Consider the following 72,089-nt stretch of genomic DNA (forward strand, 5'->3'; position numbering starts at 1 on the left):
CCTCAATCAGAACTGGACCCACGTTTTTTTCTTTTATTGACCCAATTTTCAACCAGTAATGTTTGAGTTTCCTTCATTTAGAATTCTTGAGTATTAGACCCTTGGAGCCTGTTTATTTATAAGTTCACTCCAGGTGCACACAAACAAGAACACCATGTGTCTGCATCTTCCTTCTCCTTTCATCAGAATAAAACAAGCTTGATTTGGATCAATGGGCAGAGAAATGCGTGAGTTAGTGTCCACACTGGCTCCAGTGGTGCATTTGTTCCAGCAGCCTGAGTTCATTAGCCACTTGTGGTATTGACCATGTTGTATAGCATAACGGAGATCAAGCTGTGTTACAATGGGAATGCTTAAATTCTCCAAAACAAACTGTTATTGATTTGTTGAAGTATCTTGAGTAAGCAGTATTGGAGAGGCTGCTTTGAAGGCCCTTTCAAAATCCAGAATCCCTTACTTCTCTCTGTATCACGCTGGTGATTGCTGACAACATTACACACAAGTGCAGTCCACTTTAGTACCAGGTATCCCAAGAGTGCAGTGCGCTCTATGTGTAACTGGATTTTATTGATCAAAACATTTAGTCTTTTAAATTATCAAATGGCTGATATTCATTAATCAGATATATTAATAATTAAAAAAAAATCTCCAGCTGGGTACAGATTATGTGGAATTCAAACCGGTTCATGGAAGATTTGTTCACTATTTTTGAATTGAGTTTATATTTTAAATAAAATAAAATAATGGTAAGTTTCTTTCCGAGGCTGCAATCATGCTTTTTGTGTTGTACTAAAGATGGCAGGGTGATGCAGTGGTTAGCACTGTCGCCTCACAGCAAGAAGGTTTTAGGTTCGAGTCCCGGCTCGGGCACAGGATCTTTCTGTGTGGAGTTTGCATGTTCTCCCCGTGCCTGCATGGGTTCTCTCTGGGTACTCCGGCTGCTTCCCACCATCCAAAGACATGTAATTGGAGACTAGGCTGATTGGATATTCTGAATTGACTGTAGGTATGAATGTGATTGTGAATGGTTGTCTGTCTATATGTGTTGGCCCTGCGATGGACTGGCGACCTGTCCAGGGTGAACCTTGCCTCTTGCCCGAAAGCCGCTGGGATAGGCTCCAGCCCTCGTGACCCTTAACAGGAATAAGCTGAAAAAAATGGATGGTTGTAATTCTAAATAAACATGATTCTACAATTCTACAATTCTACAATTTCATTTAGCAGACGCTTTTGTCTAAAGCGACGTACTGATGATACTGTGATTTAACCTGAAATAATGGATCATGACAAAAATTACATTATGTAATGTAATGTCAATGTGTGTCCACTCGTTTGCAAATTTATAAAACATGCAGAAAACACATGAGGCACAAAGTAGAAGTTTCAGGTTAAGCATACATTACATTTCATTTTCATTATTCAGTATTCATTTTGCTGATTTAAAAACACAAGCATCACACTTTTATTTGCGTACCTGCTGCATTTTAATGAAATTCTGAAGGAAGAAACAAATAACCATATACTTTTCTTACAAGTTCCATCTTTGTTTTCTATTTGGTTCACCTAAACATTCAAAATGAGCAACATCCACCCTTTTTGATCCTCACTTAATATTTAGTTGGTAGTTGTATCTGTTTAATTGATTAGTTTGTGAGAATGCGTCATTTCTTTTTTAACTCTGGATTTTAAGAAATATAGGGAATGAAAAATAATTTGTGATGCAGTTCCTCTGCTGGGGAGCATGCGCAATACGTGTGTTAATTTACATTTTGCTTTGTCTTCTGCTTCTCTATTGGCTGTTGAGAAGCGCTTTTTGTCTCGCGATTGGCTGCGTCCTGTAGCGGGAGGGACAACTTCCAAGATGGGGTTAATTTTTGTCTCAATAATGCCCCCTCCTACTGACAAATAACGGATGAAACAAGTCTATATGTTTCTACAAAGCATTTGCGTTAAGGTGTTATTGTCGATAACCTAATAATACGCATTTAAACACAAACTGAAGACGTCTGGCGTGAAGTCTGTTCCGAGGTTGGTGCATATTTTAGCATTCTCGGCTAGCTAAGTAAAGGTTAGCTTGACTGTTAGCAGAAAGTTTTCGACCCATCGTAGTCGTTGACGTATGTAATCTCCAGTTATCGTCATTGTATTCAATTGACTCAGGTATTTGTCGTCCTATCCATGATGAAGTATAAACATATATATAAACAACACTCATGTTGCTGGCTAGCTAGCGTATGTAAACGCTACTTCTGTTACTACTTTTAACACGGGCGAAGACTAACCTCATAACAGTACTGGTTATTGTATGTGCTGCTGTGTCAACTTCCTTAATAGTAAAGTGTATAATAACACAGGAGAGCAATTTGGCTATGCTCATTTATTGTCATGTAAAACCTAGTGCAAAGCATGTCGTTTGCTCGAAAAATTCCTATCACATTAGGGTTGTTTTTCTTTTTTAACTTATTTTTTGCGATTCTGTGTAAGCCTAATAGCTTCCTTTTGATTCTTTTTTATTTAGTTTTTTTACATTTCTTAATTTATAACGTGGTGCCTTCACTGGCTGTTTGTAAGTCAGTTAATATTGCATTGAAACAAAACAGGTGCCCATTTGAGTCGACGAAATGGGTTGAGTGCCCTCCTATAGGTGTGTGTGTGTGTGTTTTTTTTAACAATAATAATGATAAAAAATCCTGCATTATCAGATGATGTCAACTATGTAATATAATAAATTCTCAAATATCTGAAATAATAGGAAATGCTACAAACAATGGACAGGAATAGGGCTGTAAAAATAATATTAGAATATTCTGTCTGATATTATAAAATATTTAAATGTCTTCAGATATGTTCAAAAATTTGATGTGGTATATATCCATCCATCGTCATCTTCCGCTTATTCCTACACATTAAGGGTCGTGGGGGGGCTGGAGCCTATCCCAGCGTCAACGGGCGAGAGGCAGGGTACACCCTGGACAGGTCGCCAGTCGATCGCAGGGCCAACATAGAGAGACGAACAACCATTCACACTCACATTCATACCTACGGTCAATTTAGAGTATTCAATCAGCCTAGTCCCCAATTGCATGTCTTTGGACTGTGGGAGGAAGCCGGAGTACCCGGAGAGAACCCACGCAGACACGGGGAGAACATGCAAACTCCACACAGAAAGATCCCGTGCCCGAGCCGGGACTCGAACCCGGAACCTTCTTGCTGTGAGGCCACAGTGCTAACCACTGCACCACTGTGCAGCCCTGTGGTATATATATTTAAAGTATTGTGTAATTTGAATATTAATAATATTTCTACCATCTGTCCAAAAAAGAGGACCAGGACTGATTAATCCCTGAAGTACTTCCAAATGGGACTTTATTGATAGTCTGTAGGGCAAATCGCTCTCTCTCTCCAGCCTGATTCTGAACTGTCAGCCTCTGCCATAATTACTAGCACATCAGAACTTTTTCTGCTTGTTTTTCTCATGCACACTTGACTGCTGTGTCACTCTTCTGTGTGGTTTCTTTTATGAGGTTTATTGGTGATTGGCTGGCAATCCCATTCAAAGGTGGATCACCATCACCACCTGGCACCCCAGTGGCAGAAGAACAGAGCTCTAATTTCTCAAGAGCACCTGCAGTTTTACAGTGTGCTAAGGTAACAAAGTCTTGTGAGAACTTACAAGATAGACTTTACATTATGTATTGAATTGATACTTTCAAATGTACATCCCTTTATTTTATGTACTAAAATATATATATGCAAATATGAAAAATTATTTGACAGCCCTGTAAGAAAACTGAAATGTGAAATCTATAAAGTTAGTAAAAAGAATCAGTATTAGTTAGTTAGTTATGAGAGCATTGATGTGATATAAAGAATATAAGAAAATTATACAAATTATGGGAACTGTTTGAATTGTGAGTCTATTGAACTGAATGAAGACATTTTGTGACACAGCCCCTGTAAAGGGTTGTACATGTTTTTTTTTCAGATTTTTCTTGGCATTGTTTTTCACTGTATTCTTGTAATATATTCAGACATATTTTAATGGCACCACCTCGCAAGAGAGCATTGCCCAAACCACTCCCTGAGGGTTTCATACTGACCGACACTGAGAAAAAGAAATGGAGGCTTGGGAAAATGATTGCTCAAGGTGGCTTTGGACTGATCTTTCTCGGTAATGATGCACAGATCATCTGATAACACATCTAAGCACACATGCAAACAAAATATATTCCATTTCTTCATATATAAGTGCATACATATACTATGTAAACTGCTAGCATTTCTTTCTGTGTCAGAAGGCAGATGCCATTTGATTTCAGCTCTGACTGAGCTATTTTTTTCATGGTCTTAAAAGGTGTTTAGGGGGATCATTTTGCATCAGCAATTTCAAATTTGACACGTACTGTGTAGGGTTCCTCACCCATTTGCTTTACTTCCATAAAACACAATCCAACAATTGCAACCACATCAATGGCTTTTTGTGCAATATCTTTTTTGTTCTGGATCATTTATATTTCATATGACATATATTATATATGAAAATATATTATTTATAACTGTATTCACTCTGAAGTTTTGACACAATATAATGCGTGACAAGTGTATTTATCTAATTCTTCCTGACTGTCTCATGTCATCAATAAGCCTCTCAGGACGTGAACAGGCCTGTTGCAGCAGACGCTGATTTTGTGATAAAAGTGGTGAGTACATGTGTGACCCACACACACACCTACTGTTATGATGGGACACATTAATGGTTTCTTTATCTATTGCAATTAGAGCTTGGTATCATTAAAAAATGGATACTGATACTGGTTCTCAATACAATTTTTTTTTTAAATTCCATTTTAACAAGAACAGATTTGTTACACATAACAGGACACATTGAGCTGTGTTATTTTCAGCTCTTACACAGCATTTTTGCACATAAAGCCATTCAATTAATTCAAAGATTAAAAAAAAAAGTTTACTACAGTGCGACTGAGCTTTGATAAAGGACTGGAGGAAGCAACTGGTTTGCTTTTTCTTCAGAAAGACAGCTCCTCTGTTGGTCAGATAGAATCTTGACCTCACTGAACACACTCTCCTGTGTCAGTGTTAGACAGTATTTTAGCATGTTTATAACATAACAATTGATAGCTTAATGATCATATTGTTGCTGTGTAAACTTAACAGAATATGGCAGACAAAGCAGGTAGAATTATTATTGGTTTGTGGAACAGATGGTTTGGGAAATGATTTTTACTAGTGAAGATTTTATTGCACTAAACGTAATGAGCAGGTGGCACGGTGGTGCAGTGGTTAAGCACTGCTGCCTCACAGCAAGAAGGTTCTGGGTTCGAGTCCCGGCTCGGGCATGGGATCTTTCTTTGTGGAGTCTGCATGTTCTCCCTGTGCCTGTGTGGGTTCTCTCCAGGTACTCTGGCTTCCTCTCACAGTCCAAAAACATGCAAATTTGGACTAGGCTAATTGAATACACTAAATTGACAGTAGGAGTGGCTGTGAGTGTGAATGGTTGTTTGTCTATATGTGTTGGCCCTGTGATGGACTGGTGACCTGTTGCTGGTGGGATAGGCTCCAGCCCCCCGAGACCTTTAACAGGATAAGTGGCAGAAAATGGATGGATAAAAGTAATGAGCTTAGTTTTCAGCAACTTTGATCTAATCTGCAGTATGTGTATATATATATATATATATATATATGCACGTGTGTGTGTGTGTGTATGTGTTTTACTCTAAACTCTTCCATTGGCACTTTTCTTGGTTGTTCTAAAATCTCACCAATTTACACTCTGTTCTATTTAATCTACAAATGTCATATAATGCAAAACCTTTTGGTTGTTGTATTCTAGCTTCTCTATGAAAATTGGGAGACATGTGTATGTATGTATAATTCAATCACTTGAAATGCATCTTACAGCTATTGCTACCATTTTACTAATAATTTTTACAATTTACGCACCCATTCACCAACACCCAAGACATGGACACAGTACTCCACATGTTGCCTTCTAAATGATGCTGTCTGGTTGGTACGAAAAGTGCAGAGTTCTCAGCAATTAAAACGATTATATTGAAATCAACCAGTTAGTACACTAACCTCTGTCATAACTTCAGTTTGTGACTTAGGCACAGACATTTTTATTTTTTGTTTGACTTCTTGTACTTCACACTAATGGAAATGTAATGCTTTATACTGATCTTTATGTGCAGGAGTACCAGGAGAATGGCCCCCTGTTCTCAGAGCTCAAGTTCTACCAGAGAGCTGCCAAACCAGAGAGCAGTGAGTAGCACCACCCATCTAGAGTTGAGGCAGCTCACTGGAGCACAAGTGTATTTGACTGATGAAGTGGCCACAGACACAGAGGCTTTGCTGCCTGCTGCACTGTAATTAATAATAAGCCAAAGCAAACATGCACCTCAGTGGCAGTTAGCCCCTCTATGCGCTTGTGTGAGCACTCCAACGCCTTCGTTTGGAGAAGAACAAGAGAGAGGAACCACTCACACGTAATGATTCCCGGGCTTCTGCTGAGCCCCTGACCACCTGCCAGCCTGGTTGAGTGCCAGTCAGGCCAGCAGCCATCAAGCCCAGAGCCAGACCCACTGCCATGCTTTGTCTGGGACCTCTGTGTTTGTGTGAGTTTGCTGTTGTGTGCTTGAACTCTCTCTCTCTCTCTGTGTGCTTTAAGATTGATTACACTCACAAGGACAAAAAGTTGACTTTTTTTAAGGGTCCTGAAATGGGAGCAAGAAAATGACAGCCTTTTCCATCACTTATTTATTTTCAGTACAGCTAAGTGATATCAGGGTTTTCTGCATTCTCAGTGTCTAAGAATTATAATTCTTACAAGCAGGGTTGAGACTTCTGGATTGTAATAATGAAAATACCGCATTTACAAGCATTTTTTTTTTAATCACTAATCTATTTTTGTTCCAGTAAAGAAATGGACAACAAGCAAGAACATGGACTTCCTGGGCATCCCAACCTACTGGGGATCTGGGGTGGCTGAATATAATGACCAAGGGTATTGTACATAGTCAGATCAGATCAAGTCTCTTTCTTTGCTGACATGTCACTCTTTCTGCTACTTGTCTTAAGAAATTGGTGTTAAGATACGAATGAGGATGTTGCTATGCCTGGAGCTTTTGGTTATTATATCATTGGCTTGTAAATGGCAACAAGTAAGAATTTTAATACTGTATTTATGCTTTTAGTTGACATTGTAGGCAACTTCGACCAACGTGTCAGGTTACAGTTACTAGCTGTCATCATGGGGCTAGAGCGTTATTACGCCAAGTGTAGGAATCACTTTGGCTTTGCATGATTTTGACCTCCTGTCCCACTCAGATATCGTTTCATGGCTATGGACCGACTGGGCAGTGACATTCAGAAGGTCTGTGATTGCAATGGAGGTCGACTTAAGAAGGCTACCGTGCTCCAGCTTGGTCACATGCTTGTACGAGCATTTTCATGATAAAAGGCAGACTCTTTATGTTTGTTGATTGTTGATGCAAAGTACATTTTACAAATTGTTTTCTTTTTGGCCAGCTGAATGTCCTGGAGTATATTCATGAGAATGAGTATGTTCATGCAGACATCAAAGCTGCAAACCTCATGCTTGGTTACAGAGACCCTCAGCAGGTTAGTCCACTGTAGATAACCTCGAGTTATCCTGAAAGTTCTGATCCAAGACATTTTTGAGAACTATGCAGACACAAACATTGATCCCAGACTGTAATGTCAATCCTGACCATCATCAATCAAATACTATCAGTTAAATTGGTCTAAAAAATTTGAGATGATAATCTGATTCACACAGCAGAATTACAGTGGAAGAGGAAGATTCATTAGGTAATCACTATATAAACAAATGGAAATTCTGCAAAAATATGATGAATTTAATATTAAATGTATAGTGCACATAAACATTATAATGGATATATTTATATTTTTTTAAATCATGTTGCATATAGAGCTGTTGTGAGTCAGTATGGCCAATAAGAAAGATTCATACAAAAGAGTTATGGTACATAACTGAAGCTATCATATGAACTGAAGAGCAGCTAAGTGCTGAAAAACGTGGTATCTGCTGAATCAGTACAATAATTAGCTGAGTAATATTCAAATACTATACAGTAGGTTTGAGTGGTATCTGTTTTTTCATACCATGTTACCATAATAGAAACATGGAAACTGTGGGACAATGAACACATCAACAAAATCTGAACAGGTTTAAAATACTGGACAGACAGAACATGCCATGTCTGACACCCTTTCGGTGGGATTTTCTGCTGCGTGTTTGGAAGTAAACTTATTGCGCCATAATTAGATTAAGGTGGAAATGTCTCTTCTCTCTTTAGCTAGAACATTTTTAAGACAAATTGCACACACAACTTCCTCTGTTGTGGCTGGCTCACCTTAATCATCTGGACTAAAGCCAAAATAATCCAAGACAGGGGTAGTCACATTTTTTTCTTTATGAGCTGTCCCTTTCACTGTATTCCTTGAGCCAATAATGCCCCTTGCCATATTTGTCCGCTGAGCTACCTGCGTGACTGTCACACCAGTAGATCATGCAGCACATATCTGCCCTCTGGCAGTGTCTATTAAAAACGATAATACATCAGTTTCATAGAAAAGGAGTTTTGTGTACGGTAATTGATAGTATCAAATGATATTGTCTGGATTTTTTTAATACCTTGGTATGCTGAAATACTGTCATACCACCCAAGCCCAGTTTGCTGTCACTCAGACTCCTTTGTATTGTAATTTGTATTCAGTGATCCATTTACTTGTATACTGTAGGTCTACCTAGCGGACTATGGGCTGTCCTACAGGTATTGTCCTGATGGAGTCCACAAAGAGTACAAAGAAAACCCCAAGAAAGCCCACAATGGAACCATCGAGTACACCAGTCTTGATGCTCACAAAGGAGTAGGTAAGCTTTTCACTGGATAAGAGAAAACAATTTAGTATAAAATATATCCTGATAGAACAACAGTGGAATGCACACATGGGCACAATACGGCGTTAGGGCCAGAACTGGACCACCTTGTGTTGGCCTGCCATGTCCACAAAGGAAAACAATATTTAAATAGGACTCAAAGCCTTAATTAGACTCATTCAAACTCAGGTTGGCAATGTTAGCTGTTGATGACAGAAACAGAGTTAGGGTAAATGCCTCCAAAAAGAGAAGATTTTACTCTGCCTTGGGTAGACATCTAAATATTTTGTCACAAGTTTCAGTTCATTAGTAGTAAATAGTTACTGTATATTTTTAAGTAAGTAGTTTACAGTTGCCTATATGCTGCATACATTAAGGTTTAATAAAATTTATTTCAATAAACAGTAGATGCAAATACCTGACCTAAATTTCTGGAATCCTGGAATCTTCACAGTTATTCTAATAAATAGAAAAAAAAAACAACTGTAAAGCAGTTGTTGAGAAAACACCCTAAGGTCCATTTAGTAGCTGCTCTTGAGTGTTTGGACAGCTCATATTATCTGTATCAGGTTGCAATTCGTTATGCATTAAATTGCAATTTTAAGTTCAGGAACAACCTTGTTGGTTTTAAATCAGAGCTTTAAACACAATAATTGGTTTTCAAATAGTATATTCTTTTTCTACACATTTTCCAATTAGCAGTTTTATGAACATGTAGCTGATTTAATGACATCCAAAACAACCAATCAACCAGGACAAAACCAGGAGTAGTTTCATGTACAGGTGTTAATGTTATTTAGTAACTGACTGACTGGCTTTACTTTTAACCCTGCTCTAAGCTGTGTCCTTTGAATTTGTGGTCTTGGTCAATAGATGTAAAACACTCTCTCTGCCCGTCACCCACCACTTCCCTCGGCTGATATTGGGAACACATTAACTGGCAAATTGCTTACATGCCCCCTCTCTTCATTGACCATCGATTCTCCATCCACGCACCCTGCTGAATTCCCAGACACCGTCTCTGTTTAACAATCTCCTAATTAGCTGGAGTCATAACCTGCATCATGTATTCATCCCCCATTAATTAATAGCTTTGATGTTTGGGTAGAGCATGGCCCACGCCACAGATAACCCCTACACCGGCCAACTCCACCACCCACCAGTTCAATATTGTGCATTAGCATTGTTCAGACTGACTAATCTCCCTGGCAGTGCTTCTATCAACATGATCAATAAATAAAAGAGGGCCCCAAAATGTCCTGTCAGCAAAAACTATCAAATGAAAATCATGTCAATTTTAATAGAATTTTGAAAGAGAGGGAGGGAAAGGACAGGAAAAGATTGGTACACACTAATCTACATGAAGTTACACAGGAGAAGCCATCTTTCCACTATGTGATATGATTAGACACACATTTTCCCTGAGAGCCTGACTGAGACAATTTATGCTTTACGTATGTATAACATTGACACAGCTATGTGGAAAGCTGTCTCCTTCATATTCTGAATGTAATTGTTGTTTTCTGGAGGTTGTCTTCTTTAATAAATGCTTACATGTAGTAGGAGAAAAAATAAGCGATTATTACAGAGGACAACACCCTTATCTGCCCTCCCTGACTTGATGATATCAATCCATGCAAAGATGTTGACAAGTTTCCATGGTGAAGTTTGCCGAATGCATTGCGAGTAGTAGGCCTTTTATTCCAGAGCTAAATGGTGTAATTATCACCATTCAGTGGGCGGCCAGTGGACAGAAGACTGTATCCAAATGACAAGACTGAGAAGCAAGGAGACACTAGAACATGCTTTAGGGAATCAGACTAACAATAGGAGATAATTAACGACACCATCATTCCTGCACTAAAGCTTGTAAGGTGTGTGCGTGTCCGTGCATGCATATAGATCTGGGTAGTCTGTATTCATGTGTTTTTCATGTGTATGATTTTCATGCATTTCCATTCTCCCTTTGAGAGTTTATTCATGTGTATTCATTGTACATACATGTAAAAATGTTCTTTCACAAGAACTAAATAATTCAACATTGAATACAGAGACCCAGACACAAAACACCATTATGTGCTGCAATAACATTCCCAGAACACATGCAGAGGGCAGCAAGACTTAATTTAGCTGTTGAGCCTTTTAATTGTTATTCTATAATTATATTCTTGTGTTAAAGCACTTTTTTCCTCGTGTCAATATCACATCCATTTTTCATTTTATTCCTCTTCAACCAGGTATTAGTCTCGATGCAGTGCTATGTAATTATTTACAACAGGAATCTACACTGTAATGCAAACTAAATGCATATTTAACATTCGCAAGGCCCAACAGTTTGATAATTTGTGCTGTCATATGGTTAACACTCAGTTAAAGGTTCACTGAAATGAAATAAGACATTATTGGTCTTTGTCGTGGCAGTGTTTATCACTGTGTGAAGAGGCTTTTTAGGGGTCTGTGTAACAGAACACATCCTACTGGAATGTGATATTTTTGTCCCGCCAAGTTTGATGATTTAATCATCTCCAATTTGAACATATTTTTTTGGCCCACACTTTGCCCTCAATGAATGTTGAATCCTTTATTTTAAAAGCTGGTGTCCCTCATGAATTATCAGCTCAATATTTGTGTTTTGTATCTTCTGCAGTTGGCATGGCCTACACTGCACACAGTTCAAGTGGACATTGTGTTAAGTGTTATTCATCCATCCATCCATCCATTTTCTGCCGCTTATCCTGTTAAGGGTTGTGTGTGTGGGGGGGGGGGTTGGGGGCTGGAGCCTATCCCAGCTGCCTTTGCGGGATACACCTTGGACAGGTCACCAGTCCATCACAGGGCCAACATATATAGACAACCATTCACACTCACAGTCATACCTACTGTCAATTTAGAGTATTCAATTAACCTAGTCCCCATATGCATGTCTTTGGACTGTAGGAGGAAGTCGGAGTACCCGAGAGAACCCACGCAGGCACAGGGAGAACATGCAAACTCCACATAGAAAGATCCCATGCTCGAGCTGGGGCTCAAACACATATAGACGAACAACCATTCACACTCACACGCACACCTGAGGTAAATTTAGGGTTGCAGATTAACCTAACTTGCATGTCTTTAGACTGTGGGAGGAAGCCAGAGTACCCACACAGGAACAAGGAGAACATGCAAACTCTACACAAAAAAGCCCCGGGCTCAAACCGGGGCTTGAACTCTCAACCTTCTTGCTGTGAAGCAACAGTAAAGCTAACCACTGCACCACTGTGCAGCCCGGTTTCAATCATTTCAGATGCAAATGTCAGTTGTGTTCCTCTATGACTGACACCATGGAATAAACAAGGAACTGCATCCAAAGTTTTTGCGCCAGGTACCTTATGTGGTTGTCTGGTTTTGACACCCAACATGCATTCAAAAATCCACTCAAAATTAGGGATGTTCTTTTTTGTGACTGATACTCTCACAGGTACTCATTAAGAATTTACCTTCAATAAATAACATGCAAATAAGGAATATCAACAAAAGAACATGAGGATTCACACATTTTCTTATTATCACACACATGAAGCACTGCTGTGAATGGAGTAAAAATGACAGTATGCTTTGAATGTGGCCTCAGGTACATTTACATACACATTACTGAAAGAATGTGGCCACATGGGGCCATAGGTCAGACTGAGGACCAGATAGTCCATTTGATCATATGTCAATGTTGGCCTGGTAATGCCTCAGGCTCCTCTTGTCAGAGCTGGTAGATGTGGCAACAGAAGGAGAAGGGTGTTCTCTTCTAGAGCTACTACTTCTTTATCCTTACTTTGGATAAGCAGTTGCTCATGGATGGATAGTGGGAGAGGAGAACTGTTGTCCATATTATTGTGAATAGTTTCAAATTTCAATTTGGCTGGTGACATAAATGACCAAAAAAAATTCCACAGGCTCACAAGTTGGGAGCTACCCAACGATTTCTGATGGTAACACAGAAGACTGTCAGCTAACATTAGACCCTTTCAAGGCCAAGCTTATACACTTTTAGTAAACAGACTATTCTTAAAATACTTCTTAGTCTCATTATTTTTGTTGATGGTTCACTGCTGGGTCCAGCCAGTTTGGTATTGCCAGTGAAGGCCAGAGTATTTTATGCAGACACAAATGATATATTTCAGTGTAGTGATTTACCTGGCTTCTACTCTTTACTTTTTGGTGTGTCCCTAAATCCTGAAATTCTGCTCCCACTTTGAAAATGCAACACAGCTATGATTTAGACCAGATTTATATAAACTATACACACTTAAACTCTTGTAAAAAATTGCAGCCAGATTACTGCCATCCCATTCTTTGCAGTCTTGCCGTGTGGTAGCGACCATGCTTCCTCTTCATATCAGACTGTTGACTGGGGAAGGATCAATGCCAGCCGTGGCTCAGAGAGGAGATTTCTTGCCTCTGGTGGAGTCAGTCAATAGGTAATTTCTCCAAAGACGTGTGGCGGGTGTTACAGTATTGAGCTGCTAAAACTCCCTGGGCCTCGACCCCACTGGATGGACTTAGACTACAAATATTGATGAACCTCACATGTTAATGTGGACCCATTAAGTCACACACTCAGTAATATGCAAACACCCTCACTGGTACTTTGTCTATTTTTAGTATAGTTTTGTTGAACATGAAGTGTTAAGGTCAGGGGTTTTGGAAAAAATCTACAGAAAGCAGAGTTACATTGCATATATACAAACTTCTATTTTGAATCAATACAGTCATATTTAACAGAGTAGTGTGTGTTGGGGGTGTGGCTTTGTGATCTTATGACTTTTCATTTAATGCCATCATTCATGAAGTTAAAATGGGAACAATGACAGTTATTGATAACCAAGTACTTGAGAATCAGAGTGATAAGTCTCATCAGTTGCAGCTATTACCATGTTTGCTTCATATTTATGTTGCACCCAAAACATCTATACTAGCATGCTGTTTAGTTAAAGATGTATAGTAATGAGACACAAAAATGACAGTTGGCGTGTACCCCAGTTTCTAGTCATGGTTCAGTCTGTTTTCGCCACAGAAACAGCATTGAATGCTCGTTTTTCTGCTTTAGAATTGGTCACTTTTCCTTATTGCTGTCCAACTGGAACTTTCACCTTATCATTGTGGAGGAGTTTGAGTGCCCTAAGGACCCTAGGAGCTATGCTGTCTGGGACATTTTGCCCCTGGTAGGGTCTTGCAATGCAGTGGCCAGGCTTTCACCCATGGGGCCCTGCTGAGTTTTGCCCAAAATGGATACATGCGAAGAGATTGAGTGTTGGTGGAAGAGGTTGAGTGTTACCGGCTAGATGTAGTTGGTCTCACCTCGGCACATAGCTGTGGTTCTGGAACCCGAGTCCTTGAGAGGGGCTGTACTGTCTCCTTTGCTGGAGTTGCTCCAGGTGTCCTGACCGTGGAACCATGGATCAGCTCTTTACCCTCACTATGGTGCTTGAGGGGGCATGGGAGTTTGCCCAATCAGCCCACATGTGCTTTGTGGATTTGGAGAAGGCTTATGGCCGTGTTCCCAGGGGTATCCTGTGGGGGGGGGGGGGGGGGGGGTACTCTGAGAGTATGGGGTGGATGGCCCCTTTCAAAGGGCCATTCAGTCTCTATACCAAAGGAGTAGGAGCCTGGTCTGCGTTGCCTCCCTTGGGAGGATTTCCAGGCATGTCCAACTGGGATGATTCCTTGGGGCCAACCCAGGATTCATTGGAGGGATTATATCTCTCTTCTGGCTTTTATTTAACTGAGCACATCTCTGAGATCATTGAGCTCTGTTCCACTTGTATGTTGTAACACAGTTGAGCCATTTTCATTATTTAAGAGCACTGGATTGAATCGAATTTAATCAAATCGAATCGTGATCAATCAATTCAGAACCTTATGAATTGAAATCGAATCAATTTAGGAAATTGGCCACAATACCCAGCCCTAGTAGAGATGTGTCTGCTGCTAGAACGCTATGTGATATTTATCTGGGCTCTAATCTGAGGCGCTGTTAACTTGTGATATCTGAGGCTGGAGACTCAGATGAACTTATCCTCAGCAGCAGAGGAAACTCTAGCCTTCCTTTCCTGGGGCGGTCCTCGTGTGAGCCAGTTTCGTCATAGTACCTGATGGTTTTTGTGAATGCACTTGGGGATACATTCAAAGATTTTGCAATTTTCTGGACCGACTGACATTTAGTTCTTAAAGTAATGATGGACTGTGGTTTCTTTTTACTTAGCTGATCAGTTCTTGGCACAATAGGAATTCTAATAGTTGTCAAACAGGGCTGTCAGCTGTGTACCAACCTGATTTCTGCACAGCGCAACTGATGATCCCAACCCCATTAAGAAGGGAAGAAATTTAAAAAAAATGAACCCTGACAAGGCAAACCTTTGAAGTGAAAACCATTTCAGCTGGCTACATCATAACCCTCATTGAGAGAAAGCCAAGGGTGTGCAGCACTGTCAACAAAGCAAATGGTGACAACTTTGAGGAATCTAAAATATGAAACATATTTACAGTTGTTTAATGATTTATTTTGCTACATCATTCCATGTTTCTTGCTTCATATATTTGATGTGTTCTGTATGTATCTACAATGTAGAAAGTAGTAAAAATAAAGAAAACATTGAATGAGAAGGTGTGTTCAAGCTTCTGACTGGTAGTATAGATTTAAAAAAGTGAGCATGAATATTGTTAGCAAGCAAATGTAGATGTCTTATGACAATCATGTTGTTAAATCCCCATGTATCTGTTTTTACGTAGCACCATCAAGACGTGGCGACCTCCAGATTTTAGGTTTCTGTCTTCTTCACTGGTTGTGTGGCTCTCTTCCTTGGGACAGTGTTCTGAAGAACCCAGCTCAGGTGCTGGAGGCCAAAGCCAGGTAAACAGTCCTTTTTCTGCAGTTCTGATGTTGTTCACCTGTTTTCAGAAGGTGTGTTGAATTAAACTTCAGTTCTCTTCTGGACGTAACACTGAATTCAAATTTCAGGTGCTTTCCGGTGTGTAGTGGCATGTCTTGCAACTTTGCATTCACTGACAAACTGATCCTGTCAATTTGTGCATTCATCGGAATCAGATTCAGAAATCCTTTATTAATCCCTTGCGGAAATTATTGGATTACAGTGCTACATTTCACAGTATTGATACTGTATAATCTTTGTTAGCTGTAGTAAAAGCAGCATGGAGGACAATGAAAGTATTCGAGAGTCAAAGAGAGCCACTTGAACAGGTCTGAGATTAAATTAATGGAAATTACTGGCGGAGGCCACATGCTTTCATTTCTTAATGTATATTGTTGATAGCTGAATTGAAACCGCTTGTTGTATAGGCGTCCGAGACTGGAAATGCCTGGAGCTGGCTGCAAATTACCATGCTTAACCAGGAAAAAGAATGGGGTAAAATGGTGAAACTGTCACACACAGTGACCTGATCCTTTCGAACCCCTCCTCTTCATTGACAGTGTAAATTGGTACCATGTCTTTGCTCATTTTTCAAAGTAATTGTGTATAGTTGTGCCTTGCCTAGACCCCTTCATTTTATGTAGTAGTTCATGCTGTGCTTGCAGAAATTGCATGTCCATCATGCAAAGCAGGCCTGGAATGGAATTGTGTGATCCATAAGTTTTCCGTCAAGCACCCCGGAAGTTGTAGTGTGACTTCCACAAAGCAAAAGAGGCTGCTGGAGCACACAATCATCTTTAAATAGTTTTATGAGTGAGTGAGTGACTGAGTGAGTGAGTGAACCATGCAGGCATTACCTACATGTGCCAAATTGCAATGTGTGTATTACTTTTATAACACCCAACTTTCAATGGAATTCCTAAGTACAATTAGGCTCTCTCATACTCTGCTGTTTCATCAAAAAAAACAAACAAAACCAGATCCATTTATTCATCAATCATGCCTTATTTCTCCATTTATAAGCCTATATGAACCACCATCCTCACTCCTTGTGGTCTGTATTGTCTTTCTCCTCTCTCAGACTGTTGGATAAGCTGCCGGAGTCAGTCCAGCAGCTGTCGGTGTGTGGAGCTAACACAGGTAAGCCTCATGCCTCGGGGCCTCTACCTCATAGGTTGTGGGCATTCAGCATTGTCAGCTCACAGCAAGAAAGTTCTAGGTTTGAATTGGATGGTTAGAAGGGGCCTTTCTGTGTGGTGTTAGCATGTTCTCCCCCTTCCTTCTTTCCCAGTGCTCTGACCTCTTCCTCATGGTTGCCTGTCCCCATAGGCCAGGTTCAGGCTGATAATTCATGTTGATGTGTAGGGTTAGGGCTTCAAGACCTGTCGGCCGGGTCGGGTGAGTTTGTAATTTTCACGCCCATTGAGAGCTCTATTCACTGCTGTGAATGCAATTTTTAACGAACTATCAAAACCCAGCATTAAAAAAAATTAGGAAGTAATTGAGGAAGGTCTTAGTGCACAACTTTCATGTACAAAATAGTTATAAATCTTCCTTTATCATCATTAATTCACATAGATGGCACGGTGGTGCAGTGGTTAGCACTGTCGCCTAACAGCAAGAAGGTTCAGGGTCTCGGGGCTTCTGGGTTCTGGCAAGGGGTCTTTCTGTGGTGAGTTTGCATGTTCTCCCTGTGCCTGCGTGGGTTCTCTCCAGGTACTCCGGCTTCCTCTCACTGTCTAAAGACATGCAAATGGGGACTAAGTTAATTCATACTCTAAATTGACCGTAGGTATGACTACGAGAGCGTGTATGAGAGCAAAAGAGGGAATGGTTGGCTGTCTATGTGTGTTGGCCCTGCAATGGACTGGTGACCCGTCCAGGGTGACTCCCACCTCTTGCCTGAAGGCTGCTGGGATAGGCTCCAGCCCCCCCCCGTGACCCTTAACAGGACAAGCAGTAAGATGGATGGATGGATGGAATTCACATAGATTTGTCTATTATTTCTAGCTGTTTTCATTTGCCCCACCCCACCCCACGTCAAATCCCAAGAACAATTATTTACATATAAATATCTTACATGTATGTATGATAATTAACCCTGACTGCTTGTCACAAAACTCCACAGCAGCAATGGACGGATTGCAGATGTGCGACCAATTTAACTTTGTCAGGATAGTTTAAAAAAAGGTATCACTGTAAATAATTCCATACACTGATTTTGTATGAAATAAATTAACAAGTAATTGTGTTATTTTAATTGTTAGACATGAGGTTGTGCTTTGACAGCCTTAGAGTAGACAAGCATCAAGCACCCCTGTGTTCTCAGCATGTATATTTTACTGGGCCAATCCAGAAGTGAGCATCATCATGCCCAGATTTTTACATTTGATTCTGGATTACTGCTGAAAATCAGATCTGTAGCTAACAACATTTGAAAAATAATGTTCACAAAATAAATACCACTTTTCCCATTTTTTAAACAGTAATTCTAAACAAGATTCATGAGTAAATGACGATCAAATGCTCACACTATTCATTACCATGAGGTGTTGAATAAGTGTACAATTAAATAGTAGTCCCATTGACATGCCTTTCAAAGTTTGTCATGTTTTATCCCTCCTCCTTATAAGGAGAGGTCACACCTGTGAGAAGGCCAAGTGTGTTATGTATGGTTAAGACTGACTGCTCCTCTACTGACAAAGCCCAGCTGCCCGCCACAGATAAGAGACAGGGTATACTTCAAATAAGTGTGCGTGTGTGTGTGTATGTGTGTGTGTAAGAGAGAGAGAGAGAGAGACAGAGATACAACTTTTAACGCAGTGTGTCTCATACACACATATCTGGCCAGTGTGTGATGCATCATGGCAGGCTGTGCATGATGCACACAATGCATATCTATAAGCGTGTGCATGCCTAATCTATCCTGTGATGCATGAATAATGTGGATCATGATACCTCCAGTTGCTCCTCAACTTTGCTGCTTAATGACTCACAGAAATGCTTTGAGACTGAGGATGCACCAGAACTGAATCTGGTCCCATTCTAAAATATTAAAGAGATACTTATGAAGACATGCTTCCCATCTATTGACCCTGTACTACTCTTTGTGAATCCAGAATGGAGAAAGTACCAGCCACATATATTTGGCTTGTACCTAATGGTGACTGATAGCTAACAACAGGACACTGCCTCCGAAAAATTTCAATTCGTGTTGTCTTTACCCAGTCATATGCTGAGTAATTGGATTTGAACTGCAGACAGTCTGGTTTGGTATTAGGTCACAGTTGCACTGAACTCTTAGTTGTACAGTTTGTTTTTTGCATTAATGTAACTATCTGCAGATTATCTATTTGTGTAAAAAATAAGTATTCGTGGATAAGAAGATATGAATTCTACTGGATGATGTGCTTGAGGGTTTGTAAACAGACATTAACAGACAGTTTTGCTGTTGTTAGTTGTCAGTTGCTATTGCTTTGTGTTCTGGAGACACAAATAAGAGATATATGAGTGAAAAAAGCCATCTTATGCGGTCAGTACACTTATTAGTGGGCCCCTAAAAGGCAAAAAACACTTTTTGGGTGACAAATTACTTTAATTCACAGTTATTGAAGAAACTCTATTCACAGCAGATGACCAATTTCCCTCTCATGGCTCAATAGTTCTGACCTGACCCTTGATTGTTGGACTTATCGTTTTACCTTCACGCTGCTATCTTTAGATGAGGTGGCCACATTTCTCCTTTATGTGAAATCTCTGGGGCACCAACAGCGGCCAGACTACCTGCAAATGAAGGACATATTGGCCAGCGGAGGCCAGAGAACACTCGACTTCTCCATGCCTCCAGGACCTGGAAGGGAGTCAACCTCCAAGGTGCTTGTGCCTCCCAAACGGGGCAAGGTGAGAAAATAGCAAGGTTTTGAGGAATATTTTACTTGAATCAGCAATTTATGATCTGAGACTTTTGGTTTTTCATTGTTTGAGAATTAAGTATTTGGTTAATTCCAAAAACAAGGTGGTTTTCACTGACTGAATGAGGACATGAACAAACCATCACTTCCTGTTTGTACAATATTTTACTCAAAATGATTCTTTTATCTGTCACAAACTTGATGAAGGAATAAATTTGTACTAATTGAAGAAGAAATCAATGCATATCGATAGCGAGTGTCTGATCGAGGGTGTAAGTGAAACCTATGTCGGCGCGCATTGTGTTGGGTCATGGCAGAGTTACTGTTTTAAGTACATTGATCATATGAACAGGGGTTTCTGAATCAAATAACTTTAGCAGTGGAATATATTTTCCCAGAGCATTTTTGAAGCTCAAAGTTTCAAAAAGAAAAAATAGAAGTGCAACATTGTGGCGTTCGATCGTTTTGTGGTGGGTACCCTAAATTTAGCTCGTGTCCCATTGTTTTGTTTTTTGCTCATGACCCATTAGTAAAATTTTCTGCTATGCTCTGAACTAAAAGTCACAGTTCAGTTACGAAGCCCACCACCACTATACCTCCATGTGTAAAAACTCGTCAATCTGCATTCTGCTGAAGGGTTATTTTTAACACAGAATTTTCAACCTCATTCATTTCCTGGTCTGAAAAATTATGTGGAGACTTAAAGCAGAACAGAATACACATTTAACCCTGTGAATCAGGGCTGGGCAATTCATTTCTGCAGGGGGCCATATGAAAAATCTGAACTGTGTTGGAGGGCCGAACCAACAATAACTTGAACTTCATTCTGCTCAATATTAATTTTCTCCCATTGTGAGAAAGCAGTAAATTATGTATTTTGATTAGCTGCGATTGATAATCAAAACTATAAGAATCTGTAAATATTTTGGAAAATTTATGAATTGTGGTGTAAGTCAAAGAGGAAAATAATCCTATAAAAGTAAAAAAAAAAACAATTTTAAACAAAAAGTCATAACATCACAGTTTTTTTTCTATTTTTAACTTGTTAATCTTCACCAATATGAAAAAGCTGTTTTGCAATATGTTAAAGACAAGCAAATCATCAACTTCATACAAAAAGCAAGCGACTTGTGGACCACTAAGAGCCCAGCGTTACCTTTGACTTCTTTTTAAGAAATATTTAGCAGTCCATGTCTTGTTGAAAACGCAGCATTCAGAATCAACTTTTCTTTTTATAATGTGAGCCAACATTTTTAGGGGGGCAGGGGTAGCTGCCTAGCATTACCAGTCACTGTGCAGGCTGACAGACGCAGATACACACGTCCATACACAAATAATAAAAACGCCAGGCTTTTCAAAATAAAAGCAACACAGTTGTATTGCATGCACAGCATAAATACTAAATATAATTTTGTGTTCATGACTGACATACTGTGGGCCGGACAGGGATGCCCCAAGGGCCCGATGTCGCCCACGGACCATAAAATGCCCAGGTCTGCTTTAAATCATGGTTTAGTGGCTAATGAAGCAGAAACAGACTTTGCCTTAGAGTCCCATAAATCCTGTTTTCAAAGAGCCTCAAATGATTGCCGAGGGTAGCCGATACAAATTATTACTTCCGATGAAGTTCCACATCCATGTAACTCTCACTTCTCTGCTCTTCTTCTTGATCAGTTTTTCCCATTCATGAGGTCATATGAAGTCTATCGTGTGAACTATAGCACAGAATGTGATACAATAATAAAATATTTGCATTAAGTAAGTGATTGTTACAAAGACTTAAGTTGATTCCTGTAAAGCCTCTTTAACCTGAGGGATGGCAGTGGGGGGAAGTGTATCTGCAGAAGGTGTGCTGGTCTAAAGCGAGAGGATTCTCCTCAAATTCACCAGAATCACTTCTTGACCCCTTCGGGCCCAACGAGCGCCCTCTCAATGGCCCAATTTGGAGAAGTTGATGACACACACTTTACGCAACACAGGGTGTCTCCAATTATGCTCCTGATCTCCACTCCTCCTCGTGCCATTTAATTTCCATGGAAAAGTGCTGGCCAGTTTGATCCCTAGTTAAGCAGAAGTGGCCATTTAACTGGCAGTGTAGTGAGGAGAGTAAATGTCAGCAGAGATGAAGGCCATTCAGTCTTCTCCAAATCACTCGCCACATGTTGTCCCTATCTTATTATTTGTATAAATGATTAAAGTTCTCTCAAGGGTTTAGTTTGAGGGAAGTGTCCTCAAAGTATAGTTACATATAGACACAGTTAAGGAAAAACCTGTAACATAATGAATGCAGGTGTTTTCATGTGTAAGGGGGGGGGGGGGGGTCACTGAATGGTTAGATGACACGATGTAAGCCGTGTAATATAGTCATCACATCTCCACCTGAATGAACACCTATGAGAGATCGGAGACCAGTGCCCACCACCATCATTAAATTGAGGAGGGAATTTTCACTGGCTTCACATTTCGATTATGACTCAGCTGTCAACGTTTTGATGTCGTGATGGGTCTTGAGTCCAACTAGATAAATATGTAAATAGCTTTTTTAATTCACACAGTACTTTAAAACATCAGAATTTCAACATGTGGCTGATAAACAGCTCCCTTTTGCAGTGTATGCAATACCCCCCCAGTTTTGAGCTAGGCTGGGAATGAGAATGGCCAGCATGTTTGAGCATGGATCTTTATTAAAAAAACGAAATAAATAAGAGGAAAACACCCTGCTGCTGCTGTGCTTCCCTGTGCTTTATCTCCCATAATCTTAGCTTAGTATGTTGCCTAACATGCACCTGGCACCCCACTTAAACACCTTTTGGGTCCCATAATTTACAACTTTATGCTTCACCAGAGGACAGACGGTAAATGTTAGTAGGCTGCTAATGGAGCCGGTTCTGTCACTGAATTCATGCAGAATCGTCCACATCTGCATCATAATTCATCTTAAAATAACTCATCCCTTCACTAGATTTCAGGAGACTCGTGGAATCTATCAACACTTACTGAGTGTTCTTTCCTTCTTTTCTCACCAGTCTTATTTTCCCTCCCAGTTTAAATGGCTGACATTGGCACAAACAGCTTTATAACTTCAGTGCATATAGACAATGTCGATTTTCCACAGCTATCTTTTTCCGTCAGTAGAAAGCAGCACGAGGCTCCAGGTCAGCTGCCCCAGAGATGGATGATGATAATTATGATGATGATGAGGAAGAGCTGAAGCCTAAACCAGTACAAGCTCGCTATATAAGAGGACCACCTGTCTCTAAACCCCAGTCACAGGTAGGGTTATGATCATCATCATTCACTGTCCAGTCTGTTTGCCCCCCCCCCCCCCGCGCCGTTATTAATTTATGGCATCATAACTGTGTTATACTGCACGAAAGCTGTTCTTTCGTTCTTCCAGTTTGACTTGTGCTTCCACAGAGATCTCTGACCTTAAAATGTATGAGTCATGATGGAGTTCGACCTTCTCACTGGTAAAGAATGAATTTGACCTCTTATTTTAATGTCAGTCCCAATGAATGTGCAGATTAAATCTGACACCATTTCATCTTGGCACAGCAGCTTCATGTCAGTCGTTGCTGGGGACATTGTCCACGATCCCAAAACTGTGGCAACATTTTTGTTTTCCATGTGCCGTTCTCAGGGCAAACCCCCTCCTCCCCAAATAAAATAATAGAAGCTTCGCACACACATTGGAGATCATGGAGGTGTCCATAGGAATTGAGGGGAGCTCTTAAGTGTAGTAAATAAAACATGTCTGATGAGAATGAGCTTATTCTTTCTTGACAACTCTGCTACTGTCTCATCCCTCGAGCATTTTTCATATGACAGAGCACTTTTGTAGCATCAGAAAACTCTTAATCTTCTCACTAAGTTGTTGCAGTTATTTTTCACTCTTAAAACAGTTGAAGTGACAAGTGGGAAATTTTCATACTCCATACTGCTTGTCTAAAGTAATCCAGGTGTCATAAAGCATCAACAGGCCAAAGTATTCTGAAAAACCTCATTGACAAGATATTTTTAGCTAACAGTTTTTTTTAACACTCACTCACTTAACTTAGATTGTTACAAATCTGCTTTAATGCACCTCCAAATCAATCATTTTTGCTGCTGCTATAATTGACTGCTGATACATGACAGCTGGAAAGTGATATTCTGATTTACTCCAAGTTGGAAGAATGAAACTTCCCTACAAAGTCGCCTGATGGGCATCTATTTTTTTTTAATAGTCTGATCTCATGTTCAGAACATGTGATTCAGTGAGGCCTGGTGATTAAATCACACAATCAACTTTTTTTTCTTTTCCTGTTTGCCTGTTGAAGGAAGAGGGAACCAGAAGGTCGCTGAGGCCAAGGACTGAACCTGTGACGTACAAAGATGACAGTGGAGATGAAGATAAAGAGGAGGAGGAAGCAATGTCCAGACCCAAATCCATTGCTGCATGTTACCTCAGAGGCCCTCCGATAGGACCCAGAAATAAGACCGAACAGGTGTGAGAGGAACAGACTGTAGAGCAGCCAGACCCAGTCTACACCTACAGCTTTCTGTCTTGGTTTGACCCACTTTACAAGAATAGTTTCCAAAGATATACAAAAGTATTGCATTGGAAATCAGTCTTTAATATATTTTAAGTATATATTTTTAAAGTTCAACAAGAGCAAATGCTTAAATTACCCTCTTTAACAGAAAATACTTTCGAAAAGGACGTCCAAGAGCACAAAGGAGCACACCACATCCTCCGTGAAACAGGAAGTCAACCGTCGGCTCCGAAGCAGAAAACTTGATTTCACAGAATGTGATCTAAGAGGCCCAGCACAAAGAGACTACTGGGAGTTCTGGGAAGAAGAGCCTGTGAGGCTCAGGGGCAGCAACCAGCAAGGATGGTTGGACTGTGAGCTAAAACACAGAGGCAGCTCTGGGGAAGGATCTGGTCTGGTGGGTTCCACAGAGGTGTGCTGGTTTGTCTTTGTGGCTGTCTTCCTTTTACTGGGTACTGTAGTTTTCTTGATTTAATTGTGGAGACTCAAAGTTTATCAGCATGAATTTTAGGTCCTCTTCAATTTCTTTATCAAGATGTAACAGATGTCTTTTTAAAGCTGTTTCCTCAAGTGGAGTGGGCAAACATAGCCACTTCTCAGGACTTCTGAGCTGCCATTTTCACAGTAATGGGCTGAAATAGAAGGAGAGTTCTGCTTAATGAAGGTTCTTGATAGTTAAAATGTGATATGAAGGATTCCTTGAATTACAAAAAAAAAATTAAGAGTGTGATCGCTTGAACTATCACATACACTGAAAACCATCTGGACAAATAAATCCATCTTTCAATGACATGTTTCATTCACAGGCATTCAGTATCACATACTGTTACTGCATCCTTTTAAAAGTGACAGAATGTAGTAAAACTCAGCAGCCTTTCAGAGAAGAGAAGGCCATGTGAGGTATTGAGTTCTATTAATTAAGTATGCTGAATATCTATTGACTGCAGTGACGGCCTTTATGAAGCAGCTCGGAGGCAGCTGTCAGTCAGATGGTGAGGAGCGAGCATACCTTGCTGCAGTAAGGACACTCTCCAAAAACCATGTTGAAACTCTGCCTACTGGCGGGCAGTACACGCAGCCACTGAAAGAAAAGGGCCAACAGAAAAGACTACTTAATCAAATCCCTTCAATGTTACCTTGGTGTTGACGTGTCAGTGTCAAGTGATAACAGTGCTTGTTTCAATGTGTATTCACTGCTGCACACTAATAAAGCTACATTCAGGAAATGATTCTAGTTTTACATTAAAAACCCTTAAAATTTTTAAACATCTTGCCACATTTTCCAGAGATATCTCTCAATATGAAGCAACACCAAAAATAAATTTAGAAATCAAGTCATCGCCGCAGAGGACGGGGGGGTTGTTTGCTCTGAAGCAATGGTGTTCCATGCATTAAGAAATCTGCCAAACTGAAAATAATTGGAGTACAATTATGGTACAAGCTTGTCCTCCTCTATTCAGATCATCACATCCAGTTTGCTTTCTATGGTAGCATTTTAATCCGTTTATCCCGGTTAAACTCAGTGAATCCAGAACGTGAAGCAGCTGTCATGGTTGATGACGGCGAGTAACAGTGGAATGAAAGTGTGTACCTCCGGGAGATGGAAGTTTTATGAGACACTTCCAAGTGTTCTGGAGCCAGACTTTGTATCTAAAGGTGATTCACAGATTCAGAGATTATTTGGGGGGTGGATTTTTTTCATAGATATCAAATATATTTAATAAAAGTGTTACTGTTACATTCCACAGAGGTTTTCACGTTGTAATGGATGAAGTTGCACCTTCGGAATTTAATTTGCTCCTGCTTTTTTTCTCTTTTCTTCTGTCACACTTATTTTTCCATCTCTAAACAAGCTAGAAGAAAATGCTATGCTCTGATTTTGCTCTACTTGCTGAGACCATTTACTTTGGTAAACTCCGGTGCAATTGTTATATACCAGCTGATCACTGAGGGGGCCGGTTGACCATCATGGAGGTGACAGCTGACTTGATGAGGACACAGAAGATGCTAATGAGGAAAAAAAGCGATGCTGGCGGAAGCTGGTTCACAACTATGTAAATCGTATCCCTGTGCCAAACTAAGTTGGAAACTGCAATCATCCCTCCAGCTCTTGAAAATGGCAATGAAAGTTTACAGTGGAGTGACGGAGTGTTATAGTGGGTAGATATGTCTGAAAAAAAAAAAGATGCTGTCTTGTTTAAAAAAATCAAACAAACATCTGTGTTTGTGCATGGTCATACCTCATATAGGCAGGCCTGGTGGAAGGGCTGACCACAGCGAGGTTCGTTACACACTTGGTCAGGGATTGCAGCTTCAAGACGATAGGAGTAACAAATCCCACACTCCACACTGAAGCTCTATATATATATATATATATACACACACACACAAACACAATACAATATTCAGCATTCTTTAGTCATTATGTTCTTTTACTGTGTTTAAAAGATGACAGTGTCAAACTACTTTTTAATAAGTTAATTTAGGTCTACTGGATCCCCAAAACCTTACATGATGGAGGATGCGTCCAGTCATGCCTGCAGCGCTCTCTCCTTCAGTGCTATTGTAAACATGCTATTTTCGTGCCGATAACACTTTATTTCCCATTTGACATCGTAGATAAAAAAATCATTCTCAAAAAATATAACTGTAATGCATTTAACCTTCCATCACACGCAAGACGAGTATCGGCTGAGACTGATTTATGGGCGATAACAGGTGCATCTGTAAATAAGGAAGACCTGATCATTCATTTAAAATTGTGTTCAGCTGCTGGTGTGCATCCGAGGTCTCTGGGCCAAATGGATCAAACTCCAATAGTGACATCTGTCATTTAGCCCAGGCAGCATGATACTCAGAACAATTTATAATCTATTTTACAGACAAAAACAGTCACGGTGCAGTATGCCATGGCTAGGATGGCTACTTCTTGTTCGCCGGTACCTAACTTGGATAAATAATCTAGCTGTCCAGCTCTTCTAACGATCACATGTTGTCAGACCAATGGATCAAGTTGTGATGAGTCATTCTGCAGAGGCCAGGGTGAAACTTCATTTTTACAGCTGAGGCAATGACGAAGGAGTAGCCTACAATGGAGCCTGTGAGGTAATGTACAGCAATTTAGCTTTACGTTAAATTATCCGAATCCAATCCATGAAAAAATTAACCATACTTGGCCAAGATTCTGATCTTTTAGACGGGGTGGGCGGTGCTTCTCTACTTCCTATCTTCAACCTCAGTGCTTACATCACCCTGAGCTTTCATTATCTCTCATCTCACAATCAACACACACCTCCTGTGCTCTCGTTTGCATTTTAGCGTAATGAGAAGCTCCTGTTTGTCTGCAGCTATCCATTAAGAGAGGGGATGGCAGGTAAAAAAAGAAATCAACATCTGGTCAACTCAACTTTTTTGCACTCCTCTGAATGTTAATGAAGCTGAAACATTAATCACCGCGGCAACAGTGGATAAACAATGCCCTTTCAACCCAACTGCAGGGGGAGAGAACAAGTGTTACCAAATAAAGGATAAATGGTTTTGTGTGATTAAAGTGATTTGATAGCAGAGAGAATTCTGCTATCTTTGTTATTCTAATGGCCGTATCTGTAAACAACCCAATTAAAGAAGAATTTGTGCCCACCAAGTGGAATAAAAATTAGACAGAAAAATGGAGAATAGGATATGCTCACCAGCTTATAACTACAAACTGATACACACACACACAGGCGCCTGGATGTAAACACAGATGCAGCTTCTTAAGGTAATGGTGATAGCAGTAGACAGGTTTGAATGGAATGGGGGCAATTGTGTGACATACAGATTTTTTGTGGGTGGCAGGTGATGGAAATGCGATCTCGAAAACATCCTGGAGGTTGTGCAAGACACTGGAGTCCGGGTTCCTGCCAGCAGACCACAGACAGCTCCTTCACACACTAATTAACTACATGCAAATGAATCTGCAAAGACAGGAGTATTTCTGCATTCAACAGGATTTCCTGTGACGTTTCATGCAGGGACGTAGATGTTAAAACCCGCAGTGACATTTTTAAAATACTTCAAAATGAGGCGTAATCAAGTCTTTTTTCAGAGTGGTAATCAGATGGTTGTGAAAATATCCTCGCAGTGTGCAGTGTGTTGCTAATAATGATGAACCTACAGAGAGAGGGAGAGCATGATCAGCCACTCTCCGGATTCTCTTCACGGAGCTTTGGTGAGACTCCGATGTTTACGGATGAACCTTCCGGCTGCTCGTCTCCCTCTGCTCTCATACTGCTAAAATAGGAATATGAAAATCTGTCGACTGAACAACCAACTTTCACGTCAGTAAAAGTAGATAAAGGCCGTATCGACCGTGGATGGCTTTTTCTGTAGAGCCAACTAACTCAACCAATAGACGACTAGCAAAAAAATGTTGCTCACATCTCCACTCTAAAATCAGAACTTCAAGTGAATGCTACTCCATTGATACTAAGTGTGTCAATAATTTCTACAAATCAACTGCCTTAAAGTGGTTAAAAAAATTCAGATATCACAGGTTTGAAGGACTGGTATGTAGGGGGAAAGGATAGGATCAAGGAAATTGATCAGCTATATTTTCATTAGACTATAATCGCCTGAAACTAAGAATCACATGCTTTTGGGTTTTTTTTTTTATTCTGCTGATGAGGGTTTTTTTTTAAGTGTTTGGAGTGTTAAAACGTTCTTTTTCAAATTGAAAAATGATTTTAACATTTTCCAGATTTGTAGCTGCATTTTTGGCTGGTCAGAACAATTCAGGCATTCAAAATAAACGTTGAAATCAGGATTACAAAATGATTCACAGTGTGTATCCCCAATGTGGTAGCGCAATAAAATCATTACAGCGATATATCCAGAATTTATTTTCTTCACACAATATTGTAAAATATAATGATAAGATCATATTGTGACCCATGTGTGTTGCAGTAGCTATATTTCAATGTCTTACTGCTCAGGGAGTGACACAAGAATTTAGATGCACTTTGTCAGTCAGAGATGAGGGCAGCGACTGTAACAGAGTGAACTGTACAACTTTACAAATATTGTTCTTATAAGTTTTTTTGTTTTTTTTTAACTACAAAAGGTACACAGCAAGGTGTATTTTCTGCTCTATTTTGAAATAAAATATGCTATCATATCATGGTAAGGTCCATAAGGCACAATTACCAGGCCTAATTAATACTGACAACAGCAATACGAAGAAGAAGAAGAAGAAGAATGAGAATAGGCTGCTGAAAGCTATTTATCTAAGTATGAGATTATCATCCAGTCATACCGCCCAAGCCTGATGTCTCTCACCATAAATGCATGTTTGCGTTCAGCTTATTCCTCAGCGGAGTCACAACTGCAACACAGAGAAAGGAAAGGATTGGGCAGAGGACATAACATTTGACTTCAAACACAAAATTGTACATGATTTTGAAGAATTAAAAAAAAAATGGTTGTGTCTGACTAACCTTCATACTTCCTACAACCTAAATTAGCTTTGAAGCTACACAAGTACCTGCAGTGATGCGATTGATGTACTGTATGGATGTATTGTTATCTCCTCAGAAAAAGAGATTGCTCTACAAAGTCAAACTACATCTTATAAGTGACACCAGTGGTGTCCTCACTATTAGATATGAATCATCATTGTTTCCTCTGTTTCATAGGAAAGCTTTATCTCAATTCATTGCTCATCACTTTCACTATTTGTTATTCCTACATGCAAAAAGCAATATTTCTCTGTGACCCCTCATATTTGAGGGTCGCTGCCTGCCTCTCGTCTTGAGTTGCTGAAGTGTGTATGTGTTTAATATCTTTTGAGTTGCATTGCTAGGCAACAGGCTAGGAGTTTCATGACCCTGGTTTTACAGAAACAATGGCCGACAGTTGACGGGGACTTAAATAGACAGTGCCAGAGCTGGTTGGCTTTGCTGTCTGGCTGTCTGGCTGGCTGGCTCGCTCCAGTGTTTTGCGTGGCAAGAATGAAGAGGTGCCATTCTGGAAGCAAGTGCTCTGACAAGATGAAAGACAATAGTCAAAACAAGCAGCCCAGATGAAGTGCAGGCATAAGGCGCTCGGTGAAAGAGCAGTGCTGTTCCTTTTTCATTCACGCCTGATGGAGGCGTATTGATCTGATCTAAATAATGGGAAGCAAGAGCAGAATTTGTACTTCATCCCCTGACTTGATCCTCAGCTGGCAGGTTATCCTGGGAAAACATTCTGCCCACCCCAAGGGTCGCTGGTTCGATCCTCACTTCCCCCGATGATCATGTTGAAGTATCCTTGACCAAGATACTAAGCCCCTAATTGCTCCTGATGGCCCTGCAACGGACTGGTGACCTGTCCATGGCATCAGCATCGGCCCCAAACATTCTGCATCGGTCTCACCACTTCCAGAATCTCAAATGAGTGAATTTTTTTGGGAACATTGTAAATAGTTAGTTTTGTTTTTGTTTTTAAACTTCTTCTACCATGACTTCAAAAACTATACAATTACCTGAAATAAAAATGTCACAATTTACTGACTGTACTATCATGAGAGGGTCTCACTTACTGTAACATGGTATGTGTTTTTATGTTCACAGTGCTGATACACTTCCTGTTCTCTGCCACTGCCTGCACATGCACTTTGAAGTGTTGCCATGTTTCTGGGGTCCTACCCACCATGCTCAGCTCCCAGCAGGCAGCACTCTGGCAACATCTTAGGGTGTCTGGGATCCACTTCCACTTTGATGGAGGTGTTGTTACCTGCACATAAAAATTAGAATATTTCTCCCCCGTATCCCTGGCTACTTTACTGAAGAGTATTACTGAATAGACATTACTATATTTTGTTAAGTTGATTAAGTGTGCAGTGTGTGACATTGGGTTCTACAAATAGAAGCAGCATACAGTACCAATGGCTATTCGCCTCATGGTGTCAGACAAACTTGGTTTTTCCGGCTCCAGAACCCAGGTCTTTGAGTCAATCTCCTCCAGCACATCCCAAAACTCGGTTAGGGTCTCCAAAACTACCAGGAACTGGCTGTGGAGCTGCTCCAGGGTCATCTGTCATACCAGAGCAGACAGACTGTTTCAATATGGGCACAATCTAAGATGGTATAACAACAGTGGAACTTCACCACGGGCGGCATGGCTCAGGGGTAGAGTGCCCGTCGAGCAACCACAGGGTCGCTGGTTCGATCGTCGACCCCGATGACCATGTCGAAGTGTCCTTGAGCAAGACACTGAACCCATAATTGCTCCTGATGAGTCGGTTGGCGCCTTGCATGGCAGCCTTCATCATCAGTGTGTGAGTGTGTGTGTGAATGGGTGAATGAGATGACACTGCAAAGCGCTTTGAGTGCCGCTAAGGTAGAAAAGCGCTATATAAAATTGAGTCCATTTACCATTTACCTCATAATTGTATGTCTACCAGTACAAGAAAATAAATGACAAGATGGTTTGTCCTGAAGCTTCAGGTCATATACACTGAAGGAGTACTGACCTTTAAGGTGGACCCACTAATTGCTGCTTACTTCACTTTTCTTTCCTGGATAATTACCAGTGAGAGGTCCTAGAATCCTTTGCTGTCCAGACTTTATCATGACATCTTCTTTTGTCCAGTACATGAAGGTCAAATGGCTCAGTTACACGAACTTACATTATTTTCAGTGTGAACTTAACTGAAAATGAAAATGAAAAGTTTAACAGCCTATGGCTAGTAATACAATTATCTGGCAGGTAGCCTTATATGATAAAAACCTCTGTGGCTATAAGATTGATCACCAAATGTGGCTAGGAGTCAACTAAAATGTCAAAACTTTTCAAAGTTTTCTTTAACAAAAACAAAACTTAAATCATAAAGGATAAAAATGTGACTAGAAACCGAACAAACAGAACTTGTTCATCCACATCCAGCTGAAACCAGCTAGATAGTTAAATATTTGGATTACAACACACACAAAGAGAGTGCGACTTCATCTTCTGCTTAGGACACCGCTACTCAAATTTCTACATAGAAACTAGGTATTTGTGGCTTTACTCTTGTCTTAAATCTCATATATAAGATCCAAGTCATTTTTCTGCAGCAGTTATTTTGTTTGAAATACATTCACATGACAGTAGGAGTGTAAGTTTTTGATACAACTAAATGCAGAGTGCTCATTCCTGAGAGGGTAGCAAGTGGCCAGTTTATAAAAAGTGAAACAACTGAAGGTACACACGAGCAAATGCGCGCGCAAATGCGAGCACGCACAGATGCACACGCGCACACAAAATCATATGAGAAAAAAGAAAGCAGATAAGAGGTGTGGGTGAGCAATACAGATGGAATGTGAGGAGAAAAAAAATTAGAGGAAAAAAAATGAACCAAAAATTATGGGTCATTGTGCCAGCACAGTGCACACAATTAAGCATCGTCCAGGTGCTGAGAGCCTCGGCAATTACAGCCCAATTAATGCCAGTGGCATGATTACATTTACAGCTCAGGATAACTATGCTAAGCCTAGTTTAGGAAGATGTGAACATAAAAGAAAGAAAAAGGAAGAAAGGCTAAAAATTGAATTCCTGCTGTATCTGAGTGGAGGAGGAATCAGAGCTGAGGATTGCTTCTTGGTGGTGTCAATCGGTTCTCTTTATACATTAATGAACAATCTCCATTAAGCCCTTGAAAGCAAGCAGGCTGACAAAAAATGTTCTCTTCTTTACAGAAATGCTATGCCACTTGTTATCACTTGTAAGGCATTGTCTTTTTTTTTTAAATGAGCTCCAAAGCTTCTCATTACCTATACAGCTTGTAAAGAATAAAAGAAAATCTACTATTTTATGAGACATTGTATTTTGTTTTTTGTGAATGTGTCTTTGTACAGTATATGTAAGTATACCAACAATATTCTCCTGAACATACATGAAGGCAAAATGATCATTAATTAAATCTATACAGTATGTCTGAAGGCACCATGGAAATGCAGAACATGAATCTTGACGAACAGATCTCAGGTCAGAGAGCAAACAAGGCTGCTGAAGTAAACATGATCAGTATTTTAAGAGACTTTAAGATTTAAGAGATATATTTGAATAATCCTAATGATATATACATACATACATACACACACACACACACACACACACACACACATATATATATATATATACATACATATACATATATACACACAAATATATACATACATATACATATATACACACAAATATATACATACATATACATATATACACACACACAAATATATACATATACATATATACACACACACAAATATATACATATATATGTGTGTGTGTGTGTGTGTGTGTGTATACACACACATTATTGGTCAAAATTTTGTACACACCTCATTCAATATTTTTTCTTAATTTCTACTACTTTCTTCTACCACTACTACTATCTTTGTAGATACATACTGAAGACATCAAATATTTGAAGCAAGATATATGGAATTATCAAATAACTTGTCAAATAACTCTAAATATGTTTCATGATGCAGTCACCTGGAATGGTTTTCACTTAACAGGTTTGCCTTGTCAGGGTTCGTTTGTGGAATTTCTTGCCTCCGTAATGGGGTTGGGATCATCAGTTGTGTTGTGCAGACGTCAGGTTGGCACACAGCTGACAGCCCTGTTTGACAACTGCTAGAATTCATATTATGGCAAGAACCAATCAGCAAAGTAAAAATAAATCACAGATCGCTTTCAGGACTGAAGGTCAGTCAGTCCAGAAAATTGCAAAAACTTTGAATGTGTCCCCAAGTACAGTAGCAAAAACCATCAAGCATTACAACAAAACTGGCTCACATGAGGACCACCCCAGGAAAGGAAGACCAAGAGTCTCCTTTCCTGCTGAGGAAAAGTTAATCCGAGTCACCAACCTTAGAAACCGCAAGTTAACAGTTCCTCAGATTAGAGCCCAGATAAATGTCACACAGAGTTCTAGTAGCAGACACATCTCTACAACTGTTCAGAAGAGAATGCACAAATCAGGCCTTTATGGTCGAATAGCTGCTAAGAAACCACTACTGAGGAAAAGCAACAAGCAGAAGAGATTTGTTTGGACCAAGAAAAACAAGGAATGGACATTAGACCAGTGGAAATTTGTGCTTTGGTCTAATGAGTCCAAATTTGAGATCTTTGGTTCCACCTGCTGTGTCTTTGTGTAAAGTAAAGGTGAACGGATGGTCTCTACGTGCATGGTTCCCACTGTGAAGCATGGAGGTGGAGGTGTGATGGTGTGGGGGTGCTTTGCTGGTGACACTGTTGGGGATTTATTCAAAACTGAAGGCTTGAACCCCTTCAAGAGTGTTGAATATCATTTCAGGTGACGACCTCATGAAGCTCATCGCGAGAATGCCTAAAGTGTGTAAAGCAGTAATCAAAGCAAAGGGTGGCTATTTTGAAGAATCTAAAATCTGAAGCATGTTTTGAGTTATTTCACACTTTTTGTGTTCACTTCATAATTCCCTATATGTTCATTCATAATTTTGATGCCTTCAGTGAGAATCTACAATTTAAATAGACCGGCTCTAGTTTTATTTTGGGAGCAAAAACCATACCATAATCTGGATCAATATTTGAGTCATTATAGCCTCACACCACACTGTGCTTATGCTTAAACTTCTAATTACATCATTTAGTTATTTTATGGGCCTGATCTTGGAAGGAAAAAAGTTTCTTAGTTTCCAAGTCATTCTGCTGTTCTCTACAATAAGGCAAAACAAGCAAAGTTGTTACTTATTGTCAGGCTGTCGCCTTGATATATTTATCTCTTAATAGAAATCTAAAATATTTTTCCCTCCAATGAAGCATCATTTTTTCTAGTGGTATTGGAAATGGTATTGATTATTGATACTTTTATTACAGTAAAAGTTGGAAATTCTAGAAATGATAACACCTGCACACACACATGCACACACTGAGGTTTATTTCTCTTCCCATTCCACTTCCACACAAATGCACAAAGTAGCACGTCTTGGCCCTGCAACAGAGCAGGCAATAATTACTCATTCAAATGAACATGTCAGGGCTGCCGACAGACAGGCCCTTCCCCCCGCCACACACACACACACACACACACACACACACACACACACACACACACACACACACACACACACACACACACACGATAAAAAAAAGAAACACTTGGCACAGATGCAAGCACATACACACATATACACACAAACACTTCATGTTGCAGTGTGGGAGAGATCCATCACCGGCCCAGCAGGCAGACAGGCTCCATACGGTAGCGCTGTTCTAAGCTCGTCCTCACTGTACGCCTGCCATGTATCAGCTCAGAAATACACACACACAAAAATGTGCCCACACATTAGAACTACCCTCCTCACACACTCTCAAATCTGATTTTTTTTCCCTGCATGTCACTCAAACGCACACGAACGCATGCACAAACGCATGCACAAACGCATGCACGCACGCGCGCACGCACGCGCGCACACACACACACACACAGATAGCTCCCTCCAGTGAATATTTGAAACACTGAATGGTCCAGAGCATTGTCGGATATGGAGCAATCATTCGATCATTCGACAAAGCAACTGTTGGTGTGACCATTAGAAAATAAATAAAAGATGTCTTTGTGAACGTGTGTGTGTGTGTGTGTGTGTGTGTGTGTGTGTGTGTGTGTGTGTGTGTGTGTGTGTGAATGAGTTAAGCAACACAGACTCAGAAGCGGAGACAGATGAAAAGCAGAGTGTGAGTGAAAGAAGCAAGAAAGCAAACAACAATAACAAGGAGGCAAAGAGATACAAAGAGCCTGCAGCCGCTTTCACATCAAAGCAGTCTTATGCCAATTATAGCGGACTAAATTTAAGGGGCTCAGAGAAAATGTCTTAATACAGCAGGTGGAGATGTGGTTTGTCAAATTATGCAATAAGTAGCAGAGGATGAGTCAAGTGTGTTTGTGTAGACTCAATCATGGTTTCAGTCTAAAAGCACTGAAAAAAATGTCATGGTAAGGTGAACAAAGAGTGGAAACATCACCTTGTCCACATCTAATGTTGACGTTCCACCAAACAACTTTCAGAGTATAATATGTCTAAAGTTGGACAAAAATTATGAATGTATTGCTGGAGTTGTGGCACTCTCATTATCTCAATTGTTTGGTTTAACGTTGAAAACCTGAAAAGGTAAGCGTCGATGCAGCTATCATATATTGGAACTGGAGAATATTTCTCTGTTTAGTGAAGAGTAAGGAACAACACTGAAAGCTTTTCTCCATACAGAAAAATTGTTTCACTCTTTTACAAGCTTCGGTTTCTACGTGAGATGGTTGGTCTGATTGGCTGCAGTTAGCTTGTGACAGATGGCAACAGAGAATCCAGCACCTGCCCTTTTCCAAACAGTTTCTACAGAGGACTTCCCAGATGGTTCTGTGTAACAAACTATATGATGTCAGGTTTGGTATATTCTCTTCAACTGGACATATGAAGTACACACCAGGTAGATAGTTAAAGGAATATGCCAACATTTTGGGAAACACGCTACCCTATAGATACCCTTCCCTCCTGTGTGTGCATTCAGGAGCTGAGACCCCAGAGGCCTGCTGACTGCCAGTTAGTTTAACACAATGAACGGTAGTAGGTGGGCTGTGTGGCACCAAAGGTCACCAAATACTCTTCTCTCCAGGCTTATGTTTAAGATAAGCCAGGAAGTAACAATTTAAAACTGAGAGATTAAGACATTTTGATAATGCACAGCCCCTCAAAACTTCAGCGAACAAAAAGTTTGTTGACTGCTACTCCTCATCATGTTCTACACTGTAAAAGAGGACGAGAAGGATAACCTCTGGATAAACCTAGAACCTGAACCTTGTTTATTAGAACAGACAGAGAAGGAACCTGCACAAACCATTACCTGCGCAAAGCTAACTAGCAGTCAGATGATGTCTAAGCTTATACTGTATACGCAGAACAGATATATGTATCTGTCTTCTTGTTTGGCTCTGGGGAGGATGGCAAAAACGTATATTTCGCCAAAAGTTGTTGTGTTCCTTTAACAAGACGGGAACTCTGATTGGCTGTACAGGTGTCCCACTTCATGCAGGCCTCCACAACATCTTTATCTCATGTCAAACCACTGCAGGACAGATGGTTTCCTACAATGTGATTTTGTGAATAGCAGGGAAGGCTGTCACCACAGAGCTGTTTCATGCCAATCAAAACTGCACACATACAGGTCAAGTGCAGGTTAAGCTGTCAAAGTCTTTGCTGCCTATGATACACCCAACGTGGGGAGCTTGCTTTCCCCAGTCAAAAACTATGTAGATTTATGCGAGACATGATAGAAACTTCAACAGGGAGGAAAAAAATACAGCTGCAAATACTAGGCCACTGGTGGAGGGTGATTCTAAGATACAATTTTTACAGACACCTTTGAGTTTTTTGAGTTATATATTGCATATATACTGCATAACCTTTATCTTATCTAAAAAAGCAACAGACTGCTATTGACTAGTAAGACCGGGTGACATGTTTAAATGGGATGGTTAACATCACATACAGTTTTAAGGCTCTCATCCCAAAAAATATTACTCCATGTGCCCAGTACATTTTTTGAGGGTCATCAACCAAGCCAACACACTATTTTGCGTGTTTACTCATATACATACCTGAGGTGTCCAGGTTACGGCCAAAGGGACTGGAAGGTCAGCTGAGCATTCAGGAGATTCCGCAGGGTGCTGTAGGATTAAGAGATGATTCAGTTATTTAGTTGAAATTAAGACTTCTGTGAATGCACCATTAAACTGCTGTGACAACTTATGATATTTCCACTAGAGGAACATAGTGCAGTTTGAAATTTTTTTATGAGATATACTTGATCTTGTCCAAGTTAGGGCAGGATTATTTATTTTTTTTAAACCACATGAGCAAAATATACATGAGAACAACTTTTCTTTTTGAAGAGGTCCAAAAAGACATCATGGAACACACACTTCTTCCCTATCAGTGCCTTGCAGAGACTCAGTTGGTAATCTGTGAGATGGGTGGTTTTCAGTAGTCGTTCAATAAGTTAGTTGTAGGTTAGCCAGTTTTCATCTGATAATAGTCACAAGCTATTAATTTATCTGTCATTGAAAAAATGGATGTGGCTTACAGCATGCTAGCAGTCATTGTTGTTGAGAGGAATCATGCAGATGCTTGCACTGGATCAAATGTCTATGGTGTTTAACATGAGAGATGTGCTGGTGGTGAATTGTGTGATGACTTGCTGACACTGGGCTCTTTTTTGATGGTGGTGCTGCCATGATGGGAGAAGTGAGCTACTCTGAGTGGGGACAGCAAAAAAATGACAGGAAATGGAGAGCCCACAAGCAATCGCATGACACTGAACACGCCTTTGAGTATTTTGTGTTTTACGTAAAATAACATCACACAGTAACTGACGGTCATTTCTGATCTACTGTTCGGCATGACAAAAATTGAGAATTTTTTGACAATTTCTGACACTGCTTGCAAAAATTACCAAACACAAAGACAATGACTGTGCTGCGTACCTCAACTACATTTACATCATGATCACTCTAAGAGGTTAAAAGCAACTGAATATCTTTCAGCTCAATCAAATCTTTCGGCATTCCTGTAAATTAAATGAGTGTCCTTTGCTACTTGCTGAGAAGAAAAGATGCAGAGAAATCTACTGTCTTCTATGGATAACTACAGTTTGTCCTAAAAGTTGCCAGATTGGGCAGCAGTGTTTTTAATGACTAGAGGTACGACGATTGTTTACAGCATGAGACACTACAAGGGAATTCTACACTGGGAGCAGGAACTGTATAATGGTATAACCGGTGCCTAAATTAGGTAGACTAAGAAAGGAATTAATGTCTGTGAAGTTATGCTTTTTAAAATTTATTTATGCTTTACTGATTTGAGTTTAACAATTTCCAGAACTGGTTTTGTCACCAAATGTTTAAATACCCAACATCTCACTATAGGGATGCGGTTTTGTCACCAGACCAATCACTGAAAATGTCTGACTCCTGGCTCACAATTATGTGGGTTTTATATGAATTATATTGTATTATTTTTGGGGGCAGGCCTAAAACTATGAACAGTGAGTAAGAGCAGCCTGCAGGAGGACTAACTCTGACCGAGCGCTCTCCATGGTGCTGACACTGCTGCTGTGAATGGACTGAACTTGTCAATGTAATATCCCCACCAACCAGTGTTCAAAGAACTCATGACAAATAAGTTGCGTCTCTTTCTTTCTCGCTCTCTCTTTCACACACGCACGCACGCATGCACACACACACACAAACACACGCTACTTTTGTTGTATGTTTTGACCCACTCCGAAACCGACCGGAAACTCCCTCTAACCTGTGGGTTGACTTGCAGGGCCCACTAACCAGTGCATCACCAAGGACCAGTGTTTGTCTTAATGTCAAACAGCTATAAAAATGTTGACAGAGGGTAGCTTGAATGGGGTCTGGGGGGTGAAGAAGGTGAGCCCTCTCATGTATTATCTGTGCCTTATTGTGCCTCTTCTGGCAGGGGTCAAGATGGCTCTCTTAAAGGTTTTTGATGTGCTGTGATGTCATATTTACTGACAATTGTTTGATTCTTCTTATCTCAACAGAACTGAAAAGACTATTTCTGATTTCAGAAGGTAAATGCAATCTGACCTAAAAAAAAAAAAATGTCTGAGGTCTCAAGAAAACTTCAAATCCTCAGCAAAGTGCACACAATGCAGGGTGTGTGCAAATGATAGTCGTGTGTTTGGGAGCCAACAATCTGCTGAACCTCAACTCCTCTTGGAGGAGTTAGGGAGTGGGGTACCCCAAATAAATGTTTTGCAGGATACTATTGTATTTCTAATAAATTAAAGTGCAATGTATCCAGGAATAGTTGCAAATAAAGTCAAACAGAAAAATGAATATGCATGGGGGGGCAGAATAAGAAAGCCGGAAGCAATACAAGAAAAATAAAGATTGTGACCAGTGATGAATGGACATTAATGAGAGCCACAGCTCAACAGATCTCACACATTATTGTATAAGATTTCCATTCAAATTATATTGAAAAATACTGGTAAGGGTTTATTTTTAAGAGACAGCCTGACTGACTTGCTTTTATTTGCTGTGGATCTGTTTTCATATCATGCCAATATGGTCAATAATAAGCATATGAACAAGGTTTTCTTCTAGCTTTTCACCTTCAACACTACACAACTTTTCTTCCTTTCTTTCCCTTGGTCTCCCTCCCATGCCACCGGAGCCTCCATGTTTCCCTGCCAGCGCTGCCTCCTCCCTTGCTGTGCCTGGTGAGGGATGACCTGGCGCTGGATCTGGTGGGAGCAGCTGGAACGCAGGGAGGTATTTTTACCCAGTTCCAGAGGGGTGAGGAGGGCCAGGTGGGCACAGAGTGGGGTCTCTACACCCTCTCTTGTCCCTGGTGGATGTCATCTGTGCTTAGGTAAGCACCACCTCACCATGCCCAGAACACACACCCCACGCCTACACTATACCCTGATTGAGATCTTAAGAAAAGATCCATGTAAAAGGCATTTGCACAACATTAAAACATTAATTCAAGAGATTCATCTATATTTTTCAGTAGAACATTCCCACTGTCTTGACACAATAGGAGAGCATAACACATTAGAAGAACATAATTCTTTATTAATAACTGTATAATCATTATTTATAATTTAAAATATGAGAAATATAATATAGCTATTCTTCTAATAATATTTCCCTGTCTGGATCCACCCAATATACTGCTATGAATGTTTTTTTTTTGTTTTGTTTTTTCACCGTAACTAATCAAGACTGGTGCTGGTTGCTGTTAATTGACTTCAAACATGCATGCATGCATGCAAAAAAAAAAAAAAATTCTTGTAAATACAAGTTTATCATGGCAGGACAGCTTGAGAAACTGAAACAGCCAAAACTATAGTCAGGTGCACAATTAGATATAACCATGTAAATGAGCCTTAAATAGAACCCAGATTTAGCAGGTTGTCTTACAGAGGAGAGGAAGCGCAGTCTTAATTCTGAAACATCCCTCTGATCTAATAAGATGACAGAATGCCTCATGTATATGTATAATCATTCATTTGGACTGACATTACAACTTTTTTTTTAATTTATCTGAGTCCAGACACTTCTTTTTTTTTTTTTTTTAATTTGTAAAACACTGTCCGCATGTTCATTACAATTAATAACTAATTATTTATTTTGTTATTTTCACCCCAGTACACAGTGTGATAGACAGTACAAGTGACACACCCAGCCGAGGCATTAAGAGTACCAGTCCATCCACCCAGCCCTCAAGAATACATGTTAATTAACTGCCCGAACCCAACCAACAAAACAAAAAGGACCTCTTCCTTAAAAAAAATGAACTGAATCACTGATAGCACATCAGAGTGCTGGTTTTGCCATTTTCTTTTTTTTGATCAGCATTCCAATTTTTGAAGTAAACCCAAAGCAAACGGCCTCGGACATCCCTAGTCTATATTAAAACTGAAATCATCAAGTACTCTGGGACAAAAACGCATGAAGCATTCTCTTATCTGATATTTTGGAAGTGTTTGAGATGCAAACATTCCTATTCCACCAGCCTGTATTTACTACAGTTGATAAAGATTTTGTTTATTTCCCTCGATAGCAGTGAGGACAGACTAGTCTATGCAGATGAGTGTGTATGTGTTCATTTTCTCCACTCAAAGAAGAAGCTTTTCCATCATGCTGAGGTCTATGTGGAGATGTTTTATCTGTGCTATATCTCAGTCACAGTAGGTTGTCGTGTCTCTCCACACCATCTCCAGTCTGTCCTAGATTTTAGGGCACAGATGATTTGCACTGATTTGCTATCAGCAAATTGAACATCCCCTATGTGTTTTGCGAAGTATACCTCTTTGTATAATGATTGGCTGCATGTCAGCATCCAGCTGTGGAGCATTTGATAAAGAAATATTTTTAGTGTCAAGCGCGACTTACCCTAGACTTGAGGTTTACAGTGAGAATGTGCTGTCTTCCAGAGGAGTCTTCAGCCTTCAGCCTCAACGTTCGGAACTGAGTGTCTATGAAAAATAGCCTGAAGATGAAAACACAAAATAAATTCATTATACCGCAACTGCAACTGTTCAGAGAGGACAAAGTGCACTGATAGCACAGCAGCCATCATTCACCATTCATCACGGCTGTAGAAAGTAAAACTCTGGCTTCAGATTTGGCACCTGTGATACAAACAGTGACATTATACTAGGCTAAAATGCCACTTTCATACCCAAATAAATAGACAACTGGAAGCTTTCTTCCTCTAAGACTATATACTACATTGCCCTCCAGAGTGTTCTTTTAATGCAAAGGAATATAACAAAACCTATAACACAGAGCCTTAAAGCATTATTTAATTTGTTTATTATATTATTATATTTATTTATTATCTAATCATACAGAAATACACTTGAATGTACTTTCTGTTTTCACAACTCACGAGGAAAATATTGACAGATGCAGTTCAACAAAAATGAATCGCGAAATGTTTTTTACAACCTTTATGGCAATTTCAGTATGTGCCTCAACCAAATCAAACTGAAGGAGTCACATATAGTCTAGCAAAATAGACTTAAAGCTATAAGAAAGCCCTTCGTAAAACTAGAGCAGCCTACAACTCTGCACTAACCGAGGAACACAAGAACAACCCCAGGTTTCTCTTCAGTACTGTAGACAGAGAGCCACAGCTCTATTGAACCAAGTATTCCTGTTTCCCTGGGTAGCAAAGATTTCATGGACTTCTTCAATGACACAAAATTCTACTAATTAGAGAGAAAATTCTTCTCCCCCTGCCATCAACTGACAACATGGCACCCACAACCCAAGAAACCTTAGAGGCAGCTGTTGGACCAGACATACACTTTGAAAGTTTTTCTCCCATCAGCCTTCATGAGGTTAGTGCAATAATTTCCTCCTCTAAACCATCCACCTGTCGTCTAGACCCCATCCCAACCAAGCTGCTTAAAGACTCTCTACCCCTCGTTAGCACCTCTCTCTTAGATATGATCAATGTGTCGCAGTTATCTGGTTACATCCCACAGTCCTTTAAAGTAGAAGTAATTAAGACCCTTCTCAAAAACAACTCTGGATCCAGATGTTTTGGCCAACTACAGACCAATATCAAATCTTCCTTTTCTCTCCAAAATTCTGGAGAAAGCAGTTGCTAAACAGCTCAGTGACTTTCTCAACAGCAATTGCTTATTAGAGGATTTCCAGTCAGGTTTCAGGATTCATCATAGCACAGAAACAGCACTAGTCAGGGTTACCTTTGACCTCCTACTGGCATCAGATGAGGGACTCGTCTCTGTGCTGGTCTTATTAGATCTTAGTACAGCTTTCGATACCACTGAACATCATATCCTCCAACAGGGACTGGAACATGTCAGTGGCAGTAAAGGAACTGCACTAAATTGGTTTAGATCATATTTACTAGGTCGATCTCAGTTCGTACTAACTAATGATAACCCCTCTGAAACTACTACAGTCAGTTATGGTGTTCCACAAGGGTCTGTGCTTGAACCAGTCCTCCTCACACTAAACCTGCTTACATTATAAGGTCACACTATAAAGAAACACTCAATTAATTTTCACTGCTATGCAGATGATATGCAGCTGTACTTAGCAATGCATCCACTTGAAACAAATCAGCTGACAAAACTGGAGGTCTGGCTAAAGGAGATAACATTGATGTCCATTTTTATTAAACTCTGACAAAACTGAAGTTATTGTGCTGGGCCCAAAACACCAAACACCTTACAGACACCCTATCTAATGAGATAGGTATCCTGGATGGCATCACCCTGGCCCCCAGCACTACTGTAAGGAACCTAGGAGTTCTCTTTGATCAGGATCTGTCCTTTAACGCCCACATTAAGCAAATTTCCAGAACTGCTTTCTTTGATGTACGTAACATCGCTAAGATCAGGCAAATCCTGTCTCAAAAGATGCAGAAAAACTAGTCCATGCTTGTGTCACTTCCAGGCTGGATTACTGCAATTCCCTCCTATCAAGCTGCACCAGTAAGCCCCTAAAGACTCTCTAGCTGGTCCAGAACGCTGCTGCGCGTGTGTTCACAAGAACTAGTAGAAGAGACCATTGGTGTGTCCGAAAGCTCGTACTTCCATAAAGCATACTTAAATTTTCAAATTGAGTGTACTAAGCAAACTATGTACTCAATCGCGCAGTGCGCAAGTTTCGAGGTTGCAGTGCTGTCCCAAATCGCATACTGCCATGACAACGCGATATCTTCTTCTTCTACACCGATTTGTGACCGGCTAGCACTGTATCAGCATCAGGTAATTACCGCCTGTCTCAAAAAGATGCAGAAAAAATAGTCCATGCTTATGTCACTTTCAGGCTGGATCACTGCAACTCCCTCCTATCAGGCTGCACCAATCCCAGTCCCTAAAGACCCTCCAGCTGGTCCAAAACACTTTTGCCCGTGTGTTGACTCGAACTGGTAGAAGGGACCATGTCTCTCCTGTACTGGCTTCTCTACATTGGCTCCCTATCAAATTCAGAATAGAATTTAAAATTCTTCCTCTAACATACAAAGTCCTTGCCTCCAATCAGGCACCTATTTGACAGAGCTCATAGTCCCCTATTATCCAGCTAGAACCCTTCACTCCCAGGAAACGGGGTTACTGGTGGCTCCTAGAGTTTCTAAAAGTAGAATGGGAACCAGGGCCTTCAGCTATCAAACTCCCCTCCTGTGGAACCGTCTCCCTGTTTCGGTCTTGGATGCAGACACCCTCTCTACCTGTAAGAGCAGACTTAAGACCTTCCTTTTTGATCAGGCTTATAGTTAGGGCTGCTTAAGCTGGCCCTTAGATATGCTGCTATAGGCTTAGACTGCCGGGGGACCTCCCATGATTCACTGGGCTTCTCTCTCCTCCTCTCTGTCCTCCTATATGTGTTATACATAAATCATACTCATATGTCTTACTAACTCATCTTCTTCTCCAGAGCCTTCAGGCCCCCCGCATCCCAGATCCTAGGTGCTGCTGGAGGAGGCTACAGAACTGAAGAGGCTCAAGCAGCCAACTGTAGCACTACCTGCTCCTGTCCCCATCTGTCCATCAGTCTCTTCCCTTTCTCTCTCTCTTTATCTCTGTCCCTCTCTTATATATATCTGTCTTCCTCCGATATCTGTCTTTGTCTTGCACCACTCTCCTGCTCTTTCCCCCCAACCTGTCAAAACAGAAGACTGTCGCCATTCAGCCTGGATCTGCTCAACGCTCCTGCCTGTTAAAAGGAAGATTTTTGTTGCCGTTGTTGCCTGATGTGCTTGCTCATGGAGAATTGCTGGGTGTAAATTCATCAAAGGAGTGTGGTACTAGACCTACTCTAAAGTGTCATGATATAACTTTTGTTGTGATTTGGTGCTATACAAATAAAATTGACTTGACTCGACTCAATGGCCCATGAAGTCTGACATTTGACATGACATCAGCCACTTTTTTTACATTTGTAATTTAATGCTACGTCACCAAATAACATATCTGAGTGAGAGTGCACTAGGCCTTGGCGATGTCTCGATTTTATTGATTAATTTGAGTTTTTTTGTTGCGGACAATCTAAAAAATTTAAAATTGAGTTTTTACTCTTCTTGCTATGGCGCACCTTTTGTCCCCCAGGAGCTTCCATGGCTTTCTCACTCACCCTTCTCCCTTGTTTCCTGCGCACACATAACAGCAACATGGCTAAGAAGAGCGAGAAGTTTGTTTCTAGGGAAGGAGTAGTATTGTCAGTGGTTTGGAACTGGTTTGGGTTTGTCTGTCCATTGCAACAAAAAGCAGCAGCACAACAAACTTATTTCAGCATCTAAAAAAAGAGGCATCCAGCCGAGCAGGAGAAATGCCACTCTTTGCGAGGGGAACAAGACTGCTATAACCAACAAACTCCCAATAAAAAAACAGCTTACTGTGATGCAATCATTTACCCACGGGACCATGTATGATAAGAAAGGGCACGATTGAGAGCAATCACTGAAGTGATCGCTTTGCACATCGCTAAAGATATGGTACCTATTTATACAGTGGTCAGTTAATTTTTTGATAAAGTAAAAGCAGAATTTGTTCTGAGTTCTCTCTGTCCTTTGTACTTCTTATTTTCTTAAAAAAAAATCGGAAATAATGGTGAATCAAATTTTTATTCATATACATTTTATTCTTACTTCATATCGCCCAGGCCTAGAGTGCACTCCGGTCCAACTTTATTTTGTCTTCTTCTGGTGATATTGGCTTCAGACGAGATGCCTCACATGCACACCATGGCCCTGCACAGGTGTGCATGTGAGGCATCTAGTCTAATGTGTCACATCACTTCAGATGCCACTGAGCTAACTTTTTCACAGAAAGATTCAATTGCATTCCAATTCCTCTTTAACCTACCTGCCACTTTGGCAGGTAAGGTAATGAAACTACTACTAACTGTTACAAACTACTGTCTGCCGTGTGCGTGATATGAAACATTCTTAGTTTGACCAGAGCAGTTATGTTCATGGCCAATCAAGATGAAAACTGACTTTGACCAATGGAGGAGCACTCTCTCTCATGCTTTCAAATTTGTTTCAGGCCAAGTTTTTGATTCAAGCATAAGATTCCAAACATTATGCAACCGCTTTGATTCTTTCAGTAAGTTCAAACTCTTAAAATTAGGTTTGGTGGTGTGACCTCAGGGTGGGAGTTTGAATGTGAAAGCCTGAGGCCCCTTGTAAATTAGACTCATCCTTCCTGAGCTAATTATAACCTACTGAGGTAGAGGACACGACACTGATCCGACCCAAGCCTGCACCAACACGACTGTCAGATTTACTGCTCCCACTGCTGCTCGAGCACTCCATGAAGAAGTGAGGTCCTCCCTCTCTTCAGTCCACTCTTCTGAGACTTCGAGACAAAACACAGATCTCAGACAAAGGATTGGGACAGTTCTTCTCCAGATTTACAGTACATCACGAAGGACATTGTGCAGGGCCTGACGTTGCTGTATATCTGCTAAGAATTTATGTAGTGTGTTAGAGAAGAGTGATGTGAGCAGTGTGCTCAGGGATGACACAACGCACTTGCGGAAGTGATTGAATGATGGCAGGCAATGTCTGCAACGCCCGGCTCATAAAAGTGTCTGTTCACTCATGATCAAACACAGGCGAAGGGCATCATGTTGGACTGTCAAAGATGTCTGCACATACAAACACACGATATAATGAGCAGGCCAATTTGAGTCTCTTTTGCCCCATTGCTTACACACTTTACCCCCTCATCTCTCCTGTACCTCTAAAGCTATATTAAAATCTCTTCATCACACTCACAGACCCAATCACACAAATTTGTCACATTTTGTGCAATCTGGTGAAATATGTTGATTCAATCCAGCAGTAGAGAAGAACGTCCTCAACAGACAACAACCCAGATATTTCATATCCTTGGGTAGTCATATACAAATAGCACAGACCCATAAAATGTCCATTACTGCTAAGAGTAATAAATACACAAATCTGTCAAGCAAAACTGGTTAATAGACCTATGTAAGTGAAGAAAGTGGCAAGGATCCACAGCATTAAAATCAATTAAAAAAAAAGTTGACTTACAGAAATAAAATACAGATGATTTGTAGAATTCATGAATAATGTGTTTTCTCTATAGAAGTGGAACAAGGGTCTTAAGGTAATATAAAGACAACACCCAACTACATGAGTGTTCTTTTGATTATTTTACATTCATGTATATGTAGTACCAGTGTTGGTACTGTAATTTGCCTAAATATCCATCTGAAGAAGCGATAAAAATATTGTTTGTTTCTGTTTGGAAAAGCGGTGTAAAAAATGGATGGATGGACATAGAACCATCCACCCATCCTATCATCCATTTTCTTCCGCTTATCTTGTTAAGGGTCATGTGGGGGCTCAAACCTACCCCAGCAGCTTTCAGGCGTAAGGCGGAGTTCGCCCGGAACAGGTCGCCAATCCATCACAGGACCAACACCTATAGACAGACAACCATTCACACATACAGCCACGCTGTCAATTTAGAGTATTCAATTAGCCTAGTCCCATTTGCATGTCTTTGGAATGTGGGAGGCAACCAGAGTACCCAGAGAGAACCCACACAGGCACAGGGAGAACATGCAAACTCCACACAGAAAGACCCCATGCCCGAGCCAGGGCTCAAACCCGGAACCTTCTTGCTGTGAGGCAACAGTGCTAACCACGCTATAGTGGTCCTATACAGGCAGGGGAAACACTTCAAACACTAATGTACCATCAAATAAGAATCGGTGCTGATTAATAAGTTAGCCGAACAAGCTAAGTGAAATGCAAACCAAACAGCACAATGAAATCATCTGAATATTGGTCAACATTTGTTAGCCAACAACGTGTGGGCTTATTTGTCTTTACCAACATGCCCTCCATGTGTCCCACTCATAAATTGCAATCTCATATTCTATGTCCACAGATTTGCATTCTCGTCAGTGTGGAAAAAACTCCCAAAGTATATTAATGTTCCAGAAGGAGATATAATGTCAGTAAGATCACTTATTTAATTTTGCATAAAGACAGAGTAGACAGCTCTGAATATCACCAAACTTTACTTAAAGTTTAGTTTTGCATCTACAATGAAAAAGTTGCATCAGTGCATACTAACACACATATTTCTACCTCCTCTCCTCTGGGGTCTCATGCCCATGATAGCAAGGACTAGTTTCAACCCCTACTTGGCCATGATGGAAACAGCGTGACAGTCAGATGTCCTGCTGGGAAGACTGATGAGAGCATCCCATTTGCAACTCCACAGCCAAGTGAGCGGCTTCCAGACAGAGTACGACACACACATTTGTGCTTGTGCATGTGTGCTTGTGTTGAGCAAGTGATTCATGACCAGTGAGATCAACACACGTGTATGCGGGTGTGTGCTGCATGACAAATTCACACGCAAAATGATAAAGGAAACTTTAAAGGAAATAGGACAAAAATGTATGTATAAATCAAATGGACAAAATAACACTTTTTTTAAGCACAGAGACATATTTTATACATTTTATATATATATATATATATATATATATATATATATATATATATATATATATATATATATATATATATATATATATGTCATTCTGATTTACATTTTTGAATCAGTTCATGATTAATGAACTAAGCAGGGTATTCTCATCATCTTAGAGGATGATACTGCATGTAACTGAGTACCGTAACTCCCTTTGCAATTGTATGAAGTATTGAAAATCAGCAGGAGAAAATGCCAAAGTGCTGGAAATTCAGAGATGGCTTACACTAGACACTTTACTGAATATCCAATACAGATGTACAAGGTTCTCTGTAAAAAAGGTTGAGTCAGCTCCCCCAGAACATCTGAGTACCACCCCTCATAAACAGTCATTCGAGTAACGTCAGGCACTACCAGTAAAACCTAAGTGGAACATCCTGCACAAATGTGACCTTTCACGTAATCTGAACATAGCTATGCATCTGGACAATGCTTATGTCGCAAGTGTCAGCTTTATTATCAGTAAGTGTTCAAACATCAAAGTTACCATTATGACAGAATTTATGGAAGACACCACAGGTTCACGTCAGACCCAGGTCAAGGCCCAGGGGTTATATCAGCTCTTCACCTTACAGACGAATTACGAGGATGAAGAGCAAGAAGTTCTAAACAAAGGATATCAGATGATATTCCTTATCAGCAGCATCAATCAAACAAGTGATAGATTAACATTGAAGTTGAACTCCAACACCGAGACGGGCAGTTAAATGTTTAGGAATTTTTTTGGTGTTGCTGATTAATACATGATTAGATTCTTTAATAGCATTGGTCAAGGAAACCAAAGCAAAAATGGAGAGTACATTCAAAATCCACACACTTTTCAGAACTTGAACTCATAACTCACTTGATGTGAGTGCTAAAAACTGAATTACTGTACCACTGAAATACTGTGTGGAAGAAAAACAGCCGTATCAATCATGAATACCAAAGACTGACACTGACAGTGAAACCTGTGATGTAACCCAATTAAATGTAGCTATTGCAGTTGTTAGTTGATTTCAACTTTATTCATGTTTTTAAGGACATTGGTTTGAATTTACTGCTGCATTAACAGACCTACATGTTCAAAAGGTGTTTATAGAAAGAGAATGAATGCTTTTTTAAAAGCTTAACAGCAATTTAAACAGTTGGAAAAGTTGATGAAAAAGTATTTGAAATCCTCCTACACTGACTGCAAGTCTCACATGATGATAGGAAGTTAGTCACTGTCCTGGTAATGCACGCGCTCGCGCACAGACACACACACAGACACAGACACAGACACAGACACACACACAGACACACACACAGACACACACACACACACACACACACACACACACACACACACACACACGGGCTGGATGGCCCAGCAATGTCCTGCTGACAAAGAGCTGCTACAAATCACCCCAGAGGAGCAGCAACCCAGTGTGACAGAGTGATAACACAGTGATAACAGACATCACACTGTACGTGCACCAAGACACTGTGAACATTGAGTGTCAGCTGTGGCTGTAATGAAGCCTGCATCTTCCAGGGCCATGTTCTGGGGCCACCAAGTGATGGCAACTGACCTACTTGACCTCATTTTCCATTAATTAACACACGGTATGCCATCCTCAGCCAATTAAGATGACCACACACTCAAAACACAGAAATGGAAGGACGGGGGGAGAGAGTGAGAGTGAGAGAGAGAGACACAGAGAGACAGAGAGAGAGAGAAAGAGAGAGAGACAGACAGACTCATTTACCTGGCCCAATCAGCAAACAGAATTACAGCTGAAAACCCCTGGTGGCTATTAGCACGGCCCTTGCCAATTAAGACACTAAGCGAATCTCAAGTGCTTTGGAGATTGAGGCCCACTGTGTATAATGCCTCCTAACCGTAACGCGACACTGAAAATGATGTTGGTCCCATTTCTAGCATAAAGCATACCTTCATCCCCCCCCCTTCTCCTATTAAAACCTGAGAGTCTTCAATTAGAGCTATTTGCATTTTGCTAATATCATAATTGTCGCCGTGGTCATTAATAGTAAAGTGGAAAATGAGTGTAGTAGTGAAGGCTTAATCCAAGCTGTGGGAGAATAGATATCTCAAGCCCACCCCTCCTCTCCTGACGGGGGACACAGTGGTACTAGCCGGGCCTGTCACCACACATGGGTTGACAGTTATTAAATGTGACCTGGATTTAACTATAACTCAATAACTAAAAATAAGGAAGTCATTAAGATACATTTGTTAATGTGTGGCAATGTTGTTTCAGGCTGTCCAATCAGTTTTAGACTTCGGGGTGGTGTGCGGGGGGGGGGGGGGCATTGCTCTATATAGCCATTTAAAGCAGAGGAGGTTTCTACACCCCAGCTAGATATGTTAATCTTACCTCTGGGGAGAAAGAGTTAAAATAAAAATCAATAAATTACAGTTTCGGTGAGCAGCTCATGACTGCTTAATTTTGTACGTAAACACTTGAGGTGTTCTCTTTAAGTTCTCTATATAGCTTCTAGGAAGAAAACCAGAGTTGAGATCTGGATCATTGTGGAACAAGCACCGCCAGCACTCGGCAGACAAATTACTTTCAGAGTGTCCTGGGACCATGTAAGCAAGGAAAGGAACATAAAAGCGTTGTTCATTAGGAGGAAATAATTATTTTATTAACTATTTGAATCTCACTATAAGCCAATTTAAATTGAGCAAGTATTGCAGAAGTAGGTTCTGTTGTTACACTGAGGAGTTACTTCAACACTTTATACTCAAAAATAATCAATTAAGCAACTGGACTCACCTCTCCAGTTGAGAATTAGGATGACCTGGATGACTGAGAATATACACAAATACTTCAACATTTTATCTTTAAGCATTTGCTTGACAGCCAGATAGTTCTTTTCAATAAGCTCATCTTGATAAATTTTCACGTGCAGCAAAAAACAGCTGTCTGTGTGACACACTAAATTCCATAGGAGAATCATAATTTTGAAGCATTAACATCATGAGTAAAAGGTGCACAGTGTACAGCTGGGTGACCCATCAATTTTTCTCATAAATCTTCCTGGGTGTTATACAGAATATAGAAATTTACCATGGATTAGTTGGTTAATTATGTTTTCTAAATCTAGACCTTTTAAGTCTTCTAAAATAATACAAATTTTGGGAGGTAGATAAATGGGTTGGGCTCAGAGTAAGAGGGGGTAAATTAAATAGTGTCTATTGACAAGCAATCCCCTTAATATTGACTTTTTTTTTTGCTGACAGTATCATATTGATGTTGACAATAATAATTCTTCTAATTCTTCTTACTCATAAAAATAAATAAGAAATATATACCATTTTCGTCTCCTAAAATCTGCTGTTATGATTTCTGTGATGCAGAAATGTTGACAAAATCACTAAATAATGAAGACTTGAAGACTTATAGCCAGACCCAAACTGTACGTGAGCATTTACATAACTACGGCTGTCTGGATAGTTTGGGCAGCGTTTCTATACCGCTGTGTTGAGTTTCCTGATGTACTTTCAAGAATGACAGTTGAAATGCAGCGAATGACTTTGAGCTTTGTGGTACTATATGGCTACAGGTGCACCTTGGGTACATAAATCTAAATCAAGTTTGAATACTAGAGCACCTGGCCAAAGGCTGACAAAAAATCTGGGTTTTCATGCTATTCTATGTATTTTTTCACATCACCAAAGTCAAATAGATGCACAAAGGGGTATAGCGGTGTCATTTAAAATCCTGCCAGTGTTTGAATTGGAGCTGAGGTTCACAGAGGAGGGTCAATAACAAAACGACACTCCTGTGAAAGAAATAAAAGCCTTTTGAAAAAAGAGCCAACAAGAGTAATTCATCAAATCACCTGTTCAACAAGCATAAACTTGTACACAAGCCATATTTTCTCACCAGGCAGTAGCAGCCAAGAAATGGACTTTTATTCTCTACTATTGGTAGGAAATCCCAAGAGAGGAAAGGTTTTAGATTTAGGAAATACAATGGCAAAATCAGTTCTCAGCATATCAGATACAATATCCAATACTATGCATCTCTACGCCTCAACTAATTTTTACAAACAGGGGCATGACAACATTCACCATGCACCCTTGGCCCAATTTTCAAACGATAATACAACAGGGTGGATTGTGCTGACAAATTACTCTACCAATCAAAATTATCACTTGAAGGTAGGGCTGGGCGATATGACCAAAATTTTATATCCCGATATAGCTCATTTTATATCCTGATACGATATACATCATGATATAGCACATTTTTGGAAAATTCAATGAATGAACAGTTTATTTTATTTTTATTTCTTCCTCCACTTTTGCCCGGCACTCATCATATAAAGCAGGTAACACAACGCTACTGATGTGTTTTCAGCTGGGCATTTCATATCTAGGGTCGAGTGTTTGCACTAACTCCAGAAACCCCCGTTTCTCGACCATGTAGATTGGAATCATATCTTTACAGATGTGCTAACCCTAACAGCCATGGTTAGTTCCTTCCACCTGCGGGAAGTATGGCTATATGGTTTGCCGCGGGTAAAAGCCTGTTGCAATGTCTGCATCTGGAGTTTCTTCTTAACGTCAACGTCACTCGGCCCAGCTTTTGCTGCTTTTTCTCGTTGACTCTCTCTGTATTCTTTTTCATGATTCTTTTTCAGGTGATAAAAAAGTTATTCGTGTTCGAGTCTGTTGTTGGATCGGGCAGCAGCATACTTTACAAAGTGCAGTGGTTTGATCCTTGTCGGTCTTTTTATATCCAAACCACCGCTATATGACAGAAGTTCCCCCTCTTTTAAGTACAAGCTCGTCGGTTTGCGCTGGTTGTTCGTCATCTTGTTGTTGTTTAGATTGAGAATTGGTAACATGTTCTTCTGTGTGGTGTCCAACGTCTTCCTCCATGGCTGTGTATGTTTGAGCCGCGTGCCTGGGCTTGCCGTAAGGCGCGTCGGTGACGTAAAATACTGCCGTAAAGCCTGTTTTGCGATACCGCGATATAAACAATAAAGTTTAACATTAAATAATAGACATTTTCTATCATCCAGACGATATATATCGTGATATCGCCCAGCCCTACTTGAAGGTAAGACTAGGCTTCAAAACTGTGAACTATCCCTTAAGTGACTCATAGTCTTTAAATGATGAAGACTGGTTGGTCGGACTGTTTTACCTCCTGGTAGCTCACTTACTTGTCCCACCCAAGGGTCTCCATCTCTGAGATGAGCTGGGAGTAGTACTGTGGAGGCCGGATAGAGCTGCACTCTGGATTACACTTGAGGCCAAATTCCTGCAATGAGAGAGAGAGAGAGCACTTATCAAACCTGGATTACTATGCACATCATATAACATCCTCACCACACTGGACAATTATTTTTCAAACAACAAACAACATAATATAAATACAGCTGAGGTGACTCATGGCCAGTTAGGTCCAGATTGTTGCCTTTTTCATGTATTGAGCGGAGTATACATGTACACCTGTGCTCCAAACCAAGGCTATCGATAATGTGTGAAGGTTCTCATTTAATTCTTTTTCATACACCTACAATGTCAAAGTGACAGTGCAAAGCATGGTGTCATTCTTGTCCTTACCAAGACAGTCTTCAACTCCAGAATGAAACTGACAAGATCAGGCGACTGCTGCAGCCTCTGTGAGGAGTCAAACAACAGAGAAAAGACACCCTTGAATGGGAAGATAATGAAGTGACACTCTCTATTTTTTTCCTCTAGCCAGCCATTCAAATCAAACACAGTGTTTGTGATTAATGGGGGCTGCCACCTGCTTTAATAATTAATGATAGCTTAAAGGCTGCGAAAATAATGAACTTTGCAGCCCGGGGTGAAATATCAATCTCATGCAAATAACCCTGAGGGGCCACATAACAAATAGGGACATTTACCAGGCGATGTTAATTAAACAGTGAAAAATATTTTTCTCTGCTTAAGAGTGAAGCAAGCCTGATGGAAACAGTACAGGAAAAATGCCAAGCATGATGCAGCCAACACAAAAGAGCCAAAATGGCTTCTATACCAAATTAAAATAGAACAATCAGAGATGGCTTAAACAAAACAACACAAAATATGATGATGCAATTGGCAGCAATGTACAACACAGTCTTTGGTCCTGTATGTAAAGTTTACCTGCTTCACTATGTGCTCATACCCACGCAACAGGTGTTTTAACTGCCAACAGCAGTGCAACCTACGAGAACAAAGTTATGCAGAGTTACTACCCCTTGACAATGGTAAGACCATATGGTTAGGCATTTCCTAAAATGAAAAAAGGCCAAGAAGGCAAGATATGAATTAGGGAGAAGTATGATTAGCATGTTAAAAAGTGGGCAAGTCTTACTAGACATGGAGATGAACTGTATGCTCTATGTGGCAATTGGAACAGTGTGCTGTCAAATGACTTGCACATAATCTAGTGATGGGATGTTAGCTCTGAAACAATAATGACATTATTGTTCTTCAGTTATAGATAGATATTATCTTAATATCAAGTTTCATATCCGTGAATTTTGTGGAATTTTCATTAGAACAGACAACAGTAGCAGTGAGTAAAATTTTGTCATGTCTGTACTTGGCTTTTTTGAGTTGATGATCCTCTGGCAGTATTATTCTCATTCTGAAGTGTCTCTCCTGTGATAAAGTAGCAATAGTCCAAGTTACACCACAGCCACAAAACACTATTTTAAGTATAATACATTCATGACTCAGGACGACATAACGTTAGCCAGCTGCCTTATCAAACGACATCTAAGACTGTTAAATTGAATGAAATCCATTGTTTAATAGCAAAATATTTAGGGCATCTTGTCTGAAAAGTTATAACAAGTTGATACAAAGGCAAATTCAACATAATGCTACGACTGCTTTTTCAAGGTCTGGATGTAATCTTCAATGAGCAGGAACACTCCATTGACATATTAACCTACCTGGACCGTGATAAATCCGTCATAGAAAGTTTTCTCTTTGTTTAGGGGTAAAAGTAGTGGGTTGTCATTTTCCAAAACAGACTCCATCACGCTAATCTTTAGAATTCACTGCTTCCTTGATTTACGCGAAAAGATACACAGGCTAAGTTGTACTGTTTCTTCGTGGCATTAAACAAACACCTGAGCCTTGACTCACGCATTTGCCAGTTAAAAAGCAGATTTACACAGAAATTATGTCGCGTTTATAGTGGAACTGCTAGCAAGTCGAAGGAGAAACTTCCGCAGCCCGCCATGAAAACCGAAACATGTGACGTGTCAGGGTTGCCTTCCAGGTCTGAAGAAAATGTCGGAATTATAGCCATCGCCAGCTGTTACAGTTGAATACGTCAGTGACTCCTAATCCATGCATTCGGTTGGGGAGGGGTCTATCCCAAAACTGACATTGGGTAAGAGACTGGGTACACCCTGGACGAGTCGCCAGTCCGTCGCAGGGCCATAAGGGGCAATTAGGGGCTGGGTATCTTGCTGTAGGATGGGGAGGTGAGGATGGAACCAGCGCCTTCTGTTGCTAGACGTCCAATCTACCTCTGGGCCATGCAATTTATGAATTAAGATAACTCTTTATTCGCCCCACAGTTGGGAAATTGGCAAATTATGTTAAAATGTATATATTTTCTACTTAAAAAATAATTATATGACGCATTGTGATGCTTTATCCCATGCAGTATAATCAAAAGCAACTCAGTGCAATTTCTGGAAGAACTAATTTGTACTTGATCATAGCATGAATAATTTCTCCATGAAATGATAGTGTGGCCATTACTGTAGGATCCCTTAGTTTCTTCTATTTAAACATATGTTATTATCATGAACTAATTTTAAAAAAACTCAAGACTTATTTCTCTATTTTCTTCCTCACTTCCTGGATTTATGCACACTTTTCTTTTTGAAAGAAGACATTGTAAGATTGAGAGATTATTTCACTGAAAAAAAGGGAGTTAATTTGTGGCCTGAGGCTAAAAAAAACTGTGATAGTATACATTTTTTCATGTCATGTCAAATAGATGTATCAGAGATGCAAATTCCAAATTCAAATTTAGCTGTATTTTTTAAGGTTCAATCTAAGATTCATTTCATAAATGAGTTATATTAATTTTCTTCTGAACTTTGGACTTACTGTATATCTTCAGTGTTTAGAGTAAAAGCAAATGGATTTCGAGTCTCATAAACTTGTGGTGTTTGCTTGTTAACATATTGTAATGGTATCATTAACATTAGCCTGTATTTCTCAGGAGTCACGGTATTGTGTGGTTGCCTTTTCATTGGCATATATATATATATATATATATATATATATATATATAGAGAGAGAGAGAGAGAGAGAGAGAGAGAGAGAAAGAGAACCTTTCCTTTTCAATTCAACATGGTCAATAAGGGGCTGAGAGGGGCTGAGAGAACAATTAGATGTAAATTTGATCATCTGTAATGTCTCTAAATATCTGTGCCAACCTTTTACCTGCTGCCATAATCTGAGCTTGACCTGTTCCTATGTATTATAAAGAGTAACTGGTCCAACTATATTCCCACAAATTTTCTGACGTGTGTCTTTAAAAATATATTTTTTTTTTTTTACCAAAATCAGTCAATCTTATGTGGGAAGTTTATTTTCTTGTTATATTTGATCACAATTTCATAACTAACACAGAAATCATCAGCACATGCCAGCAATTTACATATCAGGATACCTTGTTTAAAATTTTCAGCTTAGAGTTAAACATTTTACAATATTTTACAGAAGTCTGCCTAGAATAGAGAGGTATACGGTTTTTAAAATATGGCCTCCAAGACTGTGATTTTACTTTTTGAAAATAATTTTCTCTCTCCGGATAGGCACCATAATGGTATATTGTTCTGCAGAGCTTGAACATGGTCTTGACTGAATTTAGAAACAGCATTGACATGTCAATCTATGGAGTTGCACAAGAAAAACACAAAAATCTGGAAATAATTCTCTTGTCTCAAAGTCAGTTGTGAATGGATTTTTGGTTGAATATCAGAAATCTGAATGTTTAGTTATAGGCTCACAAACAACACATTTTTAAATTTCCAAGCTTTTAATGTGATCTAAAAAATGGCTAAACTAGACTACAGAGGACGTTATAGACATTGAATAAAGTCACACTGGACAGAAAAGAAGCACATAGCTCAGTTGTGGTGACACTGATGTCATGCATCTGAGGTAACCTTCGTTTGAATTTGAACGTTACTTCTAGGAATTGTATGTAAGTTTCAAAAATCATACAAGTGATATTCATTATCTTGCTGAGTGACAGGAGTACAAGCTCTTTAACAGACGATGTTCTATACTTGTCAGGGATGTTTCAAAGCGGACTTTAAACCATGGCTGTATGTAGTAGTGCGTGGACATTCCATTTTCTATAAATTCCTGACAAACGTTTCCTGTTATTTTGTTATTTAGATACTGTATTGTGAATCTGCAAAGTCAGGAAATCCAATTTTACTATTAAACATGATATACAGCTGAATGTGAATACACATTAATCAATTAAATTCGTCAAATCTTAACAGACATGCACAAGAGACATAAACCTGAAAACACAGCTTCAGTTAAAGTGATTCAGCACCAAGTACTAACAGCTATTTGCCTTCACAAAGATTTTTTTTTTCATTACTGCGTTCACAAACACTTTTCCATCCATTGTCTTCCTATTAAGGGTCGCGGGGGGCCTGGAGTCTATCCCAGCAGCTACAGGCAAGAGGCGGGGTTCACCCTGGACAGGTCACCAGTCCATCGCAGGGCCAACACATAGAGACAAACAACCATTCACGCTCACAGTCATACCTACAGTCAATTTAGAGTATCAATTAGCCTAGTCCCTAATTGCATGTCTTTGGACGGTGGGAAGTAGACGGAGTACCCGGAGAGAACCCATGCAGGCACAGGGAGAACATGCAAACTCCACACAGAAAGATTCTGTGCCCGAGCCGGGACTCGAACCCAGAACCTTCTTGCTGTGAGGCGACAGCGCTAACCACTGCACCACCGTGCCACCATCAAACACTTTTATTTAACCTAAAAACAAATTACAGGCTTTCTGATTTGTCACTTGTCCATGGTAAAGACAAAGCAGAAGGGTTGTAGGTTTTTTTTCACAGTTTCCTGTTGTTCAAAGTTGGTGGCTATTGGCTGCCATCAGTTTCAAGATCAATATATGTGGCTGGATTTTTCTGTATTCTGGAGTGACAAAAAGTGATGCTGCAATGAAAAAACTTATTTGTGAGCTCAAGGCAACTTTTTTAAAGTACTTTAAAATACCCTTTTTCAGTTGAAGTACTGCATGGAGAGCTGAACACAATTCAGTTCAGTTGACATTTTCAAGCCAAGCGCCCTCACCCTTCAACTAGCAAATGAACTTGCACGCCGTTTGCACCTGAGTATGTTAATTTGGTATGGTCTGGCATGGTGCTTTGCTATTTTGGGGTACCAGAAAAAAATGTGCCATAGACCAAGTAGAGGCTCCTCTCTGGTCAATGGTTATATGTGTTAAATGCTATTTAAAGGGTGCATTAACCAGATGAGCAGATATGCAGCTTTGCAGTTCTACTGATGCCCGGCAATGTGGAATCATTGGTTGCCACCTCCTCCCATGCCCTCTTCACTGCCTTGTTTGGGTGTGAGCCTGCTGCTTCTATTAACACAACATGTGCCTTCACCTGAGGGATGTACTACGAAACAAGTTCCACATAGCCAGGCTTTCTTTCAATAAGTTGGCTCAACAAACCCTAAACTCACAATCAGCGATAATTGTTATCACAACAGTGGATATGAACTTTCTTTGTCAATTCAGGCTTTCTGCTGCAGGCTCTGTGCACGTCCCCATAAAAAGGGGCGTTTAATGTGTCATTTGACTCTTAGGAAATGGATAGATCGCATGTTGCCTACTTTAGTCAAGAAGAACAAGTGACTATAATGGAGGGTTATGAACAATATCAAACAATTATGACAGCAAAAAGCAACACAGTTGCTGCAAATAAGGCGAAAGAGGAATGCTGGCAGAAAATTGCCATTCGTGTAAATTCGTAAGATTATATATTTATGTTACCACTCAATGCACTCTCTGCGCCTCCCACATCCAGAGCTCTTAAACTCCTTAGGGAATCCTATGAAGAAATTAGATTTATACATAATATTTCACATTCAAGTATTCGTCATACTAATTATTAATATAGTGAACTATAAATGTACGTTACCTGCAATTTTATAGATGGCCTCTTTTATAGCCATTGTGGGCAAATGGCCAGGGAACCCTAAAAACATGTTCAGTAGTTTAGTGAGAGCACGTACAGCTTTGCAAATGGCGCGGCATACGGTACTCTTGCTCAGATTTACTGCATCACCAAATGAATGCATGTAGGTTCCCATGAAATCTCGTGGCAAAAAAACCCACAATGATAAGCACACAGTTAGGGCTACTGTGCGTGCATGGCTCCTTTTTGTGGCGTTAGTCACATATGGGTCCAGCAGTTTGCATAAATAACATACTCCCTCAGCTGGAAAAGATAGCGTATCACTCTCTCTCTAAATCCTCTCTCCTTCTGAAGAGAACCTTGCACAATAATTGCGCCAAGGGCCACTGGATTATTCAAAAATGGTAATGCCATTTTCAAAAGATGTGGTTAGTGAAGGGGCAGCTCTTTTTATAGCTGACTGAAGCCAAAACTCTAAACATAACCTGCTCCGGACCAGGTTAAGTTAGCCGCTTCAGTTACTTTGGTGATCTAGACAGGATAAAGGAGAGCTCCCCTCATGACATTGAAAACCCTGGCTTTAGTCTCAACATACCTCGTGAACCCACTAATCTCGCTTTGTAGTACAGTCCTCTGGTGCACAAGTTTGTTCAGGTGAGAACCGTTCACTTCTTCCCCTGAAGTACAGTAGCAACACGCCAAGTCCTGGTGCAACTTGGGCTTTAAAGTGAATGACACAAGGCATTCTAATTGGTTTGCTTGATGTCTCACCTGAAACACACCTATGAGTAATTTGATGTCTAATGACTGCCTCTTTGTGCTGTGATTTGTGCACTGATTACACACCCTCTAAATACAAAAATGAGGCTAAACACCCAAACACATATCCCACATATAGCGCTATCTGCCAACTGCCTGGTGCCATAGATCATTTAAATAGAGCCCAGGCTTTTCAAATGTTTTTCTCTACAGTCTGTTGCATTCACTCAATCATTTTGGATTGGCAGTGGTGGCATGATGTCACCATTTGATGCATGTCCATTGTAATGCAACAGATTAGTTTTAAGCCCTTATACCCCTATTCCAAATATCTAAAATTGAACTAAGTATGACACTTCTAGTTCAGCGCTACAATGAATAAATATAGGCAAGTTTGAGTTGGTTCAACTGAATATGTCCGCTGGTTGTGCTTGGCGCAAGGGTTGTAAGGGTTGTTAGTTTGTTAAATTCAAAGTCTGTAGAATACTAATCACTACTACTCGTATTGATTTGACAAAAAGACCTGGACTACAGGTCATGATTTTTTTTTGTTGCTTTGGCTTTTATTAGCCATCAGTCATCATTAGCTTCACGCTAAATCTAAAGCTGAGTTTCATATATGTGTCTGGTTCTTTCTGCATTCTGGATTCACAAAGAAGTAATGCAGTGGGGGAAAATGACATGATGAGACACATATTTGTAAGCACTTGAAAGTAAAAACACACTTTGGGTGATGAACTACCATCCATCCATCCATTGTGTACCGCTTATCCTGTTAAGAGTCACGGTGGGGGGGTGAAATAAAAGGAGCATATTTCACCTTGAAATATATATTCACTCATTCTCTACAGATCAGAATAGCTGGAACTTACAGGAAAACAATGGGACTGCAGATTTTGTCTGAAAGAGGTGTTGATAGTGCCCTAAACTGCAAAGCTTTCCAATGATGTGTCACATAAATATACACTTAAAAATAGCAGTTGTGTACAGATGTTTTTTTTAATGTTTCTGACTTGTGCTTATTGTCTAATGATAATTTCAATCCATCAGCCACTGTCCTCCCGTATTGTGCCATAAATTGCCTCAACATATGGCAAACAGATCTCTGGAGATACAGCAAATTCCTATTCTAAACCAATCAAAACATGAAAGCACACTCCAACAATGCACACTTGTCCTTCAGTTTCCTTTTAGCTCATATTCATTCCTGAAGATGTGAGCAGAGAATAGCAATGTGTGATTATACTGTATAGAGCTGGTGAGGGGAGTGTGGTGTGTCAAAGCGTGCGTGCCACACAATGTGCCTGGAGAGATTGATGTTTTTGTCATCCACCTGCTTCAAAGCTGCAAAAAGCCAGCTGATGCAAACAGAGAAACCTAGCAAGACAGGCTCACAAACAAAAGAGGGAGAACCTCACTGCTCCTCTTTGCACATCTGTTTTGGAGGAATATCTGAGGTTTCTGTTGTGATGCACACTGGGCTCAAATGAGCACTGAATCTGAGTCTTGTGTCTGGGAGTGGGTAAGTGTTGAATGCCCTTTTTGTTCTCTTAGGGAAATGGGAACAATTTAAGGATTTGTTTTTCATGGGATGCATCGGCACTGTAGTAGTGGGAGAAGCTGCAGCACTCTTCCCTCCCTCTTTCTCTCTCAGTCTTTGGCTCTTCATTCTTGTCATGGCGAGAAAATCTGCAGGCGTACGGCATGGCTGGCTTTTAATGGCATTCCAGTTGCAAAAAGGGCGTCAAAATGTAGCATCAGAGGATAGCAGAGGGGCAGATGCATATAGGCGGTGAGCTCTCTGTTGTCTTCCGTCTCTGTCTGCTTTTCCTTCTCTCTCCCTCGCTGTCTGACCGCTCTCCCTACCGCTGCCTCCAGCGCCGGGCTCCGTCTGCGAGAGGAATGATCTATGTTGCTTTGTTTATCACTGGCCATGGTCACTTCTCTGGAATGCAATTGGCTGGAACTACACCGTGTGGGTCCTGCACCCTGCGTCTCCCTCTCTCGCTCTCTCCCTCTCCTTTCTCTCTCTCTTTGAAGCAAGACATGAGCAGGGGTGCCTTGCCCAAGAAGCCTTTTATCTCTCTCATTTTTTCTCTTTGTTTTGCTGTGGTGTTTTGCATGTATCTGAATGATAATGGGACATATTGTTTCCTGGACTGGTGATTGATTTACTGGCTTGACAGCTAAATGTGCTGAAGGGATTCAGGCATTTGTGCATCCCCAAGAGTAGATTTCCTTGTCTTCTGTTCCTTTTGGGCATGTTATGTTTGAATTTTTCTTTCAATGTCTGAAAGCTGAATCATATGCATGATGTCTGATCAACATGGGAGGGTTTGCAGCTTTCATTCCTGCTTATATTTGTCTTAATCAATATAAATGCCACAAGAAAATCCTTTCTTTCTAACTTTCCTTTTCTTTCTTTATTTCTTTTTCTTTCATTCTTTGTTTGTCTGTTTCTTTCTTTCTTTCTTTCTTTCTTTCTTTCTTTCTTTCTTTCTTTCTTTCTTTCTTTCTTTCTTTCTTTCTTTGTCCTCTTTGAATGAAACTCAAATTACACATGGAAAATGATGTGCCCTTGCCTGTTTCTGTGAGAGGGTTCTTTTTTTTAAAACTTTTTATGGATTTTTATTTTCTGGATCAATTTAAAGCAGAAATGCATACTTTAGTGTGTACTCTATGTCTGGGTTGAGCAATGTGGGTTACCTGTAGCACACAATTTATAGAAATGATATTATATCAGACCAGTTGCATAAAATAGCCACAAACACCTTTTTGTCCAAGATATGGAGGTTGTATGTGTGTGTGTGTGTGTGTGTGTGTGTGTGTGTGTGTGTGTGTGTTTCTAGATATGTGGGAAAGCAGTGTGTGAAGACTTAGCCATGGATTACAGGCCTCAGAGACAAGCTTGTATCCAGACTCCTGTCTGACAAGAATTGATGGGATTACAGGAGGCAGGTGTCTGTCCTTCCCCATTGCACCTCACTCAAGCTCACCGCACTTATCAATGGGTGGCAGTGGCACTGGGGGTCATATGGTGTGTGTGTGTGTGTGTGTGTGTGTGTGTGTGTGTGTGTGTGTGTGTGTGTGTGTGTGTGTGTGTTAACTTTACACCACTACATATTTTTGAGGCTTATGCTTATGTAAAAATATTTAGATTTAGATTGCATATATTTTGCAAATATTTCTGCCAAATTTAGTATATTAAACTGCCGTTACTGTTATGCACAACAATAAATTACATGAACATTCCTGTAGAGGAAGATAATTAAATGAGAAAAACAAGTTGAAAATCTTTTTATTTGTTATAAATCTATAATATTCATCTCAGCTTCACAGCAGGTTTTAGTGGCTGCAGAGCCAGCACAAATTGTCCAACATCATAGAATTTATCAGTGTTAATTTTGAGAACTGATTATTCATGTTTGCTGCAGTTCCAATCTTTTGAATGTTAAGATTGTCTGCATTTTCTTAACTGAAAGTGTTTGGTTTTTGGGTTGTTGGTTGGTCTAAATAAAACAGAACAATCAGCAGATAATTTACCAATGAAAATAATCATTCCTCTTTACTGATGAAAACAGATATGTCAATGATAATCCTTTGCAGTCACTGTCATTATCTGATATTTTACAGAGGTCCATTTGTAACTAAACACTATCTTGTTGTGTTGAATGGGACAGCTCGCAGTCTTTAGCGGCCTAGAGGAAGAGCAATAAAAGTTTGGTGAGAAGAAGCACAGTGTGTGTGCTTCCTATGATTACTTCTGACCCCCACTTTGCATTTAGCACTTTGCTTCATCACTTACTACCACAGGAATCATCCTTTCCTGAAACATCTCGACATAACTCATTACTTTCAGCAAATCACAGATAACCTTATCTAGCATTACTATCCAGAAAATTAACAAAACTAAACCAGCCCTCATCTCCTCGAGGTGGGAAGTATGTGGATGCAATGCAAGTCCACTTGAGCTGATTAGTGTGTGAAGTGTGCTTGTTAGGCACACTATGAAGTGTGCTTGTTATATATCCAGCCCTCATGCTTTATTACTGCTGGCACATTATTACTGACAGCTGTGTACAGAGACACTGCTGGGATCTGATGTGTTCGGTGACTAATGGAAATCGAGAAATATTAGCAGCTCCTGTTTTGGCAACACTGTAAATTAAAAACAACACTGGATGTATCTTAATGATAAATGAAATCATAGCCTGTCATCCAGTAATCCCCTTTCTCGATCTCATTTAACTTTGTTCTCTCCCTTACATATCATGTGCTTGCTCCGGAATTATTGGACATGCTCCTTCATAATGCTTGCAATTCAACAAGAATCCTTCAGTAATTGTGCCATTGAATCCAGCCGTGGTTCAAAATCAAATCAGATTTTTGGGGTGTGGTGGGAGGGGCAAAATAGCCTGCTGTGATTCTCCATCTGGCCCATGCAGTATTGGAATGGACCATCCTCCTTTACCATGCCAGCCCAGAACAAGCCTCACTTTAAAGGATCAATTCTTTTATTATTGAAGTCGGTCTCTGCAGTGCAGACTAATACATTCTGCATTGATCCTGCCCCCCCCCCCCAACAAAAAACCCTTTATTGCCATTCCTTCCAACGAGGCTTGAATTAAAAAAGATATGTTGGGTGGACGAAAAATTTTACAAAGTGACTGGAGGACAAATAACTCGGATAAACTGGGGTATTCATATTTTAGCGGGAAGGAAAGACAGAAGAGAAATAAGGAGTCGCCAGCAGGCATTTTGAATATCATTACCAGCTTTGTGGGAGAAATTGACATCATAAGCATAAGGAAAGTACCTGGTAATTAAAACTGTCTCGCTGCGCCAAAGCTTTGATACCTGCTCAAGAAAGTGTATGCGAGTATGTTTCTGCCTGGTTGTAGATATTATGGCTGCATACATTTCGATGAGGTTGTGCATAAAGACAGAATATCAGACTTTGCATTGTGGTGTGTCTGTGTGTGTGTGTGTGTGTGTGTGTGTGTGTGTGTGTTCACGTGTGCGCACACATGCATGTGTTTGTGTGTATGTGTGAGTGAGAGAGAGAGAGGATTGATCATGGATTGCAGTGGGTTAATGGCTCTTTAATTCATTACATTGCACATTCTTCTGACAAGACTTACAGTTTTCTAGGTGCTTTTAGTGAGCGCTTACAGGCTGATAAGGAATATTGTTTAATATTAATCATGTCACTGCATTGTAAAATCATCACTGATTTGTCTATTTGACCAAAAATACATCATAAAAAATGTCACATGTTCCCATCCATGTTTTGACAGAATGTGTCTTTGTTTTGGAGAAAACCTCTATCATTTGTGGCCTGTGGAGCAGCCACAAACAGTTTGCCGTGTCTGTATCAAAATCAAACCCTGAAGCATGCGTGCCAGACTCTTATTGAACAAATTTGCACCAGTGAAGCCAGCAGTTGAGGACTTTAATGATCTGGACCCACTGGGGTCTGGTGCACTGCGCCCACAGGCTAGCAGCTCAATCCCCAATCAATAGCTTTTTATTAAAATTGTTTGCGAGGCAACACAAATCCATATTGTTTTGCCTCGGACATGGGCACCCATGTGAAATATGTCGGACATATTTATATATTTTTTTCCAGATGAATGCAGAAAATTATTGGATGATATGCATGAGAAAAAACAGAGGGGTAGTGGTTTGGCATTATTGGAATATCCATTTCAACATTGATTTTCATAAGAGATGCATTTGTGATTATCTTATTCTCTCTTCCCTCAACAGGGTTGAATTACATATCATATTATCCCGGGTGTTAAGGCAAAATTAATAACACAAGTAATTATAATACTTACGTCTAATGATATGCTGCAAGGGCCCTGTTGATTCCGTGGAGATGTATCTAGGGGAAAAGCTTGGAGCTTTGCCTGACGACAGGCGCTGCCACTGTGCTCAGCTCTGGAGTGGCAGTGGCTGCACGTGAAATAAGATCAACAGCAGAATGCACGCCTCAATCCATATTTAGTGTCATTTCATACTTAAAATCCAATCTGTGGTCAGTAATTAATCTGTTTTCCTTTCACACCTGTTTTCTCATAAGGTGTCTAAATGCTATACCTCTGCAAGGCACAGAGTTACTTCTTTGTTCCTTTTTTTAATTTTATGAAGATAATCAAGACGGCATCATAGCAATTTTTTCTTCTCTTTTTTGCAAAATTGTTAAGAGGTAAGCACAATCTGCTCTTCATCAGTGTCTAAAAATAAGGCATACTGCTCCAGGCTCTATAACTGGATCTAGTTATATTTAAAAGCCATCCTGGACATGCACATACATAAATACCGATTGACTATCTCTCATCGGGCTAGCCCCTCCTTATCTTGAGATTAACAAAATACACATTTCTTGCATCCTTGTGCTTGAATTGACCGAAAAAATTGTATGTATATGCTGCGACTGGAGCATGCACAGAGCGACTTAGAGATGATCACATTTGTTGATTCATTCAGTGGTATAGCTTCTAATACATAGACTGTTTCAGAATCTCATAGCTAAGTAGATTTCATAAATATTCATGAATGTTCCTGAATTGTACTTAGTAGAGTGACATTATTTCTCAAGTCTCTTGATTTAAATTTGTGATTCCTTTATTTTTTTAACCTAATTAAATTTGTGCTGCTACATTTAATGTGAAAATAGTATTGTGGTTAAATTAATGTATGTTTTATTACTTTGGTGAACTTAGTACATTGTCACTTGTCCATTTAATCACGCACATCACTTCATTGCAGTTGAAAAGACAATGATTTTCTGCTGTCTTTAAGGTGAGGACAATAAGGTGCAGTTGCAAAGACCTGCCAAAAGAGGGCAACATGATGTCAGAATTGTTCCCCACCCCCCTTTATAGCTCTACCTGGTTCAATAGACCAGTACAAGCCAGTGCACAGGGAAGAGGGAGGGGAGATTGTAGGTGCTGGGTTAAACGTGTAAGTAACAATAATTTACATTTACGCCTGGAACGGCTTCCCCCGCGCTGTCAGTCTACAGTTCAAAGCTCTCCTCCACTCTCCTTGCAACAAAGCCAGCCGACTTGTCACGCAAGCACCAGATAGCACAGCGGAATGGATGAAGTTCTTTACAGTCAAGGTGTCATTACAGAGGACCTTGCCTCAGAGCACTGGTCTACTTCAAAAAACAAAAGGGTTGAGGTGTGGTCAAGAGAATTAAAAATACCTCGCTCCCTTCTCTTAACTTCGTCCTGGCTTGAAAGTGTTGGTTCCCTACCCCAAGAGTGGCTTTGGGCTTCAGCCAAGGACGTTCAGATGCAGAACCAGCCCTGTGTGCGATGAGTTAATTTAGATTTTTAGATTTGTCAGATTTGCATCTACGCTCTCATGCAGAAACCATTATCCATCCTTCTCCCCTCACATTTTGATGAGGTGACGCATGCTAGCCAGCACTTGGTGCTTTATTGAAAAAGGCACAAAAGAGCAGCGATAGATCAGACAGTAACGACACCTTTTGCCAGCCCTTGTTTTTGGGCTGTTAAAATGCCACAGCCCATTTGTTCTATGATGTGACAGCATTGATGATAGGATGACAGATGTCTTACCAGCCCACCCCTCGGTGCCAATAACCCTACATCCTCACCCCTCTTATCAGACACGTGCGCGCGCACACACACACACACACACACTGAAACACTTTGCCTCAGTTTGGCCAGGAGTTGATTCGTGGCGCACAGCTGCATTGCTCCAGTTGGTAGAACCCTCTTAACCCTGCCCCCAACCCCTCCCCACCCACGGGCCTTTGCTTGTCTTCATCTTCCACCTTCCTCACAGGAGGAGACAGAAAGTGATAGTCCTTTTTGGCACAGCACTACCTCTTTGTTCCTTGCCAGGCCGGCTGCGGGAAGTCACTGAGCCAGGGTCAGCTGTACTTCACACTTTGGCCAGTAGAGGACGATGTATCCTGTGTGGGCCTGTAGGAGAGGACATAAAGCCTTGGTGGTGACATTTATCCTTCATGTTAAAACAACTGCTTATACCTGACACCACTATTTGTTAAGGGTTATTAATATATAAATAGCCTTTTTCATGTTTTGTAATTGGTTTTACATGGAGTAATAGTGTAATGTAATATTCTGCATTGTATTACTTGTGAACTGGACATGTTGCACAGTAAGACTTGCATGACTTGCATATACTGCCAAGTGAGATGCAGCGCTACAACTTCTTATTATGTTACTGAAAGTTAAGCAGCAACTGTTCTGATAATCATGCAAAAGTTTTTTAAAGCTTCTCACAAGGAAAGATCACGTTTTTCTTTATGTCTGACACTTTATAATGGTATTATTCTTTATATTCTGATTCATAAATATAGATGAATTCAGATTGTTGGATAATTAAAATAATATGAATAAAGAAAATATTTCCGTCTGGTTATGTTTCCTGGGTGACTGTGAAGGCCTCAAATTCAAGCCTAATACAAGTCACATTTATTCATCGCTGTGATAAACGGCTAGTTCAATTTGTTGCTAAGAAAAGAACAAAAAAAAAACCCAAACAAAAAAACAAAACAAAAAAAACAACAACCTCAGTTTAACGCAAAACTGTGCCAGGCCTCATCCTGACTCTTCCCTCACCTCCCCAACTGTCACACACAATTCACACACACACACGCACACACGCACACACACACACGCGCACACACACTCACACACACACACACACACACACACACACACACACACGCGCGCGCGCACACACACACACACACACTTGAGCAATGTTCCATCTGCACTATCTGTATCTTCACTTGTAATATTCCTAATCCCAGGCAAACTACACAGGCAACAGCAGGTGCGTTTACACACACTGTATGTTACACAAACTGCATTGCGTACCAACACTTGAAACAGTAACAACAGCCATTACAAACACGTATCCTTTGTGATATTTTATCTAGTCATGGATATTCATTGCAGACTTCTGCTGAAATCGTCATTTTGCATTTTGTGAGACACCGACATGCAGTGTGTTTGTGTGTGTGTGTGTGCATATTTATTATTAGTGGCACCCCACACCCCCCCCACCAGGTTTTTGTAGAACATTTAGCTAATTGATTATCACATGCCTTGGCCTTATCAGCAAACCGTTATTTTGTAAATGAATATTCAAGAGAGATTTCTCCTCTCTTTGCCTTTGTAGTACATTATTTGTGGACAAAATATGCAAACATTGAGAAAGGCAGCTTGCTTTTCTGCCTCGCTGCCTAATTACATTTTGCGCTCGCACCTATACAGAGACATGGCGTGTATTTATAGCGGAGGAGAATGAATTCACACACTCCCCCGACTGCAATCGTATGCCAGGCATCTGCTTATGAAGTGGCTCTTTCTCTGGGATGGTTCTGCAACTGCCCCCCCCCCAACACATAGAAGAGGCGAAAAGAGATTGAGCTAGAGAAAAATAGAGAAAGAAGCTTAATCGCTCCTGTCTGCCCCCCCCCCCACCCCACACCACCATCACTTCTCTCAAAAATCCACCGCCTGGCTCATCTTCTGTGTGATCAATTTGACTTGTTTATGTTTATGCGCCATTGTACTTGTCGCCATCTTTGTGAGGAGCCTTGCTGGGGGAAAGGAAATGGATGGAAACGACAGAGAGGAAGAGAGGAAAAGAAGAGGAGGAGAGAGGGAAGGAGAGAAGAACGGACTGACAGGTAGAGAAGGTGGGGTAGTGGGATCAGAGAACATGGGGTTGAGTGACAGACATAGACAGAAAGCAAGGGGGAGGAAAGACGGAGGGGGGGTGTCTTTTATCTGCGACATCCCTTGTCGTCACATATGTAGATACCTTTTGAAGTTTGCGGTGTGTTTCTGTGCCTGGTAATGTAGTGTGCATCCGTACGCGAGACTGAAAAAAAAACAAAAAAACAAAAAAACAGAGCCCCCTTACTTTGCCCAGTTAGGCTGCTGCAGCTAATCATGCCTGGCAGAACATACTCTGCTTTAATTTTAGCCATAATGACGATGAGAGGGGCGAAATGATACTTTAAAGAGCAGAGGAGAGTGGAAGCAAAAAAAAGAAAGAAGAAAAAGAGGGAAATGAAAAGACTGAAAAAGGACATGAGAGAAGAGGAGAGAGAGAGAGAGAGAGAGAGAGAGAGAGAGAGAGAGAGAGAAGCTGTGAAGGTGATTAGTTGTACTGGCGGATCTTGGCGGTGGAGGAGGTTGGAACACTAATCCTTGCTTTGGTTGGAGACATTTTCGCGCAGTAGGTCCCTTCTTTCCGCCCCCTCTCAATTTTAAGCCCCGTGTCAAGCTCAAGCCCTTCTTTTCCAGCGCTCACTTGCTCTCATTTCCTCTGCCTTCTGGCAAGCCCTGCTATTTATAAGAAAAATCATTTTTCTCTTTCTCTCCCTCTCTTTCTCCTTTAATTCTTTCCTGGCGTGTCTGATTTTCTGCCCTGCTTAGAGAAGGTGCCCAGATGAGTGGCAGCCAGCCAGGGCTCGTCTCCTCTCTGCTCTTCCTCCCTCTCCTCTTCCTCATTCTCCTCACATGTGGTTTTAGCTGGCTGCTGCAAATACACAAATGCCGGCGTGTATCAGATTTACATTGTAAAACAGTAGTATATTGTTGTATATTGATGACTCGCTCACGTTAGAAGCATTCCTGCCGTTTTGCATAACCAGCGTAGTGATGTGAATTGGCTCACTGCCCAGACAATAAGCCATAGATTTTAGAGTATGACATCATTTATCCAGTGCATTATT

The 72,089-nt window shown here is 40.4% G+C and overlaps 2 protein-coding genes and 1 long non-coding RNA gene across 14 annotated transcripts in view; 2 read left to right on the plus strand and 1 right to left on the minus strand.

The window, feature by feature from the left end:
• Positions 1–1,824: 1,824 nt before the first annotated feature.
• On the plus strand, positions 1,825–25,994 carry vrk2 (VRK serine/threonine kinase 2). Of its 4 annotated transcripts, XM_086180412.1 has the most exons (15): positions 1,825–2,028; positions 3,525–3,648; positions 4,032–4,171; positions 4,645–4,700; positions 6,213–6,282; positions 6,937–7,024; positions 7,348–7,456; positions 7,549–7,641; positions 8,806–8,938; positions 15,710–15,830; positions 16,931–16,989; positions 19,571–19,749; positions 22,896–23,033; positions 24,080–24,247; positions 24,444–25,994. In XM_086180412.1, the coding sequence occupies exons 3-15, from the start codon at positions 4,042–4,044 to the stop codon at positions 24,768–24,770; spliced, it is 1,671 nt and encodes a 556-aa protein (XP_086036538.1). In that variant the 5' UTR covers positions 1,825–2,028; positions 3,525–3,648; positions 4,032–4,041; the 3' UTR covers positions 24,771–25,994. The 4 variants fall into 4 exon arrangements, 3 of the variants coding, with proteins under 3 accessions (XP_086036538.1, XP_086036540.1, XP_086036539.1); XR_015109411.1 differs by lacking the exon at positions 24,444–25,994 and having other exon boundaries at positions 22,876–23,033; XM_086180414.1 differs by having other exon boundaries at positions 24,080–24,593.
• On the minus strand, positions 24,364–56,617 carry fancl (FA complementation group L). Of its 2 annotated transcripts, XM_086180415.1 has the most exons (14): positions 56,303–56,617; positions 55,948–56,006; positions 55,506–55,566; positions 54,957–55,013; positions 54,554–54,651; positions 42,267–42,363; positions 37,932–38,000; positions 31,198–31,348; positions 30,965–31,048; positions 29,612–29,657; positions 28,113–28,194; positions 26,536–26,652; positions 25,305–25,376; positions 24,364–24,927 (listed from the first exon to the last, which is right to left on the minus strand). In XM_086180415.1, exons 1-14 carry the CDS (start codon positions 56,387–56,389, stop codon positions 24,892–24,894), a joined length of 1,116 nt encoding a protein of 371 aa, XP_086036541.1. In that variant the 5' UTR covers positions 56,390–56,617; the 3' UTR covers positions 24,364–24,891. The 2 variants fall into 2 exon arrangements, 1 of the variants encoding a protein (XP_086036541.1); XR_015109412.1 differs by lacking the exons at positions 24,364–24,927; positions 25,305–25,376 and adding an exon at positions 28,452–28,567 and having other exon boundaries at positions 26,593–26,652.
• A 6,092-nt stretch (positions 56,618–62,709) lies between these two features.
• Positions 62,710–72,089, plus strand: part of LOC147247724 (uncharacterized) — a 361,363-nt gene continuing 351,983 nt past the window's right edge. For 7 of the 8 annotated variants that reach the window (XR_015109542.1, XR_015109538.1, XR_015109539.1 and 4 more), the window contains exon 1: positions 62,710–62,852. This is a non-coding gene — a long non-coding RNA (uncharacterized LOC147247724). Of the gene's footprint in view, positions 62,853–63,005; positions 63,123–72,089 lie in introns of those variants that run through there. The other variant, XR_015109545.1, reaches the window with a different exon arrangement.

Source organism: Aulostomus chinensis, chromosome 16 (genome assembly GCF_037954235.1).
Source record: "Aulostomus chinensis isolate RoL2024-O1b breed Wild chromosome 16, RoL_Achi_v1.0, whole genome shotgun sequence".
In the NCBI taxonomy this organism is placed as follows: Eukaryota; Metazoa; Chordata; class Actinopteri; order Syngnathiformes; family Aulostomidae; genus Aulostomus; species Aulostomus chinensis.

Coding starts and splice junctions, on each gene's coding strand:
- vrk2 (XM_086180412.1), top strand. CDS start 4,042: ATGGCACCACCTCGCAAGAGAGCATTGCCCAAACCACTCCCTGAGGGT. Junction 4,701..6,212: donor CTGATTTTGTGATAAAAGTG/GTGAGTACATGT, acceptor CTTTATGTGCAG/GAGTACCAGGAGAATGGCCC. Junction 15,831..16,930: donor GTGCTGGAGGCCAAAGCCAG/GTAAACAGTCCT, acceptor CTCCTCTCTCAG/ACTGTTGGATAAGCTGCCGG.
- fancl (XM_086180415.1), bottom strand. CDS start 56,389: ATGGAGTCTGTTTTGGAAAATGACAACCCACTACTTTTACCCCTAAAC. Junction 38,001..42,266: donor CTGTAAACCTCAAGTCTAGG/GTAAGTCGCGCT, acceptor TTAATCCTACAG/CACCCTGCGGAATCTCCTGA. Junction 29,658..30,964: donor CCTGCTGGGAGCTGAGCATG/GTGGGTAGGACC, acceptor TCTGTGTTGCAG/TTGTGACTCCGCTGAGGAAT.